At 40.6% G+C, this 72089-nt stretch overlaps 2 protein-coding genes across 2 annotated transcripts in view; both read left to right on the top strand.

Moving 5' to 3' along the window:
• Positions 1 to 7418, top strand: part of NAAA (N-acylethanolamine acid amidase) — a 22535-nt gene extending 15117 nt beyond the window's left edge. The window contains exons 6-11 of the mRNA XM_058547277.1: positions 609 to 781; positions 933 to 995; positions 1760 to 1826; positions 2193 to 2221; positions 6005 to 6122; positions 6740 to 7418. Coding sequence (XP_058403260.1) covers positions 609 to 781; positions 933 to 995; positions 1760 to 1826; positions 2193 to 2221; positions 6005 to 6080 — 408 coding nt within the window. The 3' untranslated portion in view covers positions 6081 to 6122; positions 6740 to 7418. The remainder of the gene's footprint in view (positions 1 to 608; positions 782 to 932; positions 996 to 1759; positions 1827 to 2192; positions 2222 to 6004; positions 6123 to 6739) is intronic.
• A 10356-nt stretch (positions 7419 to 17774) lies between these two features.
• PPEF2 (protein phosphatase with EF-hand domain 2) lies at positions 17775 to 44654 on the top strand. The gene is made up of 16 exons (XM_058546444.1): positions 17775 to 17829; positions 21769 to 21896; positions 22049 to 22106; positions 23025 to 23200; positions 24511 to 24625; positions 26326 to 26372; positions 27167 to 27333; positions 27802 to 27838; positions 27924 to 28073; positions 32442 to 32828; positions 34497 to 34682; positions 36065 to 36207; positions 39461 to 39567; positions 40489 to 40652; positions 41502 to 41589; positions 43959 to 44654. Exons 1-16 carry the CDS (start codon positions 17775 to 17777, stop codon positions 44207 to 44209), a joined length of 2259 nt encoding a protein of 752 aa, XP_058402427.1. The 3' UTR covers positions 44210 to 44654.
• Positions 44655 to 72089: the final 27435 nt, after the last annotated feature.

The raw sequence follows: 72089 nt of genomic DNA, 5'->3' as shown, positions 1-72089 counted from the left end.
ACTTTTACCAGTCTAACTTCTTTGTCTCTTTGGCCTTAGCTCATGCAATACCTCCTTCAGATGCCTCCTCAATGCCCTGGGTGAGGATGGGTCCCCTGCTATGACTTCCACAGCATCTCCTTCTCCTATGTTCACACTCGTTACACTGTATCACCCTTGCCTGTTGACTTTCCTATCGTCCTTGGAATTTGGGGAGAACAAGGACGAGGTCAGTCATACTCCCTGCTTTGTCTCCACACCAACACAGTGCCTAGCACGTAGTAGGTATTCAAGAAATACTTGTTGAAAGAACAAATGAATGAAGAAACGCGGAGAGTCCTTTCTGAGGGTGACTTGGCTAGAAAGCACGCAGCCCAGTCTGGTGAGCTGGACCTAGAACTTGTCAACAGTTCTTTCCTTTTGTGAGAAATCTCATGCTGCTCTTGGCTCCCCACTGAGGTTTCTTCCTTCTCAGGAGCCCTGATGACAAGAGGATAAGTCAGAGCAGTTCAAAATTATAGCCGTGGCTTAATATATCAGGAGAATGTGCTTTGGACCATTTGTCCATCAGTTGGTGTGGAGAACTGCCGGGTATAATGATGCTAAGGCAGATTTCTCTTTCTGTTCAGACCCTGAGTGAATCGGAAAACTTTGAAGCAGCTGTTTACAAATTGGCCAAGACTCCCCTTATTGCTGATGTTTATTACATTGTTGGTGGCACGTCCCCCCAGGAAGGAGTGGTCATCACAAGGAACAGAGGTGGCCCAGTGGACATTTGGCCTCTAGATCCTTTAAATGGAGCGTGAGTAGGATTAAAGTCTCTGGTTATTTTGTATCAATAATCATTTTTTTTTATTGGTGAAACTAGAAGTATTTTTTTATTTTTATACATTTCTTCTTTAGCTATGTCCCAAATGATGTTGGGTAAGACAAGGTGATGTGTTCTGTTTTAGGTGGTTCCGTGTTGAGACAAATTATGACCACTGGAAACCAGCACCTGAGGGCGATGACCGAAGGTAGGCCTCTGTACGCTTTCTGGTTTGCAGTGTTTTCTTGTGGTCAGGAGAATGTGCCGTTCCTATTACAGAAACTGGAGAGGACCACAGGTGCATCCCCTCCCAGAAGATGTACCTTGGCCCCTTTGCCAGTGCCTTGGCTGGGTTGGGAGAGTGTAGTGTGTGGAGGAGAGCACTGGGAGGAGCCTCTTTGGTGGTTGGTTGGGTGTTGGGAGGGTAAGGTTGGCCCTGGCCTCTGGGTCAGGAGCCCTAGATTCCACCGCCAGCTCTGCTAATGAGTCACTTGGGCCTCTGTTCATGCATCTGTAAAAGGAAAGGCTAGAGCAAGGTTCATGGTTTTCTATGTCAGACTTTTTTGGAAGGAAAGCATTTCCCATACTTAAATAAATGAATAAACGAGTTGAGGGCTTTCACTGTCCCTTCTAATTTTGAAAATTCTATAATTATAAGTCAGTGTGTCCCCAAAGAGCAGGTTGTTATATATTTCCTCTTGGCTTTACTGCCCTACATGTTTGGTGGCAACTATTCAATTCCACAGCAATACATTTCACAGTCCTGGCTTCCTTGAGCAGATGGGCGAGTGGGCCCGGCTGTTGAAGTAATTCCACTGTGGTGGTCTGGGACTAGGCAGGAAACACGCTTGGGGGCCAGAGGCTGTTTTGAGGAAAGGAGATAATGAGGCTAGGCCTTGCATTGTGCCTCCCAAAATGAGCGCTGGTGGGGTTCGAGGTTTCCTGAAGTGACCTTGACCATTGTCCTTACAGAACACCTGCCATCAAAGCCCTTAATGCCACGGGCCAGGCAAACCTCAGTCTGGAGACACTCTTCCAGGTAACTTGTGTCACGATGTCCAGCTTTTACCCAGGATGTTTGGTGTCTTTGTTAATAGTGATTAAAAAAAAATTCTCCTCTGAAATTAAGCAAATGTGGTAGATGAAAATGTAAGAGTAAGTTTTCTGAACTTGTTTCTGTATAGGTTAAAGTATTCATCTTCACCTAGGTTTTTCTGCATGTTAAATAAAAGGCACAGTTGTAATATACGTTCATTGTTTAAAAGGAGAAAGGATTCAGAAGTCTGTAACTCTGTCACCCGAAGATACACTAGAGTGTTAAGTGGTTATTTTCTTTCTGCAGATATTCTACATGTATTTCTTCTACCTTTTAATACTCTTTGTAATATGATTTTTTCCTGTGCAGGTTTTGTCAGTGTTTCCGGTTTATAACAAGTAAGTGATGTGTTAAACACATCTGTTCATGCGTCACCGAGAACAGTGGACTCACGTACTCTGGCTCAGCAGGAATCTGAGGTTTCCTGCGGAGCACTTTCTAGGTGCTGTGGATATAGCAGAGAACAAAACAATGTCTCTGCTTTCAGGCGACTAGCATTCTACTGGCAGAGAGAGGGGGGCAGAGGCAAGGAAGGGCAGATAATCAAATACATCCTGTGACAGGTGAGAAGTCCATGAAGAAAAACAAAGGTAAGGAGGATAGAGTGATCCAGAAGGAGGAGGCAGTGACGTGTTCATCCTAAATCAGTCTGGTGGCTGGGGACTACCTTCACTGGTTGTGAACTCCTTAATTTCACTCTGTTAGAACTAAACTGTAGACAGCTTTGGCTTTCCTTTATCTTCCCGGGGAGTTTCTGCTACGCCTATACTCATTCCACAGATAATTCAGTATCTGAGTTAATGTTTCTCTTTTAGCCTGTACTCTTGATAGTTGCATCCTCTGGGCAATGGCTTCTTGAGTCTACAGCCTGGGATTTTACCCACATGCTCTTATGAGGTGAAGCCCTGGGCCATGGCTACCACTGCCACAGGAAGCTCTTAGTTAAACTTGAGAGGCAGCCACCACTGAACTTGTACAGGTAACTCTGAAGGTCCACTGTCACCATCACAGCAAAGCGGAAGAGGCCAACTCTTCATTGTCCCCCTCAAGGGGTTGCCTAATTACCTTATCCACACCTAGGACCAGCTCATTAGGAGTGCAGACTCCTTCTTTTGCTTAGTGAGGTAGGGCTTAATTTGCTAAAATAAAAAAGGAAGCCACTGCAAGTCAACACAGAGTTTTATCTCCTTCTTTTACTTCAATAAGTTCCCAAACCCAGCATTTCTTATTTTCTCATCATCCACTTCTGCTTTCTCCAAGGCAAGAATGTCAAAATGGTATTCTTCAGGAAATAACCGAATGCAGATAAAACCTGTAAAGTGATTTTTAGTTTCAAATGCCGAATTGATTTTTTTTTCTTTGAAATGATCCTCGTTTACACAAATACAAATAGTTTTCCTGATGGCCTCTAGAATAACTTTTGTATGTGGGTGCTTTAAAATTCCTTAGGTATAATGACATTTTCAAAACTATTATTATTCTTTTCACTTTGCACTGAAATAGGAATATATCTTCAAAATATCTCTTTGAAATTTTTTTCTTTAAGTATGGCCTGAGAAAAAGATTATTGCTGGGGGCTGGCCGCCATGGCCTAGTGGTTAAGTTTGGCCCACTCCGCTTCGGCAGCCGGGTTCGGTTCCCAGGCATGGACCTATAGCACTCATTGGCAGCCATGCTGTGATAGCGACCCACATACAAAATAGAGGAAGCTGGGCACAGATGTTAGCTCAGGGCCAATCTTCCTCAAGCAAAAAGAGGAAGATTGGCAAGAGATGTTAGCTTAGGGCAAATCTTCCTCAGCAAAAAAAAAGATTATTGCTAAAAAATTTATTCCATAAACAATATTCTAACAGCCCAAAACAGAAAAACAAATTAGTCAGTATTTTACCCCTCTAACAAAGGAGCTATTTGGGTAACAAATGATACCCAGTGGTATGCTAGAAAACTACCTCTTTGGGGATGGAGGGAGTAAAAAACAAGACTCCGCTGATCTGTAGCATTTATTGACTTCCATGGTGTAAGTACTTCCCCTACCTGGCCTATTGCAAGTTTACAATTGGCTCAGAAACTTCCTGCATATTTAACAGTTGGTTCTCACCAGCCTGAAGGAGCCACTCCAATGTACCCCTGACTGTGCCTATTCCAGTAGGACACAATTTTGCCCTTTTAATATTCATTTTAAAAATGAATATTTTTTGTGTTCTTATAGTTTTTAAAATAATTATATAAATGAGGAATATATCTTTTAAAAATTAGTGTTATAATAAAATATTTGTTATATTTATTTTAATAAAGCATTTTTCATGCTGTGAGCAACCCTTATAATTTTATTTTATGTTATTTTTTTGTGAGGAAGATTAGTCCTGAGCTAACATCTGTTGCCAATCCTCCTCTTTTCTGAGGAAGATTGGCCCTGGGCTAACATCCGTGCCCATCTTCCTCTACTTTATATGTGGGACGCTGCCACAGCATGGCTTGATGATCGGTGTGTAGGTCTGTGCCAGGGATCTGAACTGTGACCCCAGGCCACCAAAGCAGAGCACGTGAACTTAACCACTACGCCACTGGGCTGGCCTCAGCCCTTATAATTTTAAATAGCCGATGTATAGCTAACTGAATGTAGTATAATTGAGTTAAGCATTCCCTAGTTAAAACTTTGTTAAAACTATTAAAACTCTGAAATAAACATATTTGTTCATTTCCGCTCCTTCTTTTGAATTTTTTCCCCCTTGGCTGAATTCACAGAAGTAAGGTTACCGAGTTAAAGGCTATGAATGTTTAAATGGCATCTGAAATGTTTTGTTGAAATAGAATTGTTAGAAATTGGAAACTCAATTTACTGAGTGGCATTTTTCTCTATTGTATAACTGAAAACCCAAGAGGAACTGCATTTAAATAAAAACCACTGAGCCAGAATTAACACAGATCCTTAACTCTCAGGCCCCTTACGTGTAATGATTCTTGTCAGCCAAGGCTGTTCACATCATGCGAGGTTAATAGAAATAAGTCTGAACAGGCGCAATTAGCTCTATGCTGCCCCCTTGTGCTGTGCTACAAAACTACACTCACCTGCAATAGCATTCCATCCCCTGCTGTGGCTATAAGCAGAGAAAATATTAAAACAGTGATGGAGAATAGGATTATGAATAAAGTAAATAAGCAACCAACATCCTGTTCAGGGAACTTCTGTTACCCTTGGACAAGCTCTGCAGGGACTCATAATGCTGTTTTCAGCTGGGTGTACGATTCTGCTGTGGGGCACCAGTGCCTCTAATTCTGCCTGTTCCTGAACAACCCAGCTCCAGATGCTTTGAGCATGCGTCCCAGCTGGTGTCCAGGACAAGGGGTAGATGAAGGAAGTGAGGGGCAGGGGCCCTAGTGTGTGTGTGCATGCATGTGTACACTTGTGCTGCTGTCGTGCAGGTCTCTTGCTATGCAGAATGTTGAGTAAATCACGTTGTACTTTTCATCCTTAGATCTGGACAAGTGGGCCCCTGTCTTGATCCCTGAGCTTTAGAGGCCCCACTCTGGCCTTCCTCTGACCCTCTCTTCATGTAAGGAATCCACTGGGTCAGGGGCATTTGCCCGCCGAGTCTGACCCAAGCACCCGGAACCCTGGAATTCTCAGCCTGAGCAGCGCCAAGCCCATTTCCAGGGCCTGTGTCGTCCGCTTCCCTGAGTGGTGTTCTCCTGATGGCAGTGTGCAGCCGTTGTGGATATCCTGTGCCTCGTGGGAGGCCAAGGGCTGGCTGTTTGCTGGATCGTGCATGCAGTCTAGTTGTGAAGGCTGAGGTGACCGCATACGTGTCACTTGTGGGGTAGGGCAGAGCAAGCGGTGAGGGCCAAGGCCGGCTCTCCCTCATTGCCACAGCGTGGAAGTCCGGGGAGTCTGAGAATTTTAAATTTGAACATGGCCTTCCACAGTGTTGTCAAAATAGGAGGAAAGAACACTTTGCATGGTCGCTGGAATTATACATTTTAAATATTGTGACGTATATGGGCCTCTATTTGTATTCTTGTCCTAGGTCCCGAGTGTTAGGGAAGGGCTTGGTATTTTTTTTTCCTCTTTGGAATATTAGGGAAAATGATGTGTATATAAAAATTGCTCTCATTATTTTCAGCTACACAATTTATACTACGGTAATGAGTGCTGCCAACCCAGACAAGTACATGACTAGGATCCGAAACCTGGGTTAAAAGTCAGTAAGCAGAAGAGTGAATTCACCTGTGCTATGAAAGGTTTGCTAAAGTTTATTGTTTTTCAGGGGGGCAGGGTAGGTGAGTGTGTGCTGGTATTCCTCATAGAAGATGGTATCCTCCTTAACGTTTATACATACAGAATATTTTCTGACAGGCATCTGACATATGATTGTCATTGTGTCAGATTGATGTCACTATTAGGTATTTATTTTGAATTGTTTGTATGAAAGCTAATCTTCTGGTGCCCAGTGCCCTTTGCCCTTTATTAAAACCTCTTCTCAGGGCAAAGTGTTATCGCTTCACTTACTCAGCGGGGTAAATATGTAATAGGACTTACGTGTCCTCAGAGTAATAGTGAGGCAGGCCCAGCACCTTTGCAGCATAAGACAGATTCTGAAGGCAAAGGACACTTAGAGAATTTATTTTAGGCATCAGTGAGCCCATAGGTGAGGGCACAGACACGAGGAAAAAGCAGAAGTCCCTTTGCTGTCCCTAAAATCGAACCTTCTAGGCAGCTGCCTACCAAAAGGACACCTTTCCCTATTGCAAGGACCTTCTGGCGTTTGTAAACCTGATGTTTTGATCATTCACTTATCGTGGGGATGTTAAACATGTGTTTGAATTAAGTGCATTTATTTATTTTCTTCCCTTTACAGATGATTTTTTAAAAATGAAATTCTTGAAGAGCTGCACTTTAAAAAATAAAGTAAAATTATTTTGTGAACGATATAGACTCCTTCCTCATGAAACTCGTCAGCCTTGTGGAGTGGGGGCCAGAGGATCACTTGGGAGCTTGTTTGGGTAACGTGGGTAGTAGGCGTCTTGCATTTGCTTTGCTTCAAGGTTTGCCTTGACCTTCTCTAAGCTTCGTCTATCCCGGCATGAACAACTGGAAGATAATTGGTCTCGGAGGTCGGGCCATATCCTCAGGCTTTCTCAGCTTCTCACCATCACATATAGCTCTGTTGTCTACCTCAGCTTATGAAGAAGTGAGCTGGCCAGACCTTGTGGTTCATCATTGAAGTGCTTCTGGAAGAGTCTGAGAAAAAAGTCTTCTAAAAGAAGTGGAGAAACCTAGTTCAAATAGAACCTGTTTGAATGTTTGTTAGTCTGACCTTTGATCGTCTATTTCCATGTGATGAGATTCTCATTTTTCATAATGTTTCTAATGTTTTTTTAAAAAAATCGATGAGCCCTCCTTTTTCTAAATAGCTACTTTCTTACTACTTTTTGAAAGCAATATGAAACCAAGTTATTTCTGATTGTCACTTATCATTACTTAGTAAAATGTTTAAAGAGATGTTGGCAAGGAGAATAAAAAATTTTTCCAAGACATTTAGCGTTGTGTGCTCCCTACATTCTTACCCTTGAAGTCGCCTGGTTCTAACAGCTGTCCTGAGGAAGCAGCTCTCGAAGATGTTACGTTATTGAAGTGTCAGGATTCAAAGGCATGCACAGCCACTTTGTAGAATTTGATTTTTTTTCACATGTACATGAAAGAAATTTCTTTGAGGATGAACTCGGAAGAGGTTAAAAGCATAAACAATGGAGTTGATTGGATGTTCTTGTTTAGTGTGCCAGCAAAATGAAGGAAAATGGAATTTCTAGAGGGAAATGTTAGCCAGGTATAGATTATCTTTGCCCCGCCATGTCACACACCTCCCTAGGGGCCCAGAATATTGTGTTTCTTCTTGGATAGTGTTGGTCAACATTGTTAAGTTTCAATCATCAATGCCTTTTTTTTTGGCTTGATTCGTTTTTTTTTTTTTTTGTAAGGAAGATTGGCCCTGAGCTAACACTTGTGCCAATCTTTCCTCTATTTTGTCTGTGGGACGCCACCACAGCATGGCTTGATGAGTGGTCTGTAGGTCTGCGCCTGGGATCTGAACTCACGAACCCTGGGCCGCCAAAGCAGAGTGCGTGTACTTAACCACTACACCACCAGGCTGGCCCCCTAATGCCCTTTTTAAAATCAAATATCACGAGTAATTTACTCTTGCCAGACACATTACACTGTGATTGAGGCTAGAAATTTCTACTCGTTAGTCATGTTCTATTCTTGTTTTCTTAAGAATATACCATGATCTTTGGATGGAAATTTGAGGAATACCATAATTTTAACCAAGTGAAGTGAAGCCATTGAAGGCTTTTCAGCAAGAAAGTGATAAGATTACTTATCTAAATTTCTGGTTGCTTTTAAGATCTTTATCCTTCATGCCATGTGGTTTCACTACGATGTGTCTATATGTAGATTTCTTTTTATTTAGTCTGCTTGGGATTTGTTGTGCTCTCTAAATTTCAAATTTATGTCTTTTATTCAATTTTGGAAAATGCTCAGTTATCATCTTTCCAAGAATGGCTCTCTTATATTCTCTTTTCTTTTTTCCTGAACTCCAACTGTGTGTGTTTCATCTTCTATCCTTTATTTTTCTTAGCCCCTCTGGCATTTGCGGGACGAAAAGTGAGAGGAGTGGATTTCTCTCTCAATGATGTATTCCAGGTAATTCCTTTGAATTTTTTCCTCTAAATCAGAAATATTTCTTCAATAGATTTATTGAGTTTTTAATATCAAGGATAATATTTTTATTTTAGGTCATCTATTTGGTACTTGTTCAAATCTGCCAGGATCATTTTTTTTTTATAGCATTTCATTCCTCACTTTCATCTCTTTTGTTACTGTTCTTAACCTATACTTTTTTTATATTCTGCTTCTAAATTCTGTCATCAAGTCCTCAGGTGTCCGATTTTGCTGTTTGTTTTTGCTGACTCTGCCTCGTGGAGGTTTCTGTGGTGTTTTGTAATTTTGGATTGTGAACTCTTGTTGCTCTGGAAATCCTGAAGGCCTGGGATGATGGCGTGCCCCCAAGAGAGGATGCATGTTTGTTAATTTCTCAGCTTGTGGGTTCTTAGAACACTCAGCTCATGTAAATTGAAGCCTCAATTTACATTGTATGAGGACAGGGGTGTGGTTACAAATTCATAGAGAAGAGCCCTGCCCCCTGCACAGGCTGACACATTTTAACTCTTCATCTTGTATGCACCCAAGTCCTTGTCCCTTTATCCTCCACCTCTCAAGGTAATTGTCAAAGAACCCAAGGTTCTAAGTTCCTGGGACCAGCAAGTGCACTTGAGCCACCATGGCTTCAGTGCCTGCTCGCCTCCCCAGTGTCCTCTTTATTTCCTATTCTCTCTTTACTCCCTTTGTTCTCTCCAGTTTTACTCCCTCACTTGTAAGCTCTGCTAAGCATTATGCATTTAAGAAAGATGTTTGTTTATCATTTCTAGGAGTTTTGCAGTGGGAATGTTTTTTCAGGATATTTATCCTTCCAAAGTATCCAGAAAGCAAAGAGCCATGTGAGCAATTTTTATTTTTTAAAGTTCATTCTGTGTAGGATGGAGAGTGCATCGGCGGGGCCAATAATGGAAAAGTGAAAACCAGTTAGGTTGACGTTATAGTAGAACAGATAGGAAATTAAGATGGATTGCAGGATGTGGAGACAACCTAAATGTCCATTGACAGATGAATGGATAAAGAAAATGTGGTATGTGCATACAATGGAATATTATCCAGCCTTTAAAAAGAAGGAAATCCTGCCGTATGTGACAACATGAATGAACCTTGAGGACATTATGCCAAGTGAAATAAGCCAGGCACAGAAGAACAAATACTGCATGATTTCACTTTTATGAGGTTGATGGGGTTCAGGACACACTAGCCTAAAATGTGGCACCTTGGCGTATTGATATTTTAAGCTGAAGGAGTTTGAGAAAATGGCAGAAGCAGGAAAGTCACTCTGACCTCCTCCCCCTTTGACCTTTCTTTTCTGAAACAGGTCATAAAACCCTCATGCAGATGTCCCCTCTCTATACCCGGAGGAAAGGAGCACCCTCATCTCTGAAGACAAAGGAATGCCAAGAATACCCCTAACAAAGAGGACTTGCTAAGATTCCTCCAGTTTCCTACAAATTTTCAGACCCAGCCAGGGACCCTGAGAGGGTCGAGGAAAACTTTTACCTGTCCTACATCTAAAATAGACTCATAGAAGCCAGGGGCTAGGGAGAAGGGGAAATGGGGAGTTGCTATTCAACATGTGTAGAATTTCAGTTATGCAAGATAAGTTCTAGAGACCTGCTACACAACGTTGTATTTATATACTCTACCACAGTATCCTTAACAATACTGTAGTTTACACTTAAAAATTTAAGAGGGTAGAGCTCATGTTAAGTGTTCTTATTAGAATAAAATTTTTTGAAAAGCCAAAAAAATTTTTTTAATAAATTAAAAAAAATTAACATGGCTTGGCTTATGGCGGTTGCATAAGAAATGGTGAGAGTTGCTTTTTAAAATATCCTATTTTTTTAAAGTATACAAACAACGTATACCTATTATACAAATAAACCAAACAGTGCATCATGTAATACTTTGCCTCTCTTCCCTACTCATAGTTAGCACTCTCCACAATAGCACTCCTAGAGACAATGTCTGTCTGTATTCATCAAGACTTTTTCTATGCATATATGTTTTAAAATGTAGATTTTATTCAGATACGGTGACGCTAACAGATCAGGAGACAATTGCCATTGAGAAGATGGTTTATTCCTCATAGTTCCCAGGAGGAGGGGGACACACCGCGCCGCCAAGCAGGGCCACAGAGAGAACACCGAGGTTGGTTGCAGGCAGAGAGAGTGGGGAACTGTGTGCGAGAACCTTTCACGGTTTTCGAGGGAAGGAATGTGTGCGACACACGGTAAGCAGGCTGGACAAGTCTAGGATTGGCTAGTTTGAATAATTTCATAGGCTCCAGGGGCTGCCCCTAGTTGTCTGATATTGGCCCTGGGTGATTAGGGTGGGGGATAGTGGCCCTGAATGTAAGAGACCCTAAAGGAGGAGGTTAGGGGTATAGGCTCGGGACCGGTTGGTTTGCATGTGAAGATCTTGCCATCTCTAGGAATCAGCTAGAGGGGCAGTCCCTCTCTGGTCAGCAAGCCCCAACATGTCAAAGCATCAACACAGAAACTAGAAAACATACAATATAATTTTTTTTCTCATATCGAGGTTAGATTATATATATTTCGGCAGGTTACCTTTTTCACATAACAAAAAATATGAGCATCTTTTCATGACAGAGGATATTGATCTACATTTTTTAAATGACTAGATAGTATTCTGCTGTATATATGTACAATAACTCATTGAACCGTTCTACAATTTATGAACTTTTAAGTTGTTTCCAATTTTTCATGATCATAATATGGTAATGAAAATTCTTATATACATTTTGTAAGAGTGTACAGTTCTATAAGATACTTAAAAGTGGAATTTCTGAACCACAAGGTTTACATATTGCAAATCTGTAATTTAATAAATTAAATACACAATTTAATAAATCACAATTAAAATTTAATCTAGTTTAATTCCAAACAAGCGAAACAATTTACATTCCCACCAGCAGTGTATGGAGAGGGACCTTTTTCTCATATTCTCAATAATACAGAGTTTTATCAGTCTTTTAACTTTTAGTGAATTTGGGGGGGAAAATGTTAGCATTCAACCACTAGCAAAAAAGTGAGCCAGTGTGAAAATATTAATATCAGACAAAAGAGAATTCAAGGCAAAAAGGATTTAGAAGGGCAGAGTGATATTTTATTTTGTTCTCACCCTCTACCAAGAAAATAAAACATCCATAAGCCTTCATGTATCATAATTATATATTTGCCAATGGCAATTTCATATGGTTCAACCTAATATTTATTACATAGCTACAAAACATATAATGCAAAGATTCAGAAATACAGGGATAAATTGCTAAATCTGTACTTATCCTAGAAATCTTCAAAACATTTCTTTCAAAGCTGAGCAGATCAGGAAGAATAAATAAGGATAAAGAGGATTTGAATAACATAATTAACAAGCTTGACCTACTAAATACATGTAAATAAACAGAGTATAAATTTCTTTGCAAATTCCCATGGCATGTTTAGTACCTACCAGTACACACATAAGCATCTTAGATTAACTGAAAAAGTAAGTTGTCTGGAAATGGTGATAAATATTTTAATATATTTATAGTTTGCATTATATCCTAAGGAAGAAGTGTCCATAGTAGGAGAAAACAAGAAAAGGCAGGATGTTTCAGTCAAGTTTTGCAGACAGAGAACAGCCAGCCACAGGGAAGAATTCGTTGGCTCCCTGTGTAGCTCCAGAGGGGACCACTGAAGCCCTAGAGCTGTCTCTGGAGCCTCTACGCCCCTCTGTCTTGTCAACACCCTTCTATTTCTGGGTTAAGGAGCTCAGGCTTCTTGGACGTGGCTTGAAAAACACATCCTCCTAATCCAGGGGAGTAAGAAGATTTAGCACTAGTAGGGTGAGAGTAAGCAGTGGAGAGACTGTCTTCAGGAATTGGGCCTGGTGTGAGGGAGACACCCCGTCTATGCAATCTCCCCCTTCAAATCCTCCTCGCAGTCCAGATCTGATTGAGGTCAAGGGGTACCTACTGCTGTGAGGTGGGGAGCCTGACCGCTTGGCCAGGGCTGTGGATGTCACTGCCTTTCTGGGAGAAGGTATGCCAGACGAGGCCTGCACCTTATTTATCAGACTTGTGGGACTGGAAAAAATCAGATCAGCGGAGGATCCCTTAGCCGGCTCTGAAGACAGGATGAGGATCGTGCCTGTGTGTTATTAAAGAGGTTTCTCCCTCCTTGTGTCTCATAGTAAACAATACCAAAGAAGGTAAGAGCTTTCTTTCTAGCCTAAAGTACAGGAATGGGTAAGACCATGAGGGCAACAAATGTATGTTTTCACACAGGAAATAAATACAGGTTTGATTTGGGGACTGAGGTCAGAGAAAGCCCCTTTGTTATCTCATTGACTCACCCAGAGAGGGTCTTTGTTGTGTGTGTTTTGAGGTCTTCAAGTCCTGGGTGATGAATCTTCCTTCCATTTCTTGGGTTCACTTAGTTGACAAACAATTACCTACATTTTTTTAAATGATAATGTCAGATATGGACAATGCTAAGTCAAATCCTAGAAGGACAGGTGTCTCACCCATGTGGTGTAGATGTGCTAGTTACCTGAGAAGACGGCTCCCCTGGGGAATCACCAGAGGAGAAGTAGTTAGTCATTACCAAAAGGTGCCGATTCAACAATCTGAGGCTACATCAAGCTCATTTTTCATGTTCAATCTTATGAAGTTTTCACTTTTTCAGTTTTTCCGTTAAGAATTATTTTAGTTCTCCTTTCTATTCATTTTTCTTAGTGACTTCTAGAATGTTGTCTACTGGTCTATAGATGATGTCACTTTCTTCTCTTATGGCAGCCATATGTGATATCTATTTAGTCAGAGCCACTTTCTATGTTTTTCTTTAACATAAAAATTTTTGAAAAAATATCGATTTTTAATTATAAAAGTTATAATAGAACCATATAAGTTAAAAATGAAAGTTTCTCACACAATGCCATTCTTCAGAGGTAATCACTATTAACAGTTTGGTGTATGCTCTTTGATTATACACTTATTGATCTTTTTTTATATAGATGAGATCATAGAAAGCATACTGTTCTGCAATTTGCTTTTCTTCAAGTAACAATATATCTTGGGGATATTTTCAAAGCATTACATACCAACTTGCCTGTTCTTTATCATGGCTAAATACTATTCCATTGTTTTTAACATACCATGATGTGTTTTGTTAATTCTGTACTGATAAATACCTAAGGTGCTTTTTATTTTGGGGGGAGATAAATTTTAAGAGATTTCTGAGATTGTCATTTAAGAAGCTTCCTCATCTATGATTTTCATGATAATGACAAACATTTGCAAAGTATTCCTCGTATATAACATTATTTCACCGTCATAACAACCCTGTAACGGAGTTACCACAATCCATACACAACAGGGAAACAGATGAGGCCATGGAGCCCCAAGGCAGGGATCCCGTGCACTTTTGCTATTATAGTGATGGCTGGGTCCCCTTTCCAGCTTCCATGTGATATATGAAAGCACATCATTTTTGTCCCAGAGTTAGTTACAACTGGATGTGCTGCCTGATGAGAGAATTCATTTCTTTCGCTCCTAGAAGTTGTTTCAAATAGTTATTGGCCCATAATCGTTATTACTTCCTCACTCTATAGCAGTGTCGTATTTCTGTCTCCAACAACTTTTTTGTAGCGTGGATGACTGACAAGGTTGTCTTATTCTGCCACCATTTTTAGATTTATAAACTCATAAGAAACAAGATGCCTGAGGGCAGGAGGACTTATTTAATAATAACGATCCATGACCCAGCAATAATCACTCTCCATCCCATTGGTTTATGCTCGTATTAGTCAGCTCGGGCTGCTGTAACAGAATACCATAGACTGGGTGGCTTAAACAACAGACATGTATTTGTCACTATTCTGGAAGCTGAGTAGTCCAAGATCAAGATGCCAGCAGATTTGATTCCTGGTGAGAGTTCTCTTTCTGCCTTGCAAAAGGCCACCTCGTTGTGGGCTCCTCACATGGCACAGAACGAGAGAGAGCTCTGGTCCCTTTTCCTCTTCTTATGAGGACACTAATCCCATCATGGGGGCTCCACCTTCATGACCTTCTCTAGACCTACTTACTTCCCAAATGCCCCATCTCCAACACTGGGAGTTAGGACACCAACATGTGAAACTGGGGGGGACACATTTAGTTCATAACAATGCTGCATTGAGATAGTATGTCTTTTACTGCCTCCTAAGTTTGAGCCAGGGACATGTTTTTGATTATTGATATTTTAAAATAAATAGATTCAGTCCATCAACATATACTGAGGTTCTACTATATACTGAGAACACTTTAAATATATTATTTAAACTACCAACCCAATTAAAAAATGGGCAAAAGACCTGAACAGACATTTCTCCAAAGAAGATATACAGATGGCCAACAGACACATGAAAAGATGTTCAAAATCACTAACTATCAGGGAAATGCAAATTAAAACTACAATGAGATATCACCTCACGCCCGTCAGAATGGCTATAATTAACAAGACAGGAAACAATATGTGTTGGAGAGGATGTGGAGAAAAGGGAACTCTCATACACTGCTGGTGGGAGTGCAAACTGGTGCAGCCACTATGGAAAACAGTATGGAGATTCCTCAAAAAATCAAGGATAGAACTACCATATGATCCAGCTATTCCACTGTTGGGTATTTATCCAAAGAACTTGAAAACACCAATTTGCAAAGGTACATGCACCCCTGTGTTCATTGCAGCATTATTCACAATAGCCAAGACTTGGAAGCAACCTAAGTGCCCATCAAGGGACGAAAGGATAAAGAAGATGTGGTATATATACACAATGGAATACTACTCAGCCATAAGAAACGATGAAATCCAGGCATTTGTGACAACATGGATGGACATTGAGGGTACAATGCAAAGTGAAATAAGTCAGAGGGAGAAGGTCAAATACCGTATGATTTCCTTCATTAAGTAGTAGATAATAACAACAATAAACAAACACATAGGGACAGAGATTGGATTGGTGGTTACCAGAGGGGAAGGGGGGAGGGAGGAGGGTGAAAGGGATAATTTGGTACATGTGTGTGGTGATGGGTTGTAATTAGTATTTTGGTGGTGAATATGATGTAGTCCATGCAGAAATAGAAGTACAATGATGTACACCTGAAATTTTTACAATGTTATAAACCAATTAAAAAAAAAAAAAAAGAAAGTTAAAAAAAAAAAGAAAGTTAAATATATTATTTATTGTTCTCAAAGATATGTAGATGAGAAAACTGAGTCTATGAGAGGTTAAGTGACCAAGATCTAACGAGAAGCTGAGCTGGAATTCTTACCTGCATCTATGCACTTCCAAAACCCAAACATTTTAATACACAGCATGCCTCCATAAGCAAGTTACCAATTATCAAAGCAAGTTGTGAGTCACTGGTGAGCTCATCACTGCTGATGTCCCTTCCAGCCCTAAGACTGTGCAGGTGTCTAGGGGGAGTTCGGTTGGTTTGGTTGTGATGGCTTCTCACTTTCCCCCATACTCAGATTCTGGTTTCATGACATCTCTTACATCTGGGAATCATTATGCACACAAAAAAAGAGATCGTAGTCTTTTTTTATTTGACTATTTATTCAAAAAAAGCTAACCAACATAAGCAAGATGAGCCTTTCATTTTGATTTGCAAGGGAAAAGATAACAACTCTTTGACAATCCCCAATAACCTTCAAAAATAGAGTAAGCAGAGCAAGGTAGAAGTGAAGGAGGGGAAAAAATATAGAAGTGGAATTCATTCTCAATATTGTCAGTACATCTCACATCAGTTCCTGAAAAAGGACTGGAAAAAAATTCATCTTTGTTGTATAAAAATAAATATAGCGTAAAGTTTATTCTATTAACATTTATTGAATCTCCACTATGTGTCAGGCACCATGCTAAATCCTGGGGATAAAATGATGAATTTACTCACACATAGTCTTTGCTCTCAAGGAACACACAGTCTAACGGTAGAGAAACACAAAATAGAAAACTGTAGTATGGTATTGCAGTAATGGAGATGGGAATAGGATATTCAGGAGCCCAGAGGAGGAGCATGTCCAACTGGCTTCCTTAAGGAAGGTGATGCCTAAAATGAACCTTAAGGAATGAGCAAGTTAGCCAACAGGAGCGGGACAGGAAGAACATTCCAGGTAAGAGCAAAAACACAAATCATGGTGATCAAAGAGCAGAGTTTGAAGAAAGGAGAAAAGAGAGATGAAGCTGGAGGAGTAAGCTTTTGGGGAGATGGGTTCTATTTGTGATCCATGGAGCCTGACGCACCTCAGTGAAAGTTTAGCAGGAAGCTAGGTACATGGGGCTGATGTTTAGGGATGGTCTGGGATAGAGGTATGGATTTGAGAGGTGGGAAGTGATAGTTGAAAATGTGAGCATTGATTAAATAATCCAGGGATCCTGTAAAGAGCGAGGAGAACTGACATTTGAGACTAGAATACAAATAAAAATCGACATTTTAGGGATAGACAGAGAAAAATGAGCTCGAGAAGTAGACAGAATAAATAGTCAGAGAGGTAGGAGCAAATACAAGGGAGTTTGGCATCACTGAAGCCCGAGGAATAGAATTTTAGTCAGAGCGTGACTTGAGGAGACAGAGAGCCTTGCTGTTCTGGTAAGATAAGGGCTGGAAAGATGAAGGCATTGGAGACATCAGCATGAAAGGTGAGGATGCAAAAAGTGGTTTTAAGAGGAATTAAGGAGACAATATGTAGTCTACTCTTGAGAGAAATCTGGATTAGAAGAAAAGAGAGGTTGGGTTATAGTTAGAGGGATATAGGAGGTCAAAGGATGATGATGATGCTGATGAATTGCTTTGAGATTGCAAGAGAAGAGACGTCAGTATGTCTCTAGACTGAAAAGGAAAAGCTAGTAGAAAGGTTGAAAACACAGGAGAGATATGAGATGACAAATGGACGGAATCTTCGCGGGAGGAATCTCATGCACTGAGACTGGAGAGGCGGAGAGGGTTCTCTCGTGTGATGGGTACACATTTTTTATGATGTGGGAGACAAAGTCCATAGGCAATTTGGTTTACCTGAGCTAATACTCTGCCTGAATCTCCTATTTCAGATTCCCTTTCCAATTTGTCAGCAAACAATTCACTCTCCTTCGCACCTGCTTTCTGCATCCTGCAGAAACATTGCATTTACACTATGGGAAGTGGTACCTCAACCCAACATCACTTTGCTTTCCAGAATGCAGAGAAAGGTATGTGTTTCCCACCTCCCAAACTAGCCGTGGGTACCCCAAAGCCTACATTGTATACAGAGGGACTTCTCTGTATAGAAGCGAGAAACCATTATATTTCTCCTCAGGCAACTCCTGAAGATTAGCTTCTCCTCCTTCTGATGTGACCACCAGAATGTTCAGCTGAATATCTCGGGACTTGGTGAACTATATTTGACAGAACTAAAATTTATTCAAGGAATCATTGTTGTCCATTGGGGCTTATCCCAAACTACACACATGAATAAATGAAATAAGGTTGGGAAAAGAGGGCATGAAAGAGCATTCCAGGTAGAGGGTACAGCATGTACAAAGGTCATGAGGTAGGAAGAAGAGAGGCATATTCAAGGAACTGAATGGTCTAAAGTGAACAGGATGGAGGATGGTATGACATGAGGCTGCTGAGGTAGGCAGAGCCCAGATCACTCAGAGTCTTAAAGGATTTTAAACTTTATCCTAAAGGCATGAAGAACCATTAAAGACTTCAAAATAGGGAAATCTACAATAAGATTTACATATTTAAAAGACTATCTGGCTTCTGTGGAGAAAGAACAGTTTAGAACTACTAAAGTCATCTAAGCAAGAGATGATGATGCCTTGGTCCAGAGTTGGTGGCAGTAGAGATGGTAAGAAGAGGGTGAATTCCAACAATAGTCAGAGGTGGAATTGACAGGGAAGGATGGGTCAAGAATGACCTCCTGGTTTCTGTCTAGCAAAACTGGTCCGATGATAATGCCAATTACTGACATAAAGGTAATGGAGGAGACTCAAGTTTGACTAGAGCGAAGATGATGAGTTTATGCACGCCGGGTTTGAGGTGCCGATGAGACGTGCAGGTGGGAGTGCTGAGTAGACAGTTGCATATTCATATCTGGATTTTGGAGGAGAGGTTGGGCTGGAGATATATGCATTTGGAAGGCATCAGAGTGTGGGTGGTTGTTGAAGCCATGGGAGTCACTGAAGTAGCCTAGAGTGAGAAAAGACAGATCAGAGACCAGGGCCTAGGACACAGCCATGAGGGACTTCGGGGCTTGAGCATAAGGTAGAAGAGGATGAGTCAGCACAGGAGGCTGAGGGGAGGCAGCCAGAGATGGAGGAGGAAGCAAGGGAAATGGTGACAGCACCTTGTTTTTTTTTGGGCCTAGGCATCCCTGTAACTCGTGGCTTCCTTACTTTCTAGTTTGGCAATGTGCCCAGACCAGGAATAGCTATTTCCCCAGAGTGGGGGTGCTCATTGCTACCAGATTGGTCATTATTTCTATATCTTCTCAGTGAACAGATCCAGAAAATATGTATTATTTAAAGGAAAAAAAACATCATGACCAATTTATATTTAGGACCACTATATTTTTACTTAACAACCTTTATATTTTATTTACATCTCTTTTCTCTTTATTAAAAATCTTTTTTCCCTAATGACCTTAAAATAGTAATGTTTACTTTATCCTAATATATATAAATAATAGTTTCAGAATAATAATAACAATACTATTATAAACAATATGATTACTGAAAACTCTAAGATTTCTTTGTAGTTCTTTTTGTCCTCAGATATATCCACCAGGGGTGTACAAAGTACTGAATTTTCAAGTCATTTGAAGTAACTCCTTTCTGTGTGGTTATGCCGCTAACTTAGACAAGGTTAGATGCACTTTAACTTTTGCTTTTGATTTTTAGAGATTGATTTCTTTTTCATTTTGATTTAAGTTTGTTTTATAATTTTGTAAAACATTGATACAATTCCTGTTGCAGTTACCTATTGCTGTGTAACAAACTGTCCCCAAAATTGGCATAAGACAACCATTTTATTCTGCTCATGATTTTCTAGGTCAGCACTTTGCAAAGGGCCCAACCAGGTGGTTTGTCTGTCACTCTCAGGGCAGCTGAGGCTGGAGGCTCTGCTCCTAAGATGGGTTGTCACTCAGTATCTGGTGCCTTGGTGCCCCTTGGCCTGTCTCCCCACGTGGTTGCCCTGTTCTTAACAGCCAGGTGTACTTATAACTTGCACCCCAGGATTTAGTCTACACAAGGCTTGAGCAAGTGGAAGGAGCCCAAGCATGCTGGATCGTGCTGTTGGGAAGGGAGAATAGGGTAGATGATCTCAAACTGTCCTGCATCTCAGAGTGCCCATCTCATTTAGAGGTAACCCAGGCCCCAGATACATGACTGAGAGGGATAAAAAAGGAGAAAGAGAGACATTGCCTGCTCTCCCTGCTCTAAGTAGCAGAGGCATGACAGAGGATATGAGCATGTCAAATTGGCAGCACTTGCCTTAAAATGCTTGAGGCAAGGTGTTAGCAAACAACATTTTCCTAAGAACTTGACGGCCATGATATTCCTCAGTGTTGCTTAAACTTCAGTGCAAGTAAGAATCATGCTTGGAGTTGTTAAACCTGCAGATCCTGGGTTCCCTGTAGAGATTCTGATGCTACAGGTCTAGGGCGAGGTCCAGAGATCTGTGTGTTTCCCACGAGTTCCTAGAGTCTGTAGCGCTTACTCTGGACATTTCATTCACTGCCCTGATCGTGGATTTATAGAATTCAATTGGTAGAGCTTCAACCTCATCACCTATTATTTAGTAAGTGCCTTTGAGAAATACAGTATGACCTTTTTCTCATAGGAAAATTCAGTTTTGCTTAAATTCCTCCCAGGTTCTCTTTTCTTACTCTACAATCATCTATCCTCTTAGGGAAATCAGCAAGAATTCTATTAGCTCTCTAATGTAGGCTAAATATATTAAACCAATCTGTCTACTGTTCACGAGGTTGCCCTGAGTGAACCTGCAGGGTTTCCTTTTTAATCCAGCTTTATCCACAAATACCCCATTCATCACTGGCAGCACATTTAGGCCCAGGAGCTTAAGAAGAATCTAGTTGTTTACTCGGAGAGCTGTCCTCTTCTCTGGCAGCTGTAGGTGACCACAGGTCCTAAAGCTCCTACAAAGAATTAAACCCACCCGTGCCATCCTGTGGTCCCTGCTCACCCAGCACAGGTCCTGGCAAAAGGAGAAGCCCACAGGCTGCCTGTGGATTTGATGGTCAGCGCAGTCATGGAAGTATTGTGATGGGCGTATCACTTAAAGCCTGAGGGAGTATCACGAATGTGGGGACCCAGCAAGCAGTTATCAGCACCTGACATTATAGTACGTACTAATTTGTGTGTTTGTCTATTGTTTGTTTTCCCCAATCATCATCGAGTCCATCTCCCTTGCCAGATGAGGACGTTGAGGCCCAGGATGGTGACTCGCCTGACCACATCGTGGTCAAGGCAGCTCCAGGCCTAGAACCCAGGTCTCCTGACATCCCGTCTATTATTATACAATCACGTGTTGCTTAACAATAGGGATACTTTCTGAGAAATGCGTCATTAGGCGATTTCGTCATTGCGCGAACATCATAGTGTGTACTTATTCAAACCTAGATGGTAGAGCCTTCTACACACCAAGGCTGTATGGTACTAGTCTGATGGGACCACCATCGTATATGCAAACCGTCATTGACTGAAACGTTGTTATGCAGTGCATGACTGTAATATCAAAATGTCCTCCCCACCACGCCCTGCATTAACCCACTCTTCAAGGGTGCCGCATCCTTGCGGTCTCTCCAGTTTACATCTTCTCAGAATCCTGGCAGTCAACATTCCCATCTCCACACATATAAATGTGTTCATCAGTAAGTAGGAATTCCAATAAACCTCCAGCGATATTAGTATAACCACCAGGTAAGAATGGAGGTGGTGTGGGGGGCTGGAATGAGGAAAAGAGCACCCTGGGCAGCAGTAGGGCAAATCCTTCCTACGGGCAGCAATGGGTGGTGCTTTCCACACCATCTTGTCCTACATTACAGAGGAAGAGGGGCCTCCACCTCCCCACAGGCCCAGGGAGTCCCAGCTCACAGGCTTGCTTCTCTGTCTGTGTCACAGCCTTCAAGGCAGCGGCCCTGATCCAGAGATGGTACCGGCGCTACATGGCACGCCTGGAGATGAGGCGGCGGTGCACCTGGAGCATCTTCCAGTCTATAGAGTATGCTGGGCAGCAAGACCAGGTCAAGGTGTGGTGGGATGTGGGTCGGAGCTGCCTCTAGCTCTGCCTTCCAGCCCTTGGGCAGCAAGGCCCAGGTGCCCAGAAGGTGCAGCTGCTCTAGACCACTCCTGGGTTCTCTTTTCACTCATCTCTGAAGCCACGTCTTGTGTTCTTCTGCAGCTCCATGATTTCTTCAGCTACCTTATAGATCACTTCACCCCCAGCAGTCACAATGAGAGTAAGTATGAACTGCCACACAACACATCCCCCCGTCCCAGGGTCGTAGATGTCGGGGTGAAGTGGGAGATCCAGGGAGTGAGAACATGAATCCAGCGACTGCCAGGGAATGAGCCAAGAGGCTGACAAACGGCAGAGTGGAATTTTATTCTGGATTCTCCCAGAAGCACGTGGGGAGACAAGAATTTGAGTGCAAGGAATTTATTTGTTAAATACAGGAAACATTGGGGGATGGGGATGAGGAAGGAGTGAGTTAGGGATTCAGGAAAGGGAGAGGAGCCAATAAAGTGTGGGCTACTAAGCCAGCAACTCAATGTGCCTGGGAAATACACATTCCTGGCAAAACACACCAGGAATGATCCCACCTGAAGGCAGCGTGAACTGGAGTCTTTGTATGTCAGCTCCTGAGTGTCATTGGTTGAAGGCTGCTGGGAGGGGCCGGTGGGCAGGGTTGTTAATTCCACAGTATTTCCAGCCAGCTGACAGGGCCCTCCATGGACCCAGGAAGAAAGCCCTCAGGCTGGAGGCGCACAGGCAGGCAATTGGCGGTTGCTGCAGTGCACCGGAAGATGGAGGCATCTGCCGCTCTCACTAAGTGCAGCGGAAATGCCTGTGAACTTTTCCTCCACCACGGCTTTTCCCTTTCCTCCTGCTTACAAACCTTGTCCCCCAAATTTTCTGTACTTTCTAAGTTGATCTTTTAAAATAAAAGTAAAATGGAACTGATATAAAAACATAACCTCTTCCTCCTGCCCATCCTAATCTGTTGTCACTTTCCCTTTCCTTTCTCCTCTCCGGTGTTGGAGCCAGTGCCAGACTGGCCAGGTCCCACTTGAAGAACAGTCCAGGGAAAGAGTTCTGTATGGCCCGTGGACTGCACGTCTGATCGTAAGCCGGCCCACCCTTTCTGTCTGACTAGGGGACTTCCTGAAGCGCATGTTCACTGAGGAGAGATCCCTCCAGGACTCTGAGCTGGAGAGATGCAGTGACTATGAATCCATACAGGTACCAGACAGTTACACCGGGCCACGCCTTTCCTTCCCACTCCTTCCTGAGCACGCAACTGCCCTGGTGGAAGCCTTCAGATTGAAACAAGTAAGCTCACCCGGGGATCCTGGGTCCCCACCAACTCCACGGAATGTGTAGAGGGAGAGCAGACCCAACGCGGCAGCAATGGCACCATATTTAGGGTGTTCGTGTCATGGGTCCACTAGAGAGAGTCCACTCCCCCTTTGCTTAGCCAGGACCTTGTGGTCGATCAGCCAGCTTTTATGCTTTGAAAACTTCTCCTCCTAATCATGTGATGTCTCGTTCACTCATCCTGCAGATAATTATTGAATGCCGCTATGTGCGGGCACTGTTCTGGGCACTGGGGAAACAGCAGTGAACAAGACAGATACAAACCCCTGCCCTCGCGGGGCTGACAGTCTAGTAGGGAGACAGACAATAAATACATAAATTATGTAGTTTATTTGAAGGTGATGAGAGCTGTGGAAAAGAACAAACTGAGTTCTAGGCAGGAGAGATGGCAATTTTAAAGCAGTCTCAGAAGGGCTCACTGAAAAGGTGATTTCTGAGTGAAGGTTGAAGGTGGTGAGGGAATGTGCCATGGGGACGTCTGGGGAGGGCATTTCAGGCAGAGGGAACAAACGGAAAGGCCCTGAGACACGGCCTTGCCTGGACTGCTCAGGGAGCTCAGGAAGGCCGTTGTGGCTGGAGAGGAGGGAGCCAGGGGAAGAGTACTAGGAGATGGAGGCAGGGACGTGAGTGGGTGGATTTTTATTCTTCTGAAAGAGATGGGAGACATTGGACATTGAGCACAGGAATGGTATAATCTGGCTTGCTTTTTAAAATTATCATTCTGGTTGCTGAATAGAGTATAAGGAGCAAGAGCAGAGGCAGGGAGACCATCAACAGACTACTGCAATAGTCCAGGCCAAAGAGGATAGTGTCTTGAAACCCTGGTGGTAGAGGTAGAGGTGGTGAGAAGTGGTCAGATGCTGGCTCTATGCCAGATTCCAACCATTCCCCTCTTTCATATGAAGATAATTCACTGCAGGAGGAGTTTGGATGATTTTCCAGGTAACGTCAGGATTACTCAGTACCATCAACATGCATGCACTTATTCATACTTCGCTGAGACTATCATGTGTTTCTCCCAAGCTAAAGGCAGGAAGGCTTTCATAGAGCAGAGAGGAAAGAGGAAATTAGTGCAATAGTTGAGGGATGATGAAAAGCAGAAACAAAGGCAGAAGATGGGTGAAAAGGAAAGGATCTGTGCATGGGGTTCCAGGGTCACTTTTGGGGTATTGGGTGATTGGGGTCATTAGCAGTAAAGATGAGGCCCATCTTCCCTCATGAATATTGATGTTGTTTTGTTTGCTCCCTCCTCTTCCTCCTAGTAGCAGCTCCATGCTCGCTATGTCCTGAATCTTTTGCATGAAACCAGGAAACATCTGGTGCAACTGCCCAACATCAACCGGGTCTCCACCTGTTACAGCGAGGAGATCACAGTGTGTGGTAAGAGCTGGTCAGATACAGCCTTACATGCTAGACACACACAAGAAAACTGCCTGCGATGGGAGGGAGGCGGGGTTGGCAGGAGATGCGATGGCAACATGGGCAGGCCGGGTTCACTCCTTCACACTGATAGCATTTACATATTCGCTACACGTTCACTTAAAGTTGAGGTGGTACAGTGAAGGAGAACTGCGAGGTGAGAGGGCCCAGCCTCTGCTTTATTTTCCCAAGCAATTCATATTTGACCCCAAACCCATGCTCTCCATTCAGAACAAAATCCCTACAAAAGCCAGAGTCTCCCTTGTTAGAAGACAGTTTATTTATTGTTCTTTGAGTAGGCCCCAATGTCTAGTGAATTACTCCTTCCATCCACACGTATTCTTCTCCCAGAAAGAAATCCTGTTAATGATGATTTTTTTCCTTCTTCTTACGTTTTCAGTGATATTTAAACATCCATTGTAGACTGACATCCCACACCTTAACTTAGGGGAGGCAGGGATTATAAATTGGCACTTCTAGGGCCACATGCAGCATGCAGATGGTCTTGTTTGCCCTGAAATGTTCTTGGATTTTTTTTTTTTTTTTTTTGCTTGGAAAGATTCACCCTGAGCTAACATCTGTTGCCGAGCTTCCTTTTTTATTTTCCCCTCCAAAGCTCCAGTACGTAGTTGTATATTCTAGTTGTGAGTCCTGCTAGTTCTTCTATGTGAGCTGCTACCACAGCATGGCTACTAACAGATGAGTAGTGTGGTTCCGTGCTCGGGAACTGAACCTGGGCCACTGAAGCAGAGCACGCTGAACTTTAACCACTAGGCCATCAGGGCTGGCTCGAAATGTTCTTAAATTTTTTTCTTTTTGCTGATGAAGATTTGCCCTGAGCTAACATCTGTGCTAATCTTCCTCTATTTTTTTTTATAACTTTATTTATTTATTTTTCCCCCCAAAGCCCCAGTAGATAGCTGTATGTCATAGCTGCACATCCTTCCAGTTGCTGTACATGGGATGTGGCCCCGGCATGACCGGAGAAGCGGTGCGTTGGTGCACGCCCGGGATCTGAACCTGGGCTGCCAGCAGCGGAGCGCACGCACTCAACCGCTAAGCTATGGGGCTGGCCCCAATCTTCCTCTATTTTGTATGTGGGTTGCCACCACAGCATGGCCACCGCTGAATGGTGTAGGTCTGTGCCCAGGAACCAAACCTGGGCCACTGAAGCGGAGGGTGCTGAACTTAACCACTAGGCCATGGGGCTGGCCCCTTAAATTTTTAAAATTGGTTTCCAACGTTTGAAAATTGGAGGATTTCGTATTAAAATCCAGATTTCCAACTTCTTTTGAAAAATCTCCTAACATTGGCCCATAAGTGAGCAGCAGCTTCCTACTGCAGATGGGGCAGAATCTCTCAGTTCTCATCTGGGTTTGCAACCCTGCACTATTCTGTCCCATCTTTGCTCCAGTAAAAATACAAGTCATCTACTATTTATGATATCATGTAGGAAAAATATTGTGCTTTCTGCTTTCAATATTAACTATCCCTGCAACAAGGGAAATGAATATTCATCCCTATCTTACATATGGAAAAATAAGTAACCGTAAGTTTCTCAACTTTGTCAGATTTTTCTGGGTATTTTCCTTTTTATAGTAAAAATGAGAAACAATGCTAAGGACCAATTGAAACTGATATTCTTTTTCTGTCTTTGTTAGGAGATTTACACGGCCAGTTGGATGACTTAATATTTATATTTTATAAGGTATGAATGTTCAAATTAAGTTCCTGTCTCGCTCTGAGGCTTAATTTAGAAGTTCAAATAGAGTATCTATTAAGTAAATGCTTAAATATTGCTTAGATTTTAAAAATATTATTTTTAAATAATATCTGCTACCATGTAGCAAATACATAATATAAAAGCCAGCACTGCATTATATTCTAGTATATTTTTGTAAACTGTTTAAAAAATACAAAATCTGAAGTTAATAAAGAGAAGGAATCATTATTTAGCAATTGATTTTCTTTTTTACAAATAAAAAAATTATCAAAGCAACTGAAAGCTATTTTCATACTCACTTTTAGTTATAAAGTGTAGAGCATATAACAACATATATGAATATTCTATTAAGGTAATATTACTTTATATATATATACTATACTTCCCAAAGCATTCTCCCCTGTATTGTCTTGTTTAATCCTGAGAATCAAAGGCAGCTATTGTTATCATTTCTAGTTAAAGATAGTGTGGCCAGAACTTAAAACCGGCCTTCAGATCACAAATTCAGTGCCCTTTGCACATACCACATGGCAACACTCTGGCTTGTATAAAGCATTTATTTTGATGAACATGTCATAACCTCAGCCTGGCTGGAAAGGAAATATAAGACCAATGGAAAATATTTCCATCTTTTACTGACATTTCGCATTTGGAGGAGAACCAGAAAGCACAGAATTGGTGTTAGATCTGATGTGACTGTCAAACGCACAGTGGCTTGACCTGATCTCCTATTCCCTTCCTTCGTTGCCTCTTCTTGGACTTGCCTCCTTGCTGGGAAGAATGGCCTCCCGTCACCAGAGCGGGCCTATGTGTTCAACGGTGACTTTGTGGATCGAGGCGAGGATTCACTAGAGATCCTGATGGTTCTTTTTGCCTTCATGTTGGTTTACCCAAAAGAGTTCCATCTTAACCGAGGCAACCATGAGGACCATATGGTGAACTTACGGTACAAACCAAAACATGCCTGGGTGTTTGATGTTTACCTGTTGTGATGATAAAAAGTTATTTCTTAAGAGCTTCTTATTTGTTAGATGCCTTTTTAAAGTAGTTTTTCAATTTTATAAAGTGAAATACACAATATATAATATTTTAAGAAATTTTTTGAATATCCTACTATTCCAAGAAAACCATTAAATTTTTTTTTCACATATCCATACTCTTTATCATATAAACAATAAAGGTTCACTGAAGAAAAAGTAAGAAATACAGATAAGCAAAAGGAAGAAAATTAAAATGTCCCCTAATTTCTCTACCCAGAGATAATGTTATAATTGTAAACATTTTGGCTATTATTCTTCAGTCTCCTTTCTATATATTTAAGTACATGTATATAAAATATGCATTTTTATAAAAATGCATTCATGCCATAACTATTGTTACTAAATTTAATATCTATTTTTGCTTCTAAATCTAGTTATGGCTTCACCAAGGAAGTGATGCATAAATATAAGGTACGCTGCCTTTATAAGCAAAAGTTTCTCTTAGTTCAGATAAGTGTCATTTGAAACTTAGTATCTTGTGAATATCATTTTTCAGACACATGGCAAGAAAATACTGAAAATACTGCAAGATGTTTTCTGCTGGCTTCCGCTGGCAACTCTGATTGATGAAAAAGTCCTGATTCTTCACGGTGGAGTGTCAGACAAGACTGACCTGGAGCTTGTGGCTAAACTAGACAGGCACAAGGTACTGACTGAGTGATGAAACAGTGCAAATTTCACCACAATGCCCAGTTTCACTGCCACCATAAAATAAATGTCATCTTGCATGCTGACTCCAGTTGACTAATGAGGGCTGTTAAGTGAAGCCATTAAGTCAATAAAAGGAGGATTGAGAATCCACAGCTAGGCTCAGGGAGCAAGTGCGCTGTGATCAGTTAGTGATGTTGCCATGGACACGATAGTGGGGAGTGGCAGCTACTGGTATCTACTTGCCATCCCTGATCTAGATAATTCTAATCATTACCCTTCAGTCACTGTCACCTGAAGAGATTCTATTCCCCAGGCAATTCAGATCATCGTCAATTAAACTCAACAAATGTGTATGGAGTGCCTACTTCATGCAGGGAAGATGCTATTGGCAGGAGCAAAGATGAAGATCAATTTCAATTAAACTCAACAACTATGTTTTAAGTGCTTACTATGTGCAAGGAAAGTGCTAGGCAAGATACTAAGATAACCAGAGATGATGTCTGCCCTAAAGGAATTTATAATAACCAGCAGGAGGAGGGGAGAGTGAGAGACAGAAGTATTATACTCCAATATTAATAAGTCTCTATTTTCTGTTTCATTTGGGAATAGAAACCTAGAAAGCAAAGATTCCATTTTCTTTTAATCATAGACTCTTACTCTTGAACAGTGTATTATGGTGTTTATACTCCAAGTGCCTATCACACACAGGAATCCCTACTACAACATCCTTGACAACATTTGCTGAGCAGTTCCAAAGACAGGGAACTCATTACCACACAAGTCAGTCTACTTTGGGCAAATCTAGTTGATATAAAAGTCTATGTGATATGAGACATAACTGAAAGAGCATGGCTTTAGAATCAGACAGACCTGGGTTTGAATCTCAGAACATGCAGTTCTTGGCTGGTGTGGCAGCTTTGTTTTACTAGGTTGTCCAGGGACCAAGGCTTCTTATGTCTTCTTACTCTGCCATCCTTAGGGTGGCATTCCTGTGCCCTCATCTGCATAGCCCAACATGGCTCGCTACCATATCTGTGTTCCAAGCAATAGGATAGAGACAGGAATGGAGGAAAAATATTCCTGCCTGTTAAAGACACAGGAAGAAGTTGCACACATCCCTTCTGCTCTCATCCCGTTGTTCAGAATGTAGTTACATGACTACACCTCGCTGGAAGGGCGGATGGAAATGCAGTCTTCTTTCTGGTTGACCATGTGCCCAGCACAAAAGTTGGGGTTTCCATTCCTATGACAGAGAAGGGGAAAACAGATTTAGGGGAATGGTACATCTCTGCTACACAGATATTGAAGTGTAGAAGGAAGTCTTTTTTTTCCTGAGTAGGTATGGTGAGTGGTTAACTGATGGCCTGTGAAGTCAGATAGAAATGGATAAAAATTCTGGTTCTGCTACTTATAGTTATGTGACTTTGAACAAATTATTTAAGTTATTATAACCTCAGTTTCTAAATCTATAAAATAGGGATATGAATAACTATGTCACAGGTGTTGTGAGGATTAAATAAAAATATATGTGCATGTGCCTTACAAAATTTGTAGTTGATAAGTGGAAATAGTATTAACTACATTTGGCTAAAGTGATAGAAAACTTGAAACAATAATGGCTTAATGTTTATTTCTTTCTTATGTAAATAAAAGCTGGAGACAAGCAGTCCAGGGCTAGTATAGTAACAACACAAAGTCATTAGGGATCCAGCCATTTGTGACAACATGGATGGACATTGAGGGTATTATGCAAAGTGAAATAAGTCAGAGGGAGAAGGTCAAATACCGTATGATTTCCTTCATTAAGCAGTAGATAATAACAACAATAAACAAACACATAGAGACAGAGATTGGATTGGTGGTTACCAGAGGGGAAGCGGGGAGGGAGGAGGGTGAACAGGATAATTCAGCACATGTGTGTGGTGATGGGTTGTAATTAGTATTTGGGTGGTGAACATGATGTAATCTATGCAGAAATAGAAGTATAATGATGTACACCTGAAATTTATACAATGTTATAAACCAGTGTTACTGCAACAAACAAAAAATTAAAAATTAATAAATAAAATAAAATCCCCTTGACTGGGCCGGCCCCGTGGCTTAGCGGTTAAGTGCTCGCGCTCCACTACTGGCGGCCCAGGTTCGGATCCCGGGCGCGCACCGACGCACCGCTTGTCCGGCCATGCTGAGGCCGCGTCCCACATACAGCAACTAGAAGGATGTGCAACTATGACATACAACTATCTACTGGGGCTTTGGGGAAAAAAAGGAGGAGGATTGACAATAGATGTTAGCTCAGAGCCGGTCTTCCTCAGCAAAAAGAGGAGGATTAGCATGGATGTTAGCTCAGGGCTAATCTTCCTCACACAAAAAAAATAAAATCCCCTCAACTTCCCCATAATCTCAACCCTTTCATGTTCTTGATGGAATGGGAAGGGCCCAAGGGACCTAAAACCAGCTCTCAGTATTTCGTTTGTCAATTCCACATCTGTCACTTCATTTTTTTTTTCAACTCAAACATTCTGTTCAGCTGCATCTACGTCTGGAGGTAGAGATGGCCAGTCACGATGGAGCAGATCGTGTCATGGGAAGAATCATGTTTTAATTATGCAAACATGGGAGAAGTAGGAACTTTGGGAAAGAATGCTAAAGAGCAGTTTATTTTCTGTAGTTTAGCAAAGGCTAACTTCCCAACAGTTGGTCTGCAAAGCTCTGGGAAGGTGGTGTAGCAACTTGTAAAGTCCAGGGACCACTTGGGAGGGAAACACAGAGAGCCAGGGGCTCTGGAGTCAGATTTCTGGATTTAGCCCTGGTGCAGTTTTAGCATCACGTGCCTCGGTTTTCTTATCTGTACAGTAAATGAGGGTGCTATCTCACAGGGGAGTGAGGGCTAATCAATTAATTCATGTAAAACAATAAATGAGGATGCTATCTCATAGGAGTGGCCTGAGAGTTAATCAATTAATTCATGTAAATACCCAGAGTAGCACCTATTTGGAAAGGGCTCAATACATATTAACACTAATATTCTCCTTTAGAATCAAAGTCAGGGATGCCTCTTGGAGCAGATAACAGCCTTAAAATAAAGTTATCTGAGGGTCGAAAGGGGTGGGACTGATGGTCCGGCCCTCACTGTGAGTTGGCCCTGAGGAGAGAAGGAGCTGGTGATTAGTCCGTTCACATTTCGTGGCCTTTCACTCTCTATTCCCAGGGCTGGAACTGCCCAGAAGTCATTAGCAGTTGTCCAAAGCTAGAGAGTAACTTCTGTTCTATTCTGTTCTATCTGGATTCCTCTTCAAACATCATTCAGGTCCTGCTGACCCTCTCTGAGTGTCTTTTTTTGTTCTTGCCCTAAGCCAGTCCCCAAGAGACAGGGCTTTCCTGTATCCTGTATGTCCTTAGGTCTATGTGCAGGAAGTTCTCATTCTTTGATTATGCAGTTGCAGAGTTCCCTTTGTGAACCAGACCTTTTATCATTGATATCCTTATGGACATCGTGTCCCTCAGTTTTCACTGTGGCACTCAGGCACCCCAGGAATAGCTGCTCTCTCTTTTTACCCGATGCCACAGGTCTGCTCTGTGGCCTGACCCGCTCTTTCCTATGATGAGAATTGTTTCCGCTTGTGTCTACATTCCCACCATGATGACTCTGAGTCAGTGAGAGGGACCATACTCAGTCCCTTTGGCAAAAAAGAGTATCTTCCTGATTAAGTTCACGCTGAAAAGAGGTGCCACCTTCCCCTCCCCTGTCCTTCCTCAACAGGTAAGGTAACAGGTAGGATAGTACTTCCTGTAAAATGGCATTCAGTGCTGCCTCTCCCACAGCGTCAGGTTTTTCCTGTTCCAGCATTTCTCAACCACAGGCTGCGTTTCTCCTCCTTTGCTTTAGCATCTGTGGAACAACAGGAAAGTGAATGAAGGCTCGCTTTCCCGTGAGAGAGGTGTCCTTTCCCATCCCGATCTAAAAGACACAAGGCTCGTAGAGGAAACAGTGACCTAGCTTAGTATTTCTCAAATTATCTGTGGTGAAGGACCAGGTTTCATAAATTTCCAATTTGGCACAGATCAAAACATTTGTAAAATAAAACATATATGAATTACTAAGAAAATGAAATACAAACAAAAAATACAAGCCCACTGATCATATGCTTGAATGTCATAGTAACATCAAATTGCTATAAACATTTCTAAGGGCTTACTCTCAGGTTCTGTGCTTATCTTGTCACGGGCCAGGAGCAAACCGTTCACAGACGAGTGTTTGTCGTGGACGCCAGCGAGGAACACTGACCCAGATGCCAAAGTGCTGCTCAGAGAGGACCTACAGTTTCATTCCAGCATCTGTATCTTTTCTGGACGTTTTCAGATTGTTTCCGCCATGAGGTGCAAAACGAGAAAGGAGCATGAGAAGCAGGTGGAGAACGGAAAAGCCAACCAGATGGGCTCTGCAGGGAGACCCTGCCCGTGGTTTCTCCCCCAGAGCCGCTCTGTCCCCTCTTCTCCCCTTCGCCTAAGCTCGCACAAGGCCCACAGAGCCGGCCGCTCCTCCAGCGTCCCCTGCAGCGTCCCCCTGGACCCCAAGGAGCTCTCGCGGCAGGTGCGGCGCTCCGTGGACCTGGAGCTCGAGAGGTGCCGGCAGCAAGCAGGCTTCCCAGTGATGGAGGAGCAGAAGGGGGAGCCCCTGCTCTTCTCATCAGAAGCAGACTCAGAGGCTGGGGAGCTGCTGCAGCCCACTCAGGAGGAGTGGAGGCAGGTGGGTTGTGGCGGGTGCTGCTTCCTAGGATGTGCCGCCATCAGGAGGGACCCAGGATTTAAAAAAACACGTCAAATCTCCTCCTTCCATATAAATTCAGAGGTTTTTTTTGCCCCTCTTTCTCTCTCTCCCTGGGGTTAGAATCTCCCAGAAAGATATTAGTTTTTGCCTAATGACATCTATTTTAGAGTTTTATAAAGGATGGGAAGATGTAGCAGGTGGGTTCTATTGCCTGAATAAATTTGGTTTAGAGACCTAGCATCTTTGGCGTAGGAAGGTAGGCCACGATTTATTGGATGCTATTATATGTTTGTTTTTTGTTTGTTTTAATATGTCAGAAAGATGGCTGCCGTAGCTCAAGGCCAAAAGGGCTACCTCGGCAGCTTCTGTCCTCTTCTGTTCTCAGGCAACTAAAGGCTTTTCCAGAATCCAGAACTGTGTCACACGGCCCACCTAGCTGCAAGCGAGACTGGGAAAGCAAGGATTTAGGCACATTGCCACCTCAAACACGCAATCAGAGTTCTGTTAGCAAGGAAGAAGAAGGAGAACAGATACTGAGTAGGGACGCACAGAGCTTGCCGAATGGATGGCACATTTCATGGGGGCAAAACTGTGGCAGAGAGACCCCTAGAAGACAGTTGTAATCCAAGTGCGAGGTGATGATGATCTTATGTAGTAGTGTTAAGAGAACTACGTGAACTTGCTGGTATTCAACCATTTTGACCTATAAAAATGGCAATTTCTTATGGTTCATCCAATAAAGAAAAGGAAAGAATTCAGAATTATTTAAGAGCTAAAACTAGCAGAACTTGCTGATTGATTGGGTGGTGGGTGGTGAGGAATAGGCAGAGATACCACTAACTCTGAGGCTGGAAACTTCAGGTAGGTGGGTGGTGAGCTTAGTTCTCCCTGAGTTATCCATCTGGGCTTCAACATCAACTTAGAATCGACAGTTTAAAGTGCAAGTCTCTCCTTTTGCAAAATGTGACTCAATAATAATGTGCTGATATTTATAAATCAAATACACTTTTTTCCTTAAAAGTACATTTAGAAAGTATTAGGTGTCAACAACCAAAATACACCCAATTATTTCAGATGAGTTGTGTAAGCCTGGCAGTCAGTGTTTTCCTGAGGAGTAACAATAGAGTCAAATATGAATTGCTAGAAAAATTGTTCAGCTTCTCTGCAAATTCTTTAAAAAAATTCTAAAATTACTTTAAGAAATAAAATGTCTGGGGCTTTGTGAAAGCTGCACGAGACACTATCTTGTCAGTCCTGGGACTCGTGCCTCACCTTTGGGCAGACGTCCGGGAGCCTAGACCACTGGCGCTGACTGAAGAGAACTGGCTGTGATCAAAGCTCCTACCAGAGCAGCTCCCCTTTTATCTGCTTTATATATTGAGTTTTCACATAGATTTATTTTCCAAAAAGTAGGTATATACTTGTCAAACAATATGCGCTTACACATGCTCATTTTGTGAGTAATAAAAAATTCTGGAATCTCAGGAGTCCAAAATATATTTGTATGTCAAATATTGATTGCATGGAAATTTATTCACTTATTTTTATTTAAACATTTTAATCTTCCTCTTCCTCTCTTCATAGGAATGACTCTGAATGAATATCTGTCTAGTTTTTAGGAAAGAAACCATCTCTTGGTCTCTCCAGGTTGTAGACATACTGTGGAGTGATCCCATGGTCCAGGAGGGCTGCAAGGCCAACACTGTTCGAGGAGGAGGCTGCTATTTTGGGCCTAACGTGACAGAACAGTTGCTACAGAAGTACAACCTGCAGTTCCTGATCCGCTCACACGAGTGCAAACCTGAAGGCTATGAATTCTGCCACAGCCGCAAGGTGGGGGGACCCTCTGCAGCGGCACAAGGTGGTCCGTATTGCTCCTCCCAGGCCTGGATGGGCCTCTTAGCCCATCTGTGCCTTGTATTTGCTATCCACTTGCTCAAAGCAACTAGGTCCTTTACAGTCATTAATTCTTCACTTTCGTAGCCTCTTTAAAACTCAAAATTTGATTGAGGCCACTGCTAACCGGTACCCTGAGAGAAGAGTAAGGGGCAGATATGGTCCCATTTTATGGATGGAAATATGGCCCTGTGTTTTCCCAGCCATGTCTCTGTTCTTTAAGTCATGTTGCTCACTGTCACATATTGCAAATAACACTAGAGGGTAACAGGATTTCTGCACTGTGCCCCAGGCAGGGATTCAAGATTTTTTGCCTTCTCAGGAGCTTAATTAATGTCCGGATTAATCTTTGGGCATCTCCAAATCCTACAATGTTTGCCTAGCCTAATGCCACTAGGATAAGAATATTCCTAGGAACACTAACTCTACAGGAGAATAGCAGGTTTCCATGCAAAAAAAAAAAAAACACAAAAAGATTGAGACCAACTAATGTAAGAAATGTTTTGTTAAACAGTTATACAAGTTTCCTTATTGTAGGACTTCTGAGAACCTTTAATTTCCTACATTCATTGTAAATTTCCAAGAAAAGCTGCAGTGTCTAGCATTTCCCAACGTATTGACAATGGAAACTTTGTTCACAGAGCATCTCAGGAGGCACAACACTGTAGGAAACTGCTCTGAGGCCTCACACCAGCTGTAGTAACTGATTTGCCTGTGAGTCGTAATGGCCATCCCTGTTTATTAGACCTAGTTTGCCTCTAAGTTGAACCAAATCAAGTGTTTTGTGTGACCCCGGCTATTTTGACTTGGGATAAAAATGTGGAGAAAACATATTGTGGATGTCCTATCAGAATTCAAATTTTTTTTTTTTAATTTTTTTTTTGTGAGAAGGATCGGCCCTGAGCTAACATCTGCCAATCCTCCTCTTTTCTTTTTTTTTTTTTTTTGCTGAGGAAGACTGGCCCTGGGCTAACATCTATGCCCATCTTCCTCCACTTTATATGGGATGCCGCCACAGCATGGCCTGACAAGTGGTGCGTCGGTGTGCACCCGGGATCTGAACCAGCGAACCCCGGGCCACCGCAGCAGAGCACGCGCACTTAACCACTTGCGCCACTGGGCCAGCCCCTAGAATTCAAGTTTTTATTACTTGAGTCACAACTCCTGCGTTATTAGCATTAATGACTTTCAAAAAAGATCCACAGGTAATGTCAAGGAGGAATAGCAGCTCCTGAAATTGGGGTGGGCCCTATAGGATGGAGGGTGAAGAGTTCATCAGTGAACCTGAATGCCTGTCTCTCTCTTCTGTTTTGATTTAGGTGTTAACCATCTTTTCTGCCTCCAACTACTATGAAGTTGGCAGTAACCGAGGGGCCTATGTCAAACTGGGGCCGGACCTGACCCCGCACATTGTGCAGTATCAAGCTAACGAGGCGACCCACACGCTAACTATGAGGCAAAGGCAAGATTTTTCAAAGAATGATTTTACGAAAAACAGAATTATAGTATTTATAGGACCTTTGATGTGGCAAATGTCATTACATTTATCCAAATTCTAAGTGAGAATTCAGAATTTAGCTATGTCAGAAGTGAGGTCTAGAATAGACACTACAGCAGGGGTCTCTTCCTTCTCCACACACTCTAAAATCTCTACCTACCCATCATTCATGAAAGCAACAAATTCATTTCCTGCAGAAATTATTCTCAATGGGCGCATCTTCTATAAAGTCCATATACTAGGCCACTAAGTCTTTTAAGGGTCCCTCCTCTGTTTTCTCTCATCATTAAAGGGTGTGTGTTACCCGTAAACCACAGTCAAAGGTTCTTTCACTATCTGGGGATTTGGCAGATGGATTTCAGTGCACACATTTGTTAACAAGGCCCTATCTTCCTGGGAAGGAAGAGTATAATATTACTTAAATGGCTTCTGTTGAGACAATTCTAGTTCTAACCTTAGTCGAGAGCTTACCACACACTAAATGTTATTATAAAGAATTTGTGTATAGTGTCTCACAATGAGTTCATGAAATACCCCGTGTTACTAATTTCAGTTTTGTAGATGAGATCCTTAGGAACAGAGTTAAATCAGCTGGCTCATGGTGACACTGCTAATAAGTGGTGAAGGCAGGCCTTGACCCGGGCAGTCTTATTTCAGAACTCGCACACTTCACGACTCTACCATACTACCTCCCACGGAAAAGAGGGCCCCAGAGTATACAAGCTGCTAACAGATTCAGTTTTAGTGCTATTGGGCAAGGTTCTTTAATCATCAGATGAACTAAATTAGAAATCAAAACAAAGTTAGTATAAATCCAGTGAAAAGAGAGCATATTAATATTGAACATCTGCTTTGTGTGAGAGCTATAAAAGTGCATTATTTTAAATTACTCTTGAGTTATTAAACACTCAAGTTATTAAAAAAATCAAGGCCAGGGGGCCGGCCCGGTGGCGCAAGCGGTTGGGTGCGCGCGCTCCGCTGCGGCGGCCCGGGGTTCGCTGGTTCGGATCCCGGGCTCGCACCGACGCACTGCTTGGCGAGCCATGCTGTGGCGGCGTCCCATATAAAGTGGAGGAAGATGGGCACAGATGTTAGCCCAGGGCCGTCTTCCTCAGCAGGAAAAGAGGAGGATTGGCGGATGTTAGCACAGGACTGATCTCCTCACAAAAAAAAAAAAAAAAAAAAAAAAAAAAATCAAGGCCAGCATCACCCAAAAAGAAATATTATGTAAAAGCTACCGTGCAGCAGAATCATCTGTGGAGCTTTATAAAAAATCAGCCATCTCAGCCTCACCCCACTCCTATCAAATTAGAATCTCCAGGAGTGGGCCCCAGGCACCTGAATGCCACAACTCCATATGATTTAGGTATGGTCACTACAAAAGGAATTACTGTAGGGAATCCTATAAATAATACATTGTAATAACATAATTAAGGAGCACTCAGCTCTTAGAAATATTCATTGATTGCATTAAAGCAAGTACAACATCACCTAATTTACCTAGAAGTCACTTGTCCAACAACCTCAACTATTTGGAGCACAATGGAGAGCTTAGAAATAAGAGGGGAAGTGTCTCCAACCAACTGTAATTGATGTCCCAATGTCCGTAAATTCAAGATCTCATGTTTTTCTTAGAGGTACCCTCGGTCAGAATCCATTTACTTTCAGTTTAAATCCACATCTCACAGTAGTAGTTTACTGGAGTCCACCTGTCAAGATTGATTCCTGGCCTCACCCCTTATTAGCTCTGTGACCTTGGGTTAGTTACTTACTCTATAATGGGCATAATAGTCATTCCTACCTCAGTCGGTGTTGGAGGATTAATGAGATGATCCATGCAGAGCTCCACATTTAGTAAGTGCTCAATATGTGCTGCTTGATGCAGGGACAGAGAGCCGTGTACACCCAGATAGCTCCCAAGAGTGTCACCATACTACATCCCTGCATGATAACGATCAATGACTACAATTTACCAGGAAATAGTTTAAATGCTTTGCCAAACTAGTGGTTCTTAAACTTTTCGGGAGTACCATACTTCTTTTAGCCTCTGATAAAACAATAAACTTCGGAAAAAGTACATGTACTAGCAAACCCATGAAGTTTGCGCTGAGTTTTAGGCGGTTCGCATTTTCCTAGGAGTCTAGAGAGCCCACTTAAGGACTATTACGGTAAACACCTTAAACTGCAAGGAATATTTTCATCCAACATGATTAAAATGGTGGTGTTTTCATTGTTGTTGTTTTAGCCCTTGACAAGACAGGTTGTCTGGTCATTATTTATAGAATGGCTGGTTCCTCAATGAGACAGGACAAAGTACGTATTTACCTCTTATCTCTTTTTATATTCTTCATTCAACTACAGATATTTATCAAACACTGAATTTGGGCCAAGTGCTGTGCCAGCATTACTCTATTTGACCCAATAAGAATAAGAAAACTAAATTAGTGTTATTTTGTTATTTATAAATCTTGCCTTGTGACTGTTTAACATAATACTAAATTAAAGGAAACGTATGATTGTGATAACAGAAATCATTTGTTGAGTGCTTTCTAGGTGCCAGGCTTTCTTCTAAGTGCTTTACATAAATTTTCTTATTTAATCTTTACAATAATCCTATGACATAGGTACCATTTTAATCCTTATTTTGCAGATGAGGAAATTGAGATACAGCTCAGTTAGATAATTTTGCCACAAATGTGGTCTTTCTCGGGGCCAACCCCGTGGTGTAGTGGTTAAGTGTGCGTGCTCTGCTGCTGGCGGCCTGGGTTCGGACCCTCGGCGCGCACCGACGCACCGCTTGTCAGGCCATGCTGTGGCCGCATCCCACATAAAATGGAGGAAGATCGGCACGGATGTTAGCTCAGGGCCAGTCTTCTTCAGCAAAAATAGGAGGATTGGCATGGATGTTAGCTCAGGGCTGATCTTCCTCACAAAAACAAAAAAAAACAAAGAAAGGTGGTCTTTCTCTAGAACTTCTTCTCTATCCACTATCCTGTACTGGGAAGGACAGCAGCATTCCCCAAACAGACCCCATTTGTGCACAACAGAGAGAAGTGGGCGAGCACTGGGGAGAAATAAGAGATGGAGTTTTCCCTCAAAAACTGAGCTCTTGGGAGGTTGAGACATTAAGGAAGAGAGAAGAGAAATGTAGTAAAAACCCATGACTATTTATTCTCTACTAATTTTTAAAAATGTTCCTTTTCATTTCCTGTCCCAGGATTAGCAGAGTAGAGGAGTCAGCTCTGAGATCTCTGCGGGAAAAGTTATTTGCTCATGCCTCAGATCTTCTTGGGGAATTTAAGAAGCATGATAAGGATAAAACTGGTAAGACTAGGCAAGTAAAATATTCATAGAGGAAGGAAGCTGGCCAGAAGTTCTCTGTCTCACAGTAGTTAGCAAATAAATATTTGCTGAATGCATGAATGACCAAAAGACCACTTTGACTACTTCTTCCATTTTATTCAACTTAATGTCCCAGTTATCTTTTTAAATTTTTAAATTCCAAGCTTTTAACAGAATATGAACTTGGTAAACATAGATGGAGATGGTGAAAAGAAATGGAGTCAAGGGAAGGGTGACAAGACCGGAACAAAGCAAAAAGCAACAGGTAGGGCAGGTTACAAGAGCGTATCCAAGATTAGCAAAACACCAATGATTTGGCTTCTTGTTGTTGTTGAGTGAGTGGCTTATCTGTTCCGTGTTCTATCATCCAAGCTAGAAACTTTGTCTTTTCTCAACCCAGTGGAATGTCTACTGGACATTGACTACATGTAGCCCTATTTAAAAATAGCAATAACAGTCATAAAATCATATCAATAACTTTTCATACACATATAAACAACCAATGCTGTATATGTATACTATTTCATGATATTATTTATGAGTCTTGTATGACTTCCAGTAGTATTGCCAGATTTAGCAAATAAAAACAGGATGCCTAATTAAATTTGAATTATAGACAGACAACAAATAATTTTTAAATGTAAGTATGTCCCATGCAATATTTGGGACTTAACTTATACTTCATGGTCTGTCTGAAATTCAAATTTAACTGAGCATCCTGTATTTTATCTGGCAACTCTGCTTTCCAGCCAGCTCTACCATGACAAATAAAAATAGGGACAGTGCCCATTATTTCTATTACCTACAGATAGTGAGAGGAATGTCAGGATAAGAAGGTATGCACTGTTGGGGAGGAAACTAGACTTATAGGTGACAAGTCAACAAGCGAGCTCTTTCCTGTAGGTTTGATCCCCCTGAGTGACTGGGCAGCTGCCGTGGAGTCTGTGTTGCATCTGGGACTGCCATGGCGGATGTTGAGGCCGCAGCTGGTGAACAGCTCAACAGATAACGTGCTGGAGTACAAGTCCTGGCTGGAGGACTTGGCCAAAGAACAACCGAGCCATGAGGTAATGGTGTGAAAATGGTGGGTGAGGGCAAATTGTGGATCATGAAGCTCCTTAAGGAGAACTTTGAATCAGAAACAACCAAATATTGAGAACCCAAAAGGGAAGAATGAGAAAAGGGAACAACTATTTATAGAGTTCCTATTTGTCAGACTTTGTGTTAAGTGATTTACATACGTTGTTTCAGTTTATGCTTAAAATCACCCCAAGAGGTAGGTATTAACAGCACCATTATACCCATGAAGACGTTGCTCACAGAGGTTAAGTGACCTGCCTGGAATCATAGAGCTTCTAAGTTATAGAACTAGGACTCAAACCCAGGTCTGTCTGACTTCGTTGACACCATGCTTCTTCCTCCACTGAAAAAGGTATTTATTCAAGAAATACTTATTGAATGTATAATGTATGTGAAGCCTGGGGCTAGGTGCTTTTCTCTAAAAACAGCTTTATTGCAATATAATTAATATACCATATAATTCACCTATTTAAAGTGTACAATTCAGTGGTTTTTAATGTATTTGAGATATGTGCAGCCATCACCATAGTCAGTTTTAGAACATTCTCATCATGGGCTAGATATTTCTTTTTTTGTGTGTGAGGAAGATCAGCACTGAGCTAACATCCATGCTAATCCTCCTCTTTTTGCTGAGGAAGACTGGCTCTGAGCTAACATAGCTATTTCTTAAACCATTAGATTATTTGGTAGGCTGAAGGGGGATGGGGGTGGAGGGATGGTAAAACATCTTCAGGTTTTTTCAAGACTGTTTATTGTCGGGATTGATTGTGTGTTAGTTATATATTAGGACAAGCCTAAACATAAGATATAGAGGGAAAATGAGTTTTTTCTTGCAGAACATACAGTCAAGTTTGCTGGAAACACTGTATCGAAACCGATCCAACCTGGAGACCATTTTTAGGATCATAGACAGTGATCACTCAGGTAAAGCCACTCATTATCCTATCACCTCTGACACATAGTGAGTATTTTACCTCCCATCCTTTGGTCTCCTCCCTGATTATTTAGCTCTTTACTCAAGCACTTTGAGAGGAAAGCAAGTAATGGCAATGCTTATAAATTGCGGAAACTAGAAAAGTACTTGAGCAACACCAGTAGTCTGTATAGAAGAGGGTTGGGCAGAAAAAAGTGAAGACAAACTGAAAGAGAACTTCTTACAGGAAGAATAATTATTAGTAGATGTGATATTCTTTATAGTTCTATCAAAGATAGACACAAAGTAACAAAGAATGCCTAGAACAGAAAGGCTTTTTCAATTTTACTCCCAAAGTATTTTTTAAAAAAACCTTTTATTTTGAAATAATTATAGAGTCACAGAAAGTCACAAAAAATGTGCAGAGAGGTCCTATATACCCTCACTCTGTTCCCTCAGTGCTCCAAAGTCCTTTTCAATGTTATTACTCTTTTATTTTCTTGAGGTATAATCACATACCATATAATTTACCCATTTAAAACGTTCATTCCGTTCAGTGGTTTTTAGTATATTCGCAAGGATGTGTAACCATCATCTCTATCTAATTTTAGAACATTTCCATCACCCTAAAAAGAAACCCATACCCATTAGTAGTCACTCCCCATTCCCTGTCCCTTCTCCACCAGCCCCTGGCAACCATTAATCTGTTTTCTGTCTCTATGGATTTCCCTATTCTGTACATTTCATGTAAATGGAATTATATGATATATGGCTTTGGTGTCTGGCTTCTTTGACTTAGCATAATGTTTTCAAGGGTTATCCATGTTGTAGCATGTATCAGTTTTTTATTCCTTTTTATAGTGGGTAATATTCCATTGTGTGGTTAAACCACATTTGTTTATCTGTTCATTAGTTGATAGACATTTGGATTGTTTCCACTTTTTGGCTATTATGAATAATGCTGCTATGAATGTCATGTACAACTTTTTGTGTGAACACATGTTTTCAGTTCTCTTGGATGTATTCCTAGGAGTGCAATTTCTGGATCATATGGTAAAACTATGTTTAACTTTTGAGGAACAGCCAAACTGTTTTCCACAGTGGCTAGACCATTTTACATCTCTACCACCAATGTATGAGGGTTCCAATTTCTCCACATCCTCATCGAAACTTACTGGTTTTCCTTTTTTTAAAATAGCTATCCTACTGGATGTGAAGTATCTCATTATGGTTTTGATTTGTATTTCCTTAATAACTAGTGATGTTGAGTATCTTTCATTTGCTTATTTGAAATTTTTATATCTTCTTTGGAGAAATGTCTATTCAAACCCTTTGTCCATCTTTTAATTGGGTTATGTGTCTTTTTATCGTTGAGTTGTAAGAGTTCTTTATATATTCTGGATACTAGACCATTATCAGATATATGATTTGCAAATATTTTCTCTGATTTTATGAATTGTTTTTTCTCTTTCTTGGTAGTGTCCTTTGATGCACAAAAGTTTTTAGTTTAGGAAATTCCATTTTATCTTTTTTCTTTTGTTGTTTGTGCTTTTGGTGTCATATCTAAAAAAGATATAAATAAATAAATAAGGGACCTCAAAAAAGAGGAAGATTGGCAATAGATGATAGCTCAGGGCGAAACTTCCTCAGCAAAAATAAATAAATAAATAAGTTATATAATCCAAGGTCACAAAGATTTACACCTATGTATTCTTCTGAGAGTTTTCCAGTTCTAGCTCTTACAGTTAGGTCTTTGATCCATTTTGAACTAGTTTTTGTTTGTAGTGCAAGGTAGGGGTCTAGTTTCGTTCTTTTGCATGGGGATATCCAGTTGTTCCCTACTATCTGTTGAAAAAACTATTCTTTCCCCATTGAATGGTCTTGGAACCCTTGTAAAAAATCAATTGACCATAGATGTATAGGTCCAAAGGCTTCTTATAAGCAGAATATATTAGTGTATGTTTGGGATGATTTAATGCAGGGTTTCTCAACAGTGGTGCTATTGACATTTTGGCCTGAATAATTCTTTGTTTTGGAGTCCATCCCATGTATTATAGATGTTCAGCAGCATCCTTGGTCTTTACCTACTAGATGCCTGTAACACCCCCCAGCCCCACTTTGATTTGTCATGACAATCAAAAATGTCTCCGGACATTGCCAAATGTCCCCCAGAGATAGGGGAGCAAAATTGCTCCCAACTGGGAACCACTAGTGATCCAGTGGCTTTGTGCCATTCCCTTGGGGGTTTAAACTAGATACTAGGCTTTGGGTGCCTTTGTCTGTTTAACAGTAGGGAGCAGGTGTCCTTGCAAGAATGACAGAGGAAATGAACATTGAAAACTAGACTGACTCACTGAAGTGACTTCCTCTCTCTGGTAAGGGTTCATCTCACTGGATGAATTCAGGCAGACTTGGAAGCTGTTCAGCTCTCATATGAAGATTGACATCACAGACGACTGTATCTGTGACCTTGCTCGGAGCATTGACTTCAACAAGGATGGCCACATCGACATCAATGAGTTCCTGGAGGCCTTCCGCCTTGTGGAGCAATCCTGCTCAGAGGGCAATGCCTCAGATTGCCCACAAGCCACAGACACTAACAGTGGCTACAGCAGGCCAGATGCACACTAAGGACAGCCTGGTCTCCATCGTCCAAGGTGCCTCAGAAGCAATGCCGAGCTCGTCGTTGGAATATCTCCCTCATTCTTCATAGATTTGTGGATCTTTATGCTAAGCATTTGCCTACAAATATGCATCACGCTCACCTGTGTATTTGGGAGTACGGGGTGGGGTTAGTGTGTGTGTGTTTGTGTGTGCATGTATTTTTAAATCTATAGACATCCTAGCCTCATCTCAGAATTTTCACAACGTAGGATCCAGGCACAAGTATTTTTTAATTCTGAAGTCAACCCCAGTTATGAATCACTGATAATTCAACCCCTCATTGTTTTCATTTTATATCTTTTATTTATTGTTTTTAAAATGTCGTATTAGTAAAGGAAAATTATGAAAAATTATTTATGTAATCCCATGACCCAAATGTATAGATTCTTTTCATTATTTACTTTTTCTTGTTATAAATATAGTGTTTATATAATTTAATGTTCTGCGTTTTTTTAAATAAATTCATATCTAATTGTAAACACTTTCCTATGTTGCTACATAGTCTTCATGGTTATTAGTTTAATGGCTGCATAATTTTCTTTCAGATGGGTGCTCTCTAATCTCTTCAGCCATTCTCCAATTGTTAAACATATGTATTATTTCTAGTTTTTCATTATTATATATAATACTGTGGTTAATAACTTTGTGCATATAACTTGTTTTACAGAAATCATTTAAATTACACATTTTTAGGAAAAAATCCCAGGAATGGGATTACTTTGTCAAAGGGTGTTGTATTAGTTATAAAAAGATTTACTATAAGGAATTGGCTCACTTGACTATGGAGGCTGAGCAGTCCCAAGATATTTAGTCAGCAAGCTGGAGACCTTGGAGAGCTGATGCTTTGGTTCCGGTCTGAGTCTGAATCCAAAGGCAGAAGATGATGTCCCAGCTCAAAGACAGTCAAGCCAAGAGAGAGAATTCTTTCTTACTCAGCCTTTTTGTTCTATTCAGGCCTTCAATAAATTGGATGAGACCCTCTCACATTGAGGAGGGCAATCTGCTTTACTCAGTCTACCAATTCAAATGTTAATCTCATCCAGAAACACCCTTACAGACATACCCAGAAACAATGTTTAGCCAATTATCTGGGCACTCCATGACCAAGTTGGCACATAAAATTAACCATTACAGGGGTGAGCTTTGTTTTTTTTGCTAAGGAAGATTCGCCCTGAGCACTAAGGTCTGTTGCCAATCTTCCTCTTTTTTTTTTCCTGCTTCAGGAAGATTCGCCCTGAGCTAACATCTGTGCCAATCTTCCTCTATTTTGTATGTGGGTCACCACTACAGCATGGCCACTGATGAGTGGTATAGGTCCATGCCCAGGAACTGAACCTGGGCTGCTGAAATGGAGCATGCTGAACTTAACCACTAGGCCATGAGGACTATATCATCTGTTTGGTTTGACTATAAACAAGCCCCGGTTCCCCACCCTCTTTCCTTGTGTGGCAAACAGACCCTAACGTGACCCCCACCTCCAATGATTTCCTGCCTTCTGGTATTCACGCCTTTGTGGGCAGGCAGGACCTGTGACTTGCTTCCAACCAATAGAATGTGGCAAAGGTGACAGCATGTTACTCCTGTGATTATATCACATTATATAAAATTACACATAAGTAGACTGGAACAAGAGATTCTCTTGCTGGCTTGATGAAGCAGGCAGCCATGCTGAGGAAACGCACATGGCAAGGAACTTGGAGTGGCCTCTAGGATTTATAGATGGCTTCCAACTGATGGCTACAAAAATCCAGGGCCTTCAATCCTACAGCTACAAGAAAATAAATTTTGCAAGTAACCTGAATTAGCTTGGAAGCAGATTCTTTCAGATGTAGTTGAGCCTCCAGATGAGAACACAGCCTGGCCGACGCCTGACTGCAGGCTTGTGAGATCCTGAGCTCAGGATCCAGCAAAGCTGTGCCCAGACTCCTGACTTACAAAAACTATGAGATAATAAAGATATGTTGTTGGGCCGCCCCGTGGCTTAGCGGTTAAGGGCGTGCACTCCACTGCTGGCAGCCCGTGTTTGGATCCCGGGTGCACACTGACGCACCGCTTCTCCGGCCATGCTGAGGCCGTGTCCCACACACAGAAACTAGAAGGATGTGCAACTATGACATACAGCTATCTACTGGAGCTTTGGGGAGTAAACGGGAAAAAAGGGAGGAGGACGGGCAATAGATGTTAGCTCAGAGCCGGTCTTCCTCAGCAAAAAGAGGAGGATTAGCACGGATGTTAGCTCAGGGCTGATCTTCCTCACACACAAAAAAAAAGGTGTGTTGTTTTAAGTCACTAAGTCTGTGGTCATTTGTTCCACAGTATAGAAAATGAACACATCTTGCTTCTTGGAAAACTTTGTATTTTCTTATTCCACTACCCCTAAAAAAATCTGGATTTCCATCAATGGGTACAATCCAGAGACGAGTCAAAGTATTTTATGAATACATATGACCTATGGGTTTATCTTGCCTGATTTAGTAAGTGAGAGACCAAGGATACTAGTGAATTCACGTTTGTATCTGTCTGCCATGTCTTGTGCCAACAGCTCAAACTCAACAAAGTGCTTGTTTTCACGATGTCCCCCACTTCATTGTGATCAAAGGTAAACAAGTATTCTGGGGCTTGAAAAGAATAAGACAACTGTTCAGAGACAATGAGTGAGACCCCTGGGGATTTACTCATGTATCAGGATATATTATGGAAAGCAGCCCATGAAGACCATCTCTCTCCAACTAAAGGCAAGGGTGGGGCTTATAAAGGCAAAGGCATAAAGTTTCACAAGGTAAAGTGATGGGTCAGTCTAAACAAGTCCTTGGCTCGTCAATTGGGGATTGGTTGGTTGTAGTGGAGCTTGGAGGTCGATTGCTGAATTCCCAGTTCCTTTCTTAAGTCTAGATAGCACAGTCAGAAATTCACACCAGGCTGTTCTGCTCACTCTGACCAGTTTTCTGGGAAGTGGTTGTTCTGCTTGCTTGTTCTTCAGGGCCCCTGTTTGCCATCTGACACCCTTCAGGCTCAGTGTCCTGTAGCGGGCAAGTCCCATGCACACACTCAAGGCTCAGAGAAAATTCCTTTATCGACTAGCATAGTGAATTAATAGGGGGTTAGCTTCAAGGGAGCTTTAGTTTAAAAATTGTGCTGGGAAGAAATAGCAAAATCATGCCTCTAATCCAGTGATTTAGCCTTAACTGCTAATTAAAATCATCTGGGGAGCTTTTACAACATAGGATGCTTGTGGACCCATTCCAGACCGATTAAATCAAAATCTCTGAGTGAGAGACCATGCTATTGATAGGTTTTAAATGCTCCCCAGGTGATTCTAATGTGCAGCCAGGCTCCAGTATTGCTGATCTAATTGATTTACCCTGCAGTAGTGAAGGGTGATTATTTGGTTAAGACTTGAACTGCTATTTGCACTGGTATAACTGTAAACATGAGAGGCCAATTCAGAAACCTAACATTTTTAGATTTAGATGAGGACACTGCCAAATATCCCCAAAGAGTGTTAACAGACACAAGAAAGCCCGAGGTAGACAGATCAAACACACATACTTCTCCACTTGGATGTTTAATGGGCGTCTCAAAATTTGTTTCCAATATAAGCTCCTGATATGCCCCCCAAAGTCTGTTTCTCTCGTGATCTTTCTTATCTGATTTAATATCAGTTTCATTCTACCACTTGCCTTATGCAAAGGAAAAAAAAAAAGAAAGGGAAAAAACCCACTTGATCTCTCTTTTTCTCATTCCTGCATCTGGTCCCTCAGCAACTCTTGTTGACTCTACTTTCCAAACACATCCAAAATTGAACCCCTTCTTCCTCCTCCATTTCCACCTCCCTAGTCTAAGCCATATTATTTCTCATCAGTCTCTCCACTTCCCCCTGTACCTATCTTGCAGCAATTCTCAAAATTTTTGATCACAGTATCCTTTTACAGTGTTAAAAATTATTGAAGATCCCAAAGAACTTTTGCTTATATGGATTATATCTATTGATATTTACTGTATTAGAAATTGAAACTGAAAAATATTTAAGGTACTTATTAGTCACTTAAAAGTAAGAATATGCCTATTATATAGTAACATAAATAACATATACATATATATATATTTTGTGTGTGTGAGGAAGACCAGCCCTGAGCTAACATCCGATGCCAATCCTCCTCTTTTTTTTGCTGAGGAAGACTGGCCCTGGGCTAATATCCCTGCCCATCTTCCGCTACTTTATATGGGACGCCGCCACAGCATGGCTTAACAAGTGGTGCGTTGGTGCACGCCCGGGATCTGAACCGGCGAACCCTGGGCTGCCGCAGGGGAGTGCGCACACTTAACCACTTGTGCCACTGGGCTGGCCCCATAAATAACATATTTTTAAACTTATAATTTTGAAATAATTATAGACTCACTAGAAGTTGAAAAATAATACAGAGAGATCCCATGTTCCCATCACCCATCTTCCCCCAGTGGTGACATCTTACTTAACTATAGTGCATTATCAAAACCAGGAAATTGATAATAGATAACATATTTTAAAGAAGATTAACTGAATATCCCAAAACAAAAATATTTACTGAGAAGAGTGGCAGAGTTTTACTTATTTGCAAATCGAATGTCTGGCTTAATAGAAGACAGCTGGATTTTCATATCTGCTTCTGCAGTCAATCTGCTATGATACGTTTGTTGGCTGAAGTATATGAGAAAATCCAGCCTCATATAGATACGTAGCTGAAAAAGGATAGAATATTTTAACAGCCTTTTCAGATAATTGTTAATATTCTGCTTTGATACTACATCAAAACTTGACAAATGGTAGTTCTTAAAGGTTAGTAGAAATGGGGAATTTGAAACCACATCAATAAACTTTTCATGCTGTCAATACTGTACAGCCTAAGACCACCAGGAACACACCTATAATTGAACAAAGTCAGGTTTGCTGACTGTTCCAGCCTGGCTGATGGCAGTCCCAGCTGATAACACATGGAGCAGAAAAATCACTCAGCTGAGCCCACTCAACCCACAGAACTGTGAAGTTTAATAAATGGTTATTGTTGTTTTAAGTCAAACTTTGGGGAAAATTGGTTACCCAGCAATAAATAACCCAAAACACCGACAATCCAAGGAATTCAAGTTTAGCTGTGTTAGTTAAAATCGAGCTGTGTTAATCAAAATTGAAGGATAATTTCAGGAAGGGCTCATACTTCCCAGAAACGTTTTCTAAGAATATACTCATAGTCATGAAAGTCTTTTTCTATTTTGGGATTTTTGACATGTCTTCAAGTTATAAGTATTTTGAGATTTTTGTTGTTGTTGCTGTTGTGTTTGTTTGTTAAACAATTTCTGCTGCTGGACATGAACTCACATGCAGGTATAGTCAGGGTTCCATAAATCTCTAAGAATTATTGCTTTAAATTTCAACATTTATTTCTGTAGAACTCAAAAACTCCTTTAATCTGTATTTTAATGATTAAAACAAAGGCGTAAAGTTCTTAATCTCTGGGTTAGTCTTGACTCTTATAAGGGACTTTAGACATTAAGTATAACCTCAAAACCACTTTCCTGGCAGGTGTCTGCTGGAATGCCCCAGGGAGGGGGTCACTGCTCCTAGAGGCAGCCTAGTTCTGTTTTTGGAAAAATACATGCCTTAGACAGCTTTTCCTTGTATCAAGCATCAGTCTGGTATAAGGATCTGGAGTCATATTTGAATTTCAATTCCAGGCTATGGGATCTGAGAGGTCATCTGAGCTGCCTGGCACCCTGCTCTTCAGGAGGCCGGGAGGAGCCCAAACGCCAAACATACAGGGGTGGTGAGATTCTGGGGGCTAATTAACATAAAAACAAAAACACAGAATTGTTTTGTCATAACCCTCATCTTACTCTTAAACTAAATGATACAGAGCTGAATCTCTTTATTACTGACTGATTATAAACTGTTTTATTTTTCTCCCAGATGAAGATAATTTTAGACATGCATTTTTTTGTAAACAGATTAGATTCATTATTATATTTTATTTTAATTTCAAACTGTTTCAAGTGTACTCACTTGGGTTTTTTACAAAATTTTTCTGGTATCTTATATTCATGGCAAATGGTATTGGTTTTTTAATTACAGTATTGAGGTAATATTTTCTTTTAAAATAAAAGTGTCTGGGGGCCAGCCCCGTGGCATAGTGGTTAAGTGCGGCGCTCTGCTGCTGGCGTTGGGTTCGGATTCCAGGCGTGCACCGACACACCGCTTGGCAGGCCATGCTGTGGCGGCATCCCACATAAAGTGGAGGAAGATGGGCACGAATGTTAGCTCAGGGCGAGTCTTCCTCAGCAAAAAGAGGAGGATTGGCATGGATCTTACCTCAGGGCTGATCTTCTTCACACACACACAAAAAAAGTGTCCAGAGTTTGAGAAACATCAGCCTTGCTGACAAAGTCCAAACTCTATGATGTAGCCTTCCCCACTCTCTGCAGTCCCAAATCTGAGCTGCCTCCCAAGCCCTTTCTAGTCATGTGGATCTTCCTACAGTCTCCCTGTTACACTAGACAGTTCACATTCTGGGTCCCTGTCCACGAATTGCCCTCCACTCAGTTGACCTGGTGTCACTCTTTAAGATCCAGCTCAAATGCCTTCTCCTCTGTGAAGCCTTCCTGTGACCCATCCTCTCCTTCATTCCTTCTCTCGGCCGCCCGACTTGCCTTGGGTTCCTGCCAGTAGACCCCGAATCACATCCTCACAGCAGAGACTGGCTTCCCTGCCGGTCTCCACTGGCTCCCTAATAATGCAGGGCAGGTTTCATGTCCTATTCACCATTGTGTCTCTGGCAACTGGCAGGGCACACAGTTGGTACTTCATAGATATCATCTGAGTATGATGAATATATTCAATGAATATTAATAAGGGTCAAAAATATCCTTGTTTCTAAGGTAGAATCCACCACCAGTTTACAAATTCAGTATGAAATGTCTCTAGGAAGATTAATGGTCAGAAAAAAGTGTATTCCATAGAAACCAACCTAGTCATGGCAACAAACTTTTTTTAAGAGAAAGATAAAAAACCAAGTTACACAAAGATTTTTATTTAAGTGATAATATTCTGGTGTTAGCATGTGTGAAAACAAGCACCCTCATGCATTGTTGGTAGAGGTGTAAATTGGTGCAAAAAATGCTCATTCTTTTTGATCCAGTAATTCCACTTCTAGATGACTATCTTTAGAAACACTCTCAACAGGGCAAAAACCACATGTACAGAGATGTTCTTGATAGCATTGTTTGTAATAGCAAAAAAAAGTGGAATTTACCCCAAAGTTCATTAATGAGAGATGTGATGAATAAACTATGCCCCCCTACCCCAGTTCTATGAAATACTATGCAGCCATTAAAGAGAGTGATCTGCCATTAGCTGTGGTTACATGGGGTGTGGGTTCATGTGGGACTTGCACTGTCTATTCGCATGGTGTACCAGGAAAGTTTTGAGTGAAATTTTGGACACAAATCTAATTGCCAAGTCTATTACTATTACTATTACTATTTCTATTGAGGTTTTTCTTATGATCATGAGATATTTTTGTAATTAAAAAAAACCAATAAATACATATTTTAAAACCAAACTACAGTTTGATGTCCCTTTTAAAAAGGGCCACTACACCTCAATAAATTACTTTTTTAAAGTCACTAGATGTCACTCTGAGCAAATGCTCTGTGTTTTAACAGTAGCTCCTAGAAAATGCTGATCCCTCGTCACCAACTAGTTAGAAATAGCGATGTTATCTGGTTGCACGGAAATGCTGAAATCCAGGTGAAAGGAAGCAGAATATGCCACCCCAAAATATGCCATTTTGGCATATTGATTATTCTGAATTAAAGTTACTTAAGAAACAGCTGGTGCAAAAAGGACACTCTGACCCTCCGTTGTCCCCTTGAAAGCAGGAAAGAAATTTCCCATGTGAAAGGTACCTTCCCTGTACCAGGAGGATAGAAGGCATCCTTATCACCAGAGACAGGCAATTTAGGGCTGAGGAAGGCTGTATAAACAAACCTTGTTATTTCATCACCATTTTACTACCCCTAGCTCAAACCCCTTTGTGTTGTCAATTCTTCACAAATTTATTATTTCTTTGTCTAAAAGGTATAAAGCCTGCTGGCTTTGGTCACTTCTTTGAGTCTCATATTTTTATGGGGTTCCTGTACGTACAAAATTAAATTTGTTTTTCTCCTCTTGATCTGTCTTATGTTAATTTAATTATTAGATCAGCCAAAGAACCTAGACGAGAAGAAAGGAAAAGTTTTCCAACCCTACATGGGGAAGAGTCCCCATAGAATGCCTGCAGGTGCTGGTGCCAAGTGGTGTGAATCAGGAAAGATGGAGAGGCACAAACACAGAGAGGTGGAGGCAGGGCATCTGAGGGACACAGGGCTAAACCTGGACCCAGAGTTAGGAAAGGGATCCTCCCAGCAGAAACTGGGCACACCATGGCCACAGTCACACTCCTTAATTCTGGGCCATGCCTTTATGTGTATTAGCTGCCTAGCCTCGACAACTGGTTTTGTGTCCAGATTTTCTGCCTTCACACGAAACCTTTCTAGCACCTAGAAAGGAGTTTTGAAAAAAAATCCAACCCAAATCTGATCAAGCCTCTAGATCTACCTACTAAATCATGGGAGCTACAGAGCCCAGAAGAATGTGTTCAATGACAGGAGTTTGCAGTCGGCAAAATCCAGACTGGGACTCTACAGGCCAAATGACCTGGTTTCTTCAATAAATAAATTACAAGGAGACAAATAAACAAAAAGAGATGAAGGGGAAACCTACAGATTAAAAGACGCTTAAGAGACATATCAACTAATTGCAATGAATAGAATTTATTTGGATCCCTAGTCAAAGAAACTCTTAAAAAACACACACACAGAGTTGTGTGAATAATGACTGGATATTTGACGATATTAAGGAGTTACTGTTAATTGTTTAGGTATGATAACGATATTAAGGTTATTTTGTGTTTAAATCTTTAAAGAAACATACTGAAATATTTACTGGGATTTGTTGGAAAATAGGGGGCAGTGGGTGGGTATGGATGAAATTGCACTGGCTCTGAGTTGATCATTGTTGAAGCTGGGTGATGATTACCTGAGGGCTTATTATACTATTCTCTGTACTTTTTTTGTTTGAATTTTTCTATAATAAGTATTGTTTAAAATTAGACCTCAGTGTTAAGGTGGGAGGAATAAATGACATACTTGCCAAAGCAAACAATCAAAGAAACTTTCTCAGGGCACAATTGGAGGCTGACGAGATGCATTGCAGTCATTGAACTTTCGAGTGGACAAGAGTTAAAAAAACACAGTCCATTTATGAGTTTTGTGGGATTTGGGGGGAAAATATCACGTAATCTCATTAAGCCTCAGGTTCCTCATCTATAAAATGGGCAACAGTATTTTCCAGGGAAGACATGAGGCTTAAATGAAAGAAGCTTATAAGAGTATTTTGAAACCTATAAAGTGTTACTTGTAAAGTGCTAATGGTTGTGTATGTGATGGCACCAGTTCATTTATTCACACATGTGCTCCATAAACATTTATGGAGTGCCAGATGCTGTTAGGCACTGCAAATACAACGAGGATAGGACATTGGCCTTGCTTTGTCTAATTCAGTGTTTCTCAACCCTGGATACACGTTAAAAATACCAATGCCTGGACATCACCCCAGAACAACTGAGTCAGAATCTCTAGGTGTGGGTCCTGGCATGTGGATTTTTTTTTTAAACTTTACAATGATTGATTCCACTGTGCAGCCAGGGTTGAGAAACATTCGTCTAATTGATCTTTGATCAATGAGTAATTCTGAGCAAACATTAAGAAGACTGGGTCTTGGTTTACGTAGTTCTCAAGCAACTCTTAATGACCAGAGGTACCTGCTGGGTGCTCCCTCCCTGGAAGGAGCACCTGTCCTTGTTGTTCACATAAGAGTCGGGCAATTTCAGATATTTCCCGTGGAGTTTTCCATTGTGTTTTTTTCCTTATAGGAATTTATCTTTTCTGATCATAAAAGGTTTTGGGTTTTGTAAACTTCCCAGTTTCAGATGTGAGTCAGGGAGGCTCGTCAGAGTTCCTGGGTCACATTCCAAGTCAGACCTTCCAGAGTTTGCACCCCTGAGTCATGCGGAGGCCTGAAACCCTGGGGTTTGAGGTAGGAGAGCGGTGAGCCTGCCCACACCATTTCACCCAGCACAGAATTCCCCGGCAGCAGCTTCCTGTTTGATCTTCCTGTTTGTTCCAGAAGAATATGAAAAGAGAGAATAGGATCAATTGAAATGCTTAAGAAGGGAAAGAAAATCTTGGTTAAGTGACTAAAGTTTCTGGAGAGACAAAATAAAATAATGCTGTGATTCCCCAAATCTCTTTACTAGTTGTGTAAAACCACAGAAAAAAAGGTTTCGTTGCATGGGGATCTTATTTTACTTCTTCCCTCTACATATCCAGGCACTTTCTTCCTGAACACACGTTCTCAAATGCAAGAACCTGGATGGGATCTTGTGGGACAGAGGGAGTCTGGAGGGAGGACAGCATCTACTGCGGAGTCACAGATGCCAAATGATATCCCAGCTCCACCCCTGACCAGCTGTGCAACTTCCAATAAAATGCTTAAATGTTCCCCTATCTGGAGTTCATGATAGCACCTACTTTATAAAGTTGCTGGGAGGATTAAATGAGATAAAGCTTAAATGAGATTAAAAAGAATGCTTAGCGCAGTGTCCACCACATAGTAAACTATGATGAAGTTTATCACAGGATCTGCTGCCAGAGCACGCCTAGACCAGTGCTTCCTAAACTTCCACGTGCGTGTGAATCACCTGGAGACCTTGTTCAAAAGCACATTCAGGGTGAAGAATTTTAGTTTGGGGAAGATGAAAAAGATCTGAAGATGGAGTGGTGAGGTTGCACAACCATGTGAATGTGCTTAATGCCACTGAACTGCACATTTAAAAACGGTTAAAATGGTAAATTTTATGTTATGTACATTTTACCACAATAAATTTTTTTTTTTTTTTAAAGAATATTCAGGGGCCCGCCCCGTGGCGCAAGCGGTTAAGTGCATATGCTCCGCTGAGGCGGCCTGGGGTTCGCTGGTTCGGATCCCGGGCGCGCATCAACGCACCACTTGGCAAGCCATGCTGTGGCGGCGTCCTGTATAAAGTGGAGGAAGATGGGCACGGATGTTAGCCCAGGGCCAGTCTTCCTCAGCAAAAAAAAGAGGAGGATTGGCAGATGTTAGCACAGGGCTGATCTTCCTCACACACACACACAAAAAAACAACATTCAGTAGCATTTCTATTAAGCTCCTAAGTGAGGCTGATGTTGCTGGTTTGAAGACAGCACTTTGAGTAGCAAGGTTCTCTATGTAATGAACCACCACCATCAAATTTGTATTGCACTTTACAGTTTACACAAGGCATTTCTATATCCCTGTCTCTGTGATCCCTACAGTCACAGCACATGGTCCTGTCTCTAGATCCCCACAGTCACAGCACATGGTCCTGTCTCTGGATCCCCACAGTCACAGCACATGGTCCTGTCTCTAGATCCCCACAGTCACAGCACATGGTCCTGTCTCTAGATCCCCACAGTCACAGCACATGGTCCTGTCTCTAGATCCCCACAGTCACAGCACATGGTCCTGTCTCTAGATCCCCACAGTCACAGCACACGGTCCTATCTCTAGAGCAAATGCAATTCTCTCTCACCTGCAGACAACACCTTGATCTTGGATAGAAGCTCTTTATATCAAATCAGGGCTGTCTCTATAGAGGCAGATACGATCTTACTGCAGGGCCTCTTCACTTTTTCCTGTTTTGACTGCTTTTTTTAGGCCAAATCTCCCAAGCAAATGCTTCCCACATCAACTTAGGCCTTGCCTTCCCCATTTATGTTTATGGTTCATGCTCAAGATAGGCCCTCCAGCCTAGATAGGGAGCACCTGCTTCGCCCATTGGATGCTTGCCTCTCCTCCATCTGGTAGGACGCATTTCAAATATTTCCTCTGTATTACATCTTACTGACAGGACATGTGGAAAACTGCTTTGTCATGTCTGTTGAGAGTGAGACATGACAGCATTTGTTGGAATTCTAGTCTTTGGTTGTCACTGCTACCTGTCTGCAAGTAAAAACGGGGCTGGGAGCTCCCAATTACACTGTGTGAGCTACACCATCAACATCACCCCCAAAATGATAGTTCTCCAAGTGTGTCCCACTTAAGCTAGTGAGAGATTCTTCCTCCCAGGAGAGCTACAAATATGGCCCTAATCAGGTCATTTGCTAAAGGCAGTTTCCTGTACCGGACGTTCGTGGAAGTTTAGACCCTGGGCTGTCATTATTGTACATCTTTCCTTGGAATAATCTGCAGGAATCCTGCAGTAATGTATCCATTTCCCAAGCCATTGGAGACAAGTACAAAACCAGTGGGCCATCCTATAACTTCATTCGAAAGAGTAAATTGTCCTGTCAGCTTTCCCAGTCCTAGAAGGAACCATGTTACAGAGGTCAAGCTGCCTGCCGCTGGCCCCTCCAACAGTAGGTCACCCTAGCAACCACCCGCAGCAGGAATTCGCAGGGGTCTAAAACCTCAAAAGGAAGGAGTCAGGACAGGCACCCCGGGGTTCAGGTCACTTAGAACAGTGGTCCGCATTAGAACATCTGGGGAGGCAAGTGTTTTAAAAAATATTGATGCCTGGTCGGCATCCCAGATCAACTGAATCCGAATGTCTGGCAGTGGAACCTGGGCATCAACAATTATTTTAAAAAGAAAGTCTGATGTGTGACCATGTTGAAAACCTCTACCTGAGAAAGTTTCAGTTTTGTTTTGTTTTAACCTTAATCAGAGCAAAAATTATAGTTGGAGACCAAGAGGCTGGAGCTATGATCATCACAAAACATAAGCTCCAAGGTTTTTAATGATAAAATGTAAACACTTGTGTCTGAGATAAGCAGCAGTTTTAACCACTATAATCATGTTGTGAGTGTGTTTACCCTGAGGTTGAAGATAATTTGCTCTCAGGTGGGAGCGAAGAACCAAGGGCCAGCTACACCTCGGGAACCCCTGGGCTGCTGACCTGTCCCTGAGGGGAGGGACCTGGGGCGAGGGGGGTCTGGTGTGCCTCGCTCACGGAAAATGCTCCAAATACTGGCTGGACCCACTGAATTTTGAAATAAAAAGGATTTTAACTATAAAAGAGAATTTCAAAAATTAATCTCTTTACCCGAGAGATAAGCTTGGAATGAACTCTTCTGTGAAGTAGAGAGCAAACATAACAGAACTCAGCAAAGTGATAACACATTTACCAAATTCATTTCAAATGCGTGTGGATTAAAACTTGATTTCTGGATTTCCTGGTCCCTTTGTCACACTTACACTCTCCTCTATCAGGAGGAGTATTTGTTTGGACATGCTTTAGAAGAATGAGCTCTCCAAGGAAAAAAAGTGTTACCCACATGACCTACTCATTCTTTAAAGCCGTTCTCCTAAATGGATTTAAAGCCATATTCTAAGCAGGGTTCCCCAAAGCTGGACAGATGTTAGCTTGTAAAAAATGCTGAATCGGAATCACCTAAGATGGGGCCTCAGAACTTGCAGATGGTGTATGCTTTCCCATTGCTGCTGTAACAAATTACCACAAACTCAGTGGCTTGAAACAACATGAATTTATTATCCTACAGTTCTGAAGGTCAGAAATCCAGCACAGGTCTCACTGGGCTAAAACCAAGGTCTCAGTAGGGCTGCCTTTCTTTCTGGAGGCTCTAGAGGAGAATCTGTTTCCTTGCCTTTTCTAGCTTCCAGCGTCCACCCACATACCTTGGCTCGTGGCCTCTTTCTTCGTCTTCAAAGCCAGCAACAGCAGGTGGAGTTCTTCTCATATCACTTCACTCCGACCTGTTCTGCCTCCCTCTTCCTGGTTTTTTTTTTTTGGTGAGGAAGATTGTCCCTGAGCTAACATCTGTGCCAATCTTCTTCTATTTTGTATGTGGGATGCCACCACAGCATGGCAGTGTGTAGGTCCTGGATCTGAACCCATGAACCTCGCGGCCGCCAAAGCAGAGCACGTGAACTTAACCGCTACGCCACTGGGCTGGCCCCTCCCTCCTCCATTTTTAAGGACTTTTGTGATTACATGGGGCCAACCTGGATAATGCAGGATACTCTCAACATCTCAAAGCCCTTAACTTAATCACACCTGCAAAGTCCCTTTTGCCGTGTAAGGTAACATATTCACAGGTTCTGGAAATAAGTGTCTGGACATCTTTGAGGAGGACCATTATTCTGACTCCCACAGACGGTTAAAGCTCCCCAGATAAATCTGAGGCAGCTTATCCATGCACTGTCATTTGGGAACTTCGAACTTGGGAACTTTGCTGGATGTCAAAGGCTCTCTCCATTCCATATCTCTCATTTCCAGCCTAGATTTCCTTCTAATGAAATTCTCATGATTCTCTCCCCATGTGAGTTGTTATTGCTACCCCCACCTTCCATCTCGGTGGAGAATGCGACCTCCAGATGACGTTCATTTATTCTCTCATGAATATTTGTTGAGTGTCTCTATTTTTCATTTTCCTCGTTTTACTTGGAGAACAATTTGGTTATATGCCCTTACTAATCAATAAATGTCTTTTTAGATATAATTCAGTTGCAGTTAATACAATAGTATATTCTCTATAGTCTCGGTCAGAAAACGCATCAGTGGTCCATATGTTTAAGAACCTAAATAAGTTAAACTATAAATTTTTTTAAATATCTTTTCTTAACTGGAGTCTTTTGGTTGAAATGAACTAACTTGTTAACACAAGCAAGCTGGGGGAGGGGAAGGTATCTTGTAAAGACACAGACAGAGCAATAAGAGAGCTGGAATTGAAGAGCAGAAAATGTAGTAGTTTGGCATCATCCACTTTGGAATTGGGGAGAGGGGGGATATTTCAGGATCCAAAATCATCCTTGGAATATCAGCAACAGAATGATCTAGATCTTTACGCTATAGTGGTCTCCTGAACATTATTCAGCAAATTATCCTCACTTTTGGGATAAACACAAGTCTTTTAAAATCACTAAATTCATTGGCAACCAGTGACATATATTTTAATATTTTTTCCATGAAAGTAATATATACAGTAAAAAAATTCAAACAATATAAAAAGGTATAAAATTAAAAAAAAAAAGACTTTATCCTTCTACAGAGAAACCATTGTCAACAATTGTACATCCTTCCAGAATTGTTTAAATGTACACATAAGCATAATGGTAGACATCTTTTTAAAAGCCCATGTGAAGTTATATGATTTGTTTCCTGCTTTTTTCCACCAAAAAAAAAATATTTTGGTGACTTTTTCATATTCCTACAGACAAAACTACTTTATTGCTTTTAATGGCTTGTTTAATGTATTCCATTATATGGGTTACCATAGTTTATTTAACTAATCCCCAGTTGAGGACCATTTAGGTGACCCATTTTTTTTGCAAATATAAACAATAATGCAGTAAACCTTCTTGTCCATTTTTCTTTGCCCCCTTGTATGATCATATGGGTAAGGCAATTTCCTAGAAGTGGAATTGCTGAGTCAAAGGATATGTGCATTTTAAATGTTGTCAATTTTCTATCCATTTGTATTTCCTCTGTCAAACTGCTTAGTCATATTCTTAGTGTATTTTTCTATTGAGTTACTCAGCTTTTTCTTATTTGTTTTTAAGAGCTTTTTATATATGAAGGAAATTAGTCATTTGACATATGAGTTGAAATTCCCAACCCCCATTTTGACATTTTTCTTTTGAATTCATGAACTATTGAAGCTATCTCTTTCCTATGAGAGAAGTGATAACTTGGAGGTTTTTGCTTACTTGTCTTGGCTTCAGAATCACCCCGCTAGTTAGGATTCCTAGAACACCACTGTATGAGCAGACTTTTCTGCCGCTTCCTGCCTCAATATCCTTTAGTAGTACTGACTGTTTCTGGTTCCACAAGTCCACCATATTATTTCTCACTTCCATGTTTTTTGCTCATACTGTCCCCTCTGCCAAGAATGTCTTTTCTGTCCTTCCCATTAAACATGGGTAAATAGTGCTTATCACCTAAGATTCAGTGGAGTCATCTTTTCCTCCAGGAAGCCTTCTGAGCTGGGCATTCCTCTTCTGTATCCCATAACTCTCTGTGCACATCTACATCACTGCACCTACCATCCTGTATTTAATTACTCATGAGTCTGTCTTTCCCATTAGCCTGTGATTTCTTTAAGGGCAGGGAATACATCTTATCCATTTTTTTGTATTCCCAGGCTCACAATAAATGTTTGTTAAAGGAAAGAAGGAAGAAAAGGAGGAAGGAAGGAAGGAAGAAAGGGAGGAAGGGAGGAAGAAAGGAAGGAAGGGAGGAAGTGAGGAAAGGAGGAAGGGAGGAAGGAAGGGGGGAAGGAGTGAGGAAGTCAAGGCCAGGCCAGGCCAGGTCCCCTCTCAGGGGTCTCTACCTTCTGTTTCCTTACCTCTGTGGTTTACCCTTCACTTATCAAAAAGGCATTTGAAACCCCTTCTTATGTTCCCAGGTAGTCCTCTGAGACCCTCCAGGGCTGTGCAATATAAAGAAATAATTTATCCTTCCCTCCCTATTTCTTTCTTTTAAAACCTTGTACTTACAACAGCATTTACAACAGTATTTATATTTACAGAATTTCTAACAATAAAATATTTCTTTAGCTCATGGATCAGAGATTACATTATTTATTACGTCTCCTACTTTTGTGTAGCATTTTACAATTTTCAAGTCATTTTCCTATAAATTTTAGTTGATCGTCACACAACCCTGTGAAGTAACTAGAACAGGTGATAGAAACCCCACTACCTAGATGGAGAAACTGAGGCTCAGAGAAATTTTAGCTACTTACCGTAGGTCACACAACTAACACCTGTGGGGCCAGGATTGAAACCCAGTCCTTCTGACTCTAAATCTAGAGCTCTTTCTACCGCTCCACTCTGCCTCTTTATACCCTAGTGAAAGTTTGATTTTGATAATATGGCTATTTAAGTAACTTGTTGCAGGCTGCCCACACAATTACATTTGCATCTGTTACATACTTAAAACTCTGAGGATGACCCAATATGAGAACAGTTTCTATTTGTTACTTGTCAGCAGCAGCACCTCCTCCCTCTAATCTAAGAACCACACGTTTCTTTACAGATAAGAATCTGGCCAGGTGGGAAAACTGTGGAACCGGGTAGCAGGCAAGATAATTGTTCCTGGTCCTTTGGTCTGCCTTGTTTCATTACATCCTATTTTCTCTTCCTTCTGTCTCATCTTTCAGCCAATAAACTATTAAGCATCTATTAAAATTAGTGTTTACAAAGAGTTTGTAGTTGCATAATTGCCATATTACGTAAAAAAAAAAAAAAAAGGCAAGACCACTAAGATTTCAGCTACATAATTAATATGCTAACGAAAAGACTAGAGGGGCTGGCCCAGCTGCGTAGTGGCTAAGTTCATGTACTCCACTTTGCAAGCCCGGGGTTTGCGGGCTGGGATCCTGGGCACGGACCTATGCACCCCTCATCAAGCCATGCTGTGGCAGCATCCCATGTGCAAAATAGAGGAAGATGGGCACAGATATTAGCTCAGGGCTAATCTTGCTCAGAAAAAAAGAGGAAGATTGGCAAGGGATGTTAGCTTGGGGCTGATCTTCCTCACACACACACAAAAAAAAGACTAAAAAGAAATGCATCAAAAAGTTACTTGTGGTCATCTCTAAGTGTTCTTATTTTCTTTTTTGTTCATATACATGTATTTTTTTAAATAACAAGCTTATTGAGATATAATTCACAATCCATAAAGTTCATCCTTTTAAGGCATGCAATTCAGCACTTTTAGTATACTCACAGAGTTGTGCATCATCACCACTCTCTAATTCCAGAACATTTTCATCACCCCAAAGAGAAAGAATATACATATCAGCAGTCACTTCCATTTCCCTTCTCCTCAGCCCCTGGCAACTATTAATCTACTTTCTGTCTCTCTGGATTTGCCTATTCTGGACATTTCACATGAAGAGATTCATACGGTATGTGGCCATTAGTGTCTGGCTCCTTTCACTCTTTGCGTAATGTTTTCAAAGTGCAGCCACGTTGAGGCTTGTATCAGTATCTCATTCCTTTTCTTTTTAACCTAACAAAATATTGTTTGCAGGATTCCTTGAAAATGCTAACTCCCTCACTGAATTGAAAATACTATTAGACTTTATTATGACCAGTTACAGGTGACTTGAAGTGTCCCTCTAAAAACTATTTTCCCCCCATTAATGTCATACTTCTTTCTAAGAACAGAGTAAAGTGTTCTGATGTTACAAAGACTTTTTTTTAGTAGGTTGCCTTTTCATTTTGTTGATGGTTTCTTTTGCTGTGCAGAAGCTTTTTAGTATGATGTAGTCCCACTTATTTATTTTTCTTTTGTTTCTTTTGCTTTTGGCATCAGATTCCAAAAGTCACCACCAAGATCTATGTCAAGGAGCTTACCGCCTATGTTTTCTTCAAGTTTTATGGTTTTAGGTCCTACATTCAAATCTTTAATCCATTTTGAGTTAATTTTTGTGTAAGATGTAAGATAGTGGTCTAGTTTCATTCTTTTGCATGTGGCTGTCCAGTTTTCCAAACACTATTAATTGAAGAGACTATCCTTTCCCTATTGTATATTCTTAGCTCCTTTGTTGTAAATTAATTGACCATATATGCATCGGTTTATTTCTGGGCTCTCTATTTTGTTCCGTTGATCTATGTGTCTGTTTTTATTCCAATACCATACTGTTTTAATTACTATAGCTTTGTAATACAGTTTGAAATCAGGGAGAGTGATGCCTTTGTTTTGTTCTTCTTTCTCAAGATAGCTTTGGTTATTCAGGTTTTTTTGTGGTTCCATACAAATTTTAGGATTATTTGTTTTCCTTCTTTGAAAAATGCCATTGGAATTTTGATAAGGGTTGCATCGAATCTGTAGATTGCTTTAGGTAGTATGGACATTTTAACAATATTGATTCTTCCAATCCATGAGCATGGAATATCTTGCCATTTACTTATGTCTTCTTCAATTTCTTTCATTAATGTCTTGTAGTTTTCAATATACAGGTCTTTTACCTCCTTGGTTAAATTTATCCTGGGTATTTTATTCTTTTTGATGCAATTGTCAATGGATTGATTTCTTAATTTCTCTTCCTGATAGTTTGTTATTAGTGTATAGAAACACAACAGATTTTTGTGCATTGATTTCATATCCTGCAACTTTACTGAATTTGTTTATTAGTTCTAACAGTTTTGTGATGGAGTCTTTAGGGTTTTCTATATACAGTCATGTGTCACTTAATGACGGGGATAGGTTTGGAGAAATGTGTCATTAGGCGATTTCATTGTTGTGCGAATGTCATAGAGTGTACTTACACAAACCTAGATGTATAGCCTACTACACACCTAGGCTATATGGTACTAATCTTATGGGATCACCATTGTATATGCGATCCATCATTGACTGAAACGTCATGTGGTGCATAACTGTATAAGATCATGTCATCTGTAAATAGTGAATTTTACTTCTTCTTTTCCAATTTGGATGCCTTTTCTTTCTTTTTCTTGCCTAGTTCCTCTGGCTAGGACTTCCAATACTATGTTGAATAAAAGTGGCAAGAGCAGGCATCCTTGTCTTGTTCCTGATCTTAGAGGAAAGGCTTTCAGCTTTTCATCTTTGAATATGATGTTAGCTGTGGGTTTGCCATATATGGCATTTATTGTGTTGAGGTACATTCTCTCTATTTTCTGCTCTCTTAGTTGGGAGTTTTTATCATAAATGGATGTTGAATTTTATCAAATGTTTTTCTGCATCTATTGAGATGATCTTATGATTTTTATCCTTCCTTTTGTTAATATGGTGTATCACATTGACTGACTTGTAGATATTGAACCATCCTTGCATCCTTGGAACAAATCTCACTTGATCATGGAGTATGATCCTTTTAATACATTGTTGGATTTGATTTGCTAGTATTTTGTTGAGGAATTGCATCTATGCTTGTCAGGGATATTGACCTGTTATTTTCTTTTCTTATGGCATTCTTGTCTGGCTTTGGTATCAAGGTAATGCTGGCCTCATAAAACAAGTTTGGAAGAGTTCCCTTCTCTTCTGTTTTTTTGGAAGAGTTAGAGAAGGATTGATATTAATTATTCTTTGAATATTTGGTAGAATTCACCAGAGAAGCTGTCTGGTCCTGGACTTTTGTTTGTTGGAAGATTTTTGATCACTGATTCAATCCTTTTACTAGTAATTGATCTGTTTAGAATTTCTCTTTCATCGTGATTCAGTTTTGGTATGTTGTATGTTTCTAGGAATTTATCCATTTCTGCTAGATTGTCCAATTTGTTGGCATATAATTGTTCATAACAGTCTCTTGTGATCCTTTGTATTTCTGTGTTGTAAAATCATCTCTTTCATTTCTGATTTTAGTTATTTGAGTCCTCTTTTTTTTTTGGATGAGTCTAGCTAAAGACTTGCCAATTTAGTTTATCTTTTCAAAGAACCAGGTTTTAGTTTTATTGATCTTCTCTTTGGTATTTTTAGTCTCTATTTTACTTATTTCTGCTCTAATTTTTGTTATCTCCTTCCTTCTACTAACTTTTGGCCTCATTTGTTTTTCTTTTTCTAATTCCTTGAGTTGTAAAGTTAGGTTGTTTATTTGAGACTTTTTTCATTTCTTTAGTTAGACATTTATCACCATGAACTTCCCTCTTAGAACTGCTTTTGCTGCATCCTATAAGTTTTGGTATATTGTTTTTCCATTTTCATTTGACTCAAAGTATTTTTTGATTTTGATTTTGATTTCTTCATTTACCCATTGGTTGTTCAGTAGCATGTTGTTTAATCTCCACATATTTGTGAATTTTCCAGTTTTCTTCATGTAATTAATTTCCAGTTTTATACCATTGTGGTCAGAAAAGATTCTTGGTATGATTTAAATTTTCTTAAATTTATTAAGACTTGTTTTCTGGCCTAACATAGGATCTAGCCTGGAGAATATTCCATGTGCACTTTAGAATAATGTGCATTCTGTTGTTTTTGGATGGAATGTTCTGTAAATATCTGTTAAATCTACCTGGTCCAACGTGTCTTTTAAGCCCAATATTTCCTTATCAATTTTCTGTCTGGATGATTTATATATTGATGTACGTGGGGTATTAAAATCCCCTACTATTATTGTATTGCTGTCTATTTTTCCTTTTAAATCTTTTAATAGTTGCTTTATATATTTAGGTGCTCCTATGTTAGGTGCATAAATATTTACAAATGTTATATCCTCTTGTTGGATTGACCCCTATATTGTTAGGTAATGCCTATTTTGTCTGATATAAGTATAGCTATTCCAGGTTTCTTTTGGTTTCCATTTGCATGGAATATCTTTTTCCATCCCCTCGCTTTCAGTCTGTGTGTGTCTTTACATCTAAAGTGAGTCTCTTCTAGGCAGCATATAGAAGGGTCTTGTTTTTTTTTAATCCATTCAGTCACACATGTCTTTTGATTGGAGAATTTAGTCCACTTACATTTAAGTAATTATTGATAGCTATATACCTATTGCCACTTTTTAAATTATTTTATGACTGTTTTTGTAGCTCCTCTCTCTTCCTTTCTGCTTCTCTTACTCTCTTCTTTTGTGGTTTGATGACTTTCTTTAGTGCTACACTTAGATTCCTTTCTCTTCATCTTTTGTATTTACTACAGGTTTTTGCTTTATGGTTACCATGAGGCTTACATACAGCATCATATCTATAACAGTCTATTTTACATTGATAACAACTTAAGTTTGATCCCATTCTAAAGCTCAACATTTTTACTATCCCCCCACATTTTATGTTCTTGATGCCCCATTTTACATCTTTTTGTCTTGCACATCCCTTAACTAATTATTGTAATCATAACTATTTTTACTACTTTTGTCTTTTAACCTTCATATTAGCTTTGTGATTAATTCACTAACTTTACTATATATTTACCTTTTCAGTGAGATTTATTTTTTCATATGTTTTCTGTTACTAATTAGTGTCTTGTCTTTTCAGCTTAAAGAAGTCCCTCTAACATTTCTTGTAAGGCCAGTTTAGCTTTTGCTTGGCTGGAAACCTCTTTATCTCTCCTTCAACTCTGAATGATAACTTTGCCAGATAGAGTACTCTTGGTTGGAACTTTTTTCTTTCAGCACTTTGAATATATCATGCCATTCTTTTTTATTGCTAAATAATATTCCATTGTACAGATATATCACATTTTGTTTGCCTATTCATCAGCTGATGAACATTTGAGTTGTTTCCACTTTTTGGTTATTATGAATAATGCTGCTATGAACATTCATTTACCAGTTTTTATGTAGATAAATGTTTTCAACTCTCTTAGATATACACAGGAATGAAACTGCTGAATTGTAGCTCTTTTCTATATGGTGCAATTTTCTGAGGGGCTTGTGTTGGTTTTATAAGATGAAATGAATTTTATTCAAAAATTAAATTCACCTTTATCTTTTTATTTTGAACAGAATGTAGATTAGCAATGTATATCAGCTTCTTGACTTAGTCATATCTACTAAGCTCAAGGAAACCGACCTTTATGCCTGTCTCAGCAAGTAAGTATCCAGTGGTTTATAACACTGGTCTAAATCCACTCAGAAAATACAGAAATAAAACACTTCAGTGACCCGACTATTCTGGGCTTCTCTTAATGGATTTTCCAAGTATTGGCAGAACAAAAATTCAATCATCCAAGATCTTTCTAAGTTACACTGATTATATCATGCCTGCCTTTCTGAGAGGATAGAGAGAAAGTCTCCTCATGTCCTAACAAATTGGTCAGGACCCTCACTCCCATTCTCTGGTTCAGTCTGCTTCCACACTGCTAAGGGCTGACACAAGACATTTTCTCTTGTGCTCAAACCTGTCTTCCCACTTAACTACCCACATCTTGGTGCCCTTTAATGGGCTAACCGGACACCAATTGCTCAAATGCTCCCTTACTATGTTTTTTTCTACTTAAACATGCTTCTTTGCACACTGGCTTAGAAGCAATAAAGCTCCATAAACAAAATCAAAAGACACATGCAAAGATCATTGCAATGTATAGCAGATAAAACCTTCTGTAAATGGACAAGAAAAAGATACATAACTCAATTTTAAAAATGGGCATCAAATACAGAAATAGAAATATAGATATGATACCGGCTCAAGACAAGGTTGACATAAGGGAAGGCATACTGTAGAAAAGAAAAACTCTAACGTAACTTTGAGTGACCTCTGACAAACTAACCCAGCTGGATATGCACCCTCCAGGAGATTTAACTGCTCTGTAGATTTTACGACCCCTGCTTGTGCATGTACCTCCCAGCTGCAATAAGATGATAACTTTGTTTTTTTGAGTTCCTTAGGAATGTGATGGCCCCTGAACAGAGAATCTTTGCTGATAGCCATCATCAGTGAAAACTGAAAGATCTGGTATGGCAATCCCAGTCTGTAACACCAGAAGGTCAACATTCCTAGACCCCTCTCCAATAACCCAATGGCCTATATAACTGCTGGAAGATTTTGTGTCCCCTTAAGATGGTTCTTTAGGACCTGAGTCGGCCATCTTTCCTCTTGCTAGCAAACTGTAATAAAAAAGTCCTTTTTCTCCTACCACCTTGCCTCTTGACTATTGGCACGTCTTGCGGTGAGCAGAAGGCCCCACGTTGGGTGGTAACATACATGAATAGATATTTGATACAGCAAGTATAGTTCTTTGTTAATAGTAGAATCTGGTGAGTATGTGAATGTTCACTGTAACATTTTTCAACTCTGCTCTGTGTTTCAACTTTTTCACAATAAAATATTAAGGGGTGGGGGAATTGGATGAAGGGGGTCAAAAGGTACAAACTTCTAGTTATAAGATAAATAAGTACAGAGGATGTAATGTACAACATGATGACTATGGTTAACACTGCTCTGTGGTATATTTGAAAGTTGTTAAGCGAGTAGATCCTTACAGTTCTCGTCATAAGGGAAAAAACAATTTTTTCCTTTTTTTTGTATCTATGTGAAATGATGGATGTTAATTAAATTTATTGTGGTAACCATTTCACAATATATGAAAGTCAAGTCATTATGAGGTATAGTTATAAACTATATAAACTTACTGTATATCAATTATATTTCAATAAAACTGGAAAAAATACTATATATGCTTTTCCCCATCTTTTTTTTTTTCACTTATGATTATATTTTGATGATCACTTCATAGTAGTGTTTAGAGGTAATCCTCATTCTTTTTTACAGCTGTGTGAGCTGTGATAGGAAGTTTAACTTATAATTTGTTTAAAACAAACAAACAAAAACACTGGGGAGGAGGGAGATTGGCTCAGAGGACATCATGAGACCAGAACTAGACTAGGAAGTACATAATGCTTTAACTTCCTCTAAAGGGAATGCTGTGAAAGAAATTTGGCCTGGCAAAACAATGCCTTGGCTGAGCTGCTGATGTCCCACAGGTGATGTTATTTAAGATTGAATAACTCAGACTTTGGTAAAAATGCTGCAGACACTGGATTGATCTGTCTGGACTACCCAAATAAAACCTATAGATGCGGAAAGTATAGAATTTCTCTAAAAGGAAATGGATACTTATCATGTCAAACATATTGGAGCAAAAGATGAGTGGATTTTTGTTGGAGGAAAGAATTTCCTTCTTCCTCTGGAACTGAGTTAGCTGGGACTTGAACTCTGAGATAAAACGATCCCTGGAGATTTTCTTTGTGGGGAACTGAGCTGACCTTCACCAAGCAGAGGCAACATAGGCAGTGGCCGAACTCGGACTGGACACAGGGGGTTGACTCTCAGGCTAGTGCTCCCCTCATTATCCAGGTCAAAAGCCTCTATCTCCCCACCAAGCAAGATGGGGGAACAAGACTTCCTCTGTAAATGCTGATTCATGCAAATTTCAATGGATTTACTCTACGTTTTTTGAGGTGAAATTCTCAAGGTGTATCTCCTAGCCAAACTACTAATTCATTACGGTACTTTTCTAGTTGTTGCAATTCTTTGCCCTCATTGTTCACTAGCAAAACCCTAGAGCATCCTGGAAGAATTATTCATGTCTCATGAATAACCACAAAAATGTATTATGATCTGAGACAAGGGTCTTAGCCCCACAAAGAATGAGGTGTTGGCCTGCAAGGGAAACCCCTGTCTCCTCCTTATGTAAATGACGGTCATCAGAACTCATTTTTTTAATCTGCTGATACTACACGTCATTAGAATCTACATATATAAATATCTTTCAATTGTCCAGATCATCTGGAAACAAGGCTTCAAGGAAATCTTAATGATATTGGACATTTCATTTTTCGTGGTGTACAAGGTAATATCCTTTCAACTGTAAATTATATTATCTTATACAAGATATGGACAACCGGAAAAGTTGAGAGTTAAAGAACTTAATTTATTGACAATAACATTTTAATTCACTTTTATAGTCACGGCATATGTTTTTGTTTGATTCTTTAAATATCGTCTTATAGACTCATGCATATTTATTTTAAATATGTTACTCTGATGTTTGTTTGGAGTTGTATTATGATTTTAAAATAGTTAATGACCAAAAACAAATTATAGAAAAAGAACAGTGACGAAAATTCTACATAAATGGAATTTTTAAAGTTATTCTGCAAATGTACGTTCTTTCTTCCCTCTTCTATACTTTTAGCAATGTATGTAGGAAAAATAAGGGGAATATCAATAATCATAAGAGGAGAACATGAAGGATGTAAGGCTTTCTAGTAGGCAATAATATTTACATAAACTTGATCTTCATATTTTCCTCTTGAAGTCTCTCTTCCCATTTCAAATATTGTTTAACGTTGAAGATGGATTTTTAAAATAGCTGTTGGCAGTTTGGTTCAGGATATGTTCTCTTAGGGCATTTTGCAGATCTAAGATGATTATTGGATATGTGTGGTTATTTTCTGTCTTGATTTGTTTTATTTATTTATTTATTTATTTTTTAGACCTTTATTTATTTTTTCCCCAAAGCCCCAGTAGATAGTTGTATGTCATAGTTGCACATCCTTCTAGTTGCTGTATGTGGGATGCGGCCTCAGCATGGCCGGAGAAGTGGTGCATCGGTGCACGCCCAGGATCTGAACCCAGGCTGCCAGCAGTGGAGCCCGCACACTTAACCGCTAAGCCACGGGGCCGGCCCTTGATTTGTTTTAAAATTACATTTATAGCCCTCTTTGTAAAAAATATTTCAAATGGAAGAATTAATTTTTATAATAAACATTTACCTTGAAGAACACCTCTTACAAAAATGAATTAATATACTCAAAAATTATAATATTCTGCTTATGGAGAAATATAGCAATTATATTTATCCTCAGAATGCCTCATCTTTCTTTTCTTCCCTCAAAACAACAAAAAAGGCATGTTGTATACCATTTAAAAGGTGTATTATTAACACTTTGGAATTTTCTTGTTTTAATGAAAAATGAAAATGATCAAAATAAAAGTAATGATACAGTAGAAAACAGAAAACCTTTGTACCTATGAGAATTTACTAATACCTCAAATAAATAATCTACATCCTAATATAGAGGTGTACACAGGACAAATACCCACTTCTAAGTATATATTATACTGATATCTACCTATCAAAATCGTTGTAAGAATCAAATGAAATAATAAATACTTTAAAAGCTGTGTTTTTATAAGCAGTTGATAGAATAGACCAATATTCTGTTAAACTTACTGGGAAAATATTCCTAATAAACATTAAATGTTTTATACAGTACTTGAACACATGTGTGTATGTGTGAGTGTGTGTGTGTGTGTGTGTGTGTGTATGTGTGATGTAGATCCTGAGTTAGGGGCACATGCCATTCTTTATTTTTGTGTGTGTGTGAGGAAGACTGGCTCTGAGCTAACATCTATTGCCAATCCTCCTCCTTTTTATCCCCCAAAGCCCCATTAGATAGTTGTACGTCATAGTTGCACATCCTTCTAGTTTCTGTATGTGGGATGCCGCCTCAGCATGGCTGGAGAAGCAGTGGGTTGGTGTGTGCCCGGGGTCAGAACCCTGGGCCACCAGTAGCGGAGCATGTGCACTTAAACGCTAAGCCATGGGACCGGCCCCCACATGCCATTCTTAAGGCATTTGAATCATAATTTATATTCAGATTGTTTAACATCCCACAGAATCTCTAATCTATACATCCTTCTCAATAGCATGATCTTCAGCCAAGCTCTTTAATGACATGCCTAAGCCAGTATCATGCTACATAAGCAAGGAAGGGCTCCGTATTTTCTAAGTTAACAAATAATACTCTTGTTTTACTTGTAGACAGAGTCAAAAGATGAAAGTGGTGTTTCTGATCACTTTCCTTTTGGTCACAGCTCATTGCACACCAGTAAGTAACCTCTAAATATTTATTTCTGCAAATTAGTCTTGGTTCATTCATTCTGAACTTTTAGTTAAACTACTCAATCCTCAAAAAAAACACAAATCTATCATTGGAATCAAAGCCATGATCTCCATTTTAAGTTTCTTTGGAGCTAAAAGCAGCTCTTTCAACCTATTTTAAAAGACCCTGTTAGAAAAGCAAGAGATTTGAATCAGGCGCAATGGGGAAGCTTCCCTGGCCTCAGAGCAGAGCAGTGGTTCTCATTCTTGGCTGCACTTTGGAATTGCTTGGGAAACTTTAAAAAGTCCTGATATCTGGGTCCCACACCCAAAAATTTGACTTAATTGGCCTGGGCTGTGACCCAGGCATCAAGATTTTCATAAGCTCTCCAGGAGATTATTCCACT

Source organism: Diceros bicornis, chromosome 8 (assembly GCF_020826845.1).
Source record: "Diceros bicornis minor isolate mBicDic1 chromosome 8, mDicBic1.mat.cur, whole genome shotgun sequence".
Taxonomy (NCBI): Eukaryota; Metazoa; Chordata; class Mammalia; order Perissodactyla; family Rhinocerotidae; genus Diceros; species Diceros bicornis.
The sequence above is the reverse complement of the archived record's forward strand: the minus strand, read 5'-3'. Positions and strand labels throughout refer to the sequence as shown.

Coding starts and splice junctions, on each gene's coding strand:
- PPEF2 (XM_058546444.1), top strand. CDS start 17,775: ATGGGAAGTGGTACCTCAACCCAACATCACTTTGCTTTCCAGAATGCA. Junction 17,830..21,768: donor TTTCCAGAATGCAGAGAAAG/GTATGTGTTTCC, acceptor TCTGTGTCACAG/CCTTCAAGGCAGCGGCCCTG. Junction 41,590..43,958: donor CATAGACAGTGATCACTCAG/GTAAAGCCACTC, acceptor CTCTCTGGTAAG/GGTTCATCTCACTGGATGAA.